This window comes from Numenius arquata, chromosome 15 (assembly GCF_964106895.1).
Source record: "Numenius arquata chromosome 15, bNumArq3.hap1.1, whole genome shotgun sequence".
NCBI classification, from domain to species: domain Eukaryota; kingdom Metazoa; phylum Chordata; class Aves; order Charadriiformes; family Scolopacidae; genus Numenius; species Numenius arquata.
The window spans coordinates 10,978,808-11,050,691 of record NC_133590.1 but is presented as its reverse complement, the minus strand read 5'-3'; the positions used below and the strand labels follow the sequence as shown (position 1 = coordinate 11,050,691).

General features: G+C 40.7%; 1 protein-coding gene across 2 annotated transcripts; it reads left to right on the top strand.

Annotated features, from left to right (window-relative positions):
• Positions 1-16,235: 16,235 nt before the first annotated feature.
• On the top strand, positions 16,236-66,851 carry CACUL1 (CDK2 associated cullin domain 1). 2 transcript variants are annotated; one of them, XM_074159082.1, is made up of 9 exons: positions 16,236-16,659; positions 23,215-23,341; positions 27,871-27,973; positions 38,416-38,511; positions 44,065-44,167; positions 56,861-56,950; positions 59,332-59,470; positions 62,758-62,801; positions 63,907-66,851. In XM_074159082.1, the coding sequence occupies exons 1-9, from the start codon at positions 16,368-16,370 to the stop codon at positions 63,945-63,947; spliced, it is 1,035 nt and encodes a 344-aa protein (XP_074015183.1). In that variant the 5' UTR covers positions 16,236-16,367; the 3' UTR covers positions 63,948-66,851. The 2 variants fall into 2 exon arrangements, with proteins under 2 accessions (XP_074015183.1, XP_074015184.1); XM_074159083.1 differs by lacking the exon at positions 38,416-38,511 and having other exon boundaries at positions 16,389-16,659; positions 63,907-65,509.
• The last annotated feature ends 5,033 nt before the right edge of the window (positions 66,852-71,884 follow it).

Here is a 71,884-nt window from a genome sequence, read left to right as displayed (position 1 = left end):
TGGGTTTTGCTCAAAGGGATGCTCAGCTTCCCATGCTCTGCCCCAGTGTGACTACTCCACTCCTCTGGAGCCAAAAAGTCAAAACACCTCCCCTTCTCTTTTTGCAGACAGTGGGCTGGGTTACAGGTTCCTGTACTGGCTAATGATCTATATGGCCTTGTTTCATTCCCATAAAAACAGTGTATTAGGACAGTAAATGAGTCCTGAGAAAAGATACAGTTTAAATGCTTCTTTGGGGAGTTCTTTTGCTTACTTGCAAATAGAATTTATATATAAAATTACACAGGAATTAAAACAATGATTTAAAATTACACAGGAATTTATTAAAATTACACAGGATAAAACATTTCTGTCTGTGAGAGAGTGTTCACAGGCTAGTTTTAGGTATCTAACTTCTCTCTGTTGGGTACATAAGGAGCTGAAGTGCTGTGAATGGTCCCCTGGAGAAGCTAAGTCGCCTTTTCTGACTGTCAAAGGAAACTTGAAAACTAGCTTGGCTGCCCAAGATCTTAGAGTACCCTCAAACTTGTAATTTGTAGGAAGAGTTTCCATTGCAAAACAATCCATAGGCCCAGAACTGAAATCTATGATTAAAAGCTTGTTATTCTATCAGCCTGTGGATGGCTAAGAGCTGGGGCTACACACGCTGTGCCCCTCCCTTTCACTGACCCATGGGGTGAACTTGAATCTTCATTTTCCCCCAATGGAATAAACCCTTTATTTACAAATCACACCCCCATTCGTATCAATAAAGAACTGAGAATCCTCTTTTATCCTGAAGAAACAGGCTGCTGCAGTCTTCCCTGCCCAACGATGCTCGCAAGAGAAATGATGCATTGTGCATAATGCCTGTTTCATTTCCTTAATATACAGTGCATATATCACCGCGGTGGCAGGTGGGCCATTATGGGCTGCCCGAGAGCTGCCTCCAATATATCACTTTCATGAGAGGATGATATTATGAGGACTTTAATGTCATATGATGATCCCCTGGCATTATTTGTCAGACTCCTGCTTTGAACTGGTTTGATGTTAAAGCCTGCTGCCGATGATTATATCTGCCACACCGTGTCATTCACACTGTCCTTCTCCCCAACACTTACTACTTGATGTCATGCATTTAGGGGAAGTGAACGATGACAAACTATAGTAATATATATTTAACCTTAACTGTTATTAAATGATTGCTCTTCTCTCTGTTTCAGCTGTCAGTGGTCAAATAGATACTTGCTAATGACTTCTGCTTTAAAAGCATGTGTTGAAACTCCTGAAATTCATCAGGGGATGTTTTTCATGCAGCCATAGTGATATTTTTATAGCAGTTATAAAGGACAACGAGGGCAGGAGAGGGGGGAATAAGCACTTGTAGATCACTTAGAAGAGCACCAACTCACTAAAACCCCCACGTTTCTCCCAAAGAACTGTGCTATAAGGCCATGAAGGAGCCCACAGCAAGGGCTTGTTCCTGTGCCTTCACCCGGAGCAGGAAGATCTGTCTTCTCACCAGATGGGTAACCAGTCACACAGGCTGAGGTCAGCACAAGCAATTCCTTAGTTTCTAAGGCTTTTTTTCCCTTCCTATACCTATGAAGTCATTGAGCAGTGCCCTCAGGGTACAGGGACCGGATAAGCAATGTCTCTTTGCTGCCTCCACTTTGAAGATGAACTGTCTTGTCTGGAGGACAGGACTTGAACTGGCAGCACTGCTCAGCTTCAAGAAGCCAGGGCATTAGCTATGCTGAGGACATTCCTCAAGTGCTTATCTTAAATTAGGCATTAGATAGGCTGCAAAGAGGTGGCACTGGTGACTCTGATACAACCCTGTTTGTCTGCAAGCACCAAAGAAGGTTGTGCTTCCCTGGAGGCGGCTGGGATAGGAAAGCAGGAGATGGCACTTCTGCTGGTGGCTGATAGTCCTTTCCAGTTAAGACCCTCACCGCAAGGTTTCGAAGGCCCACAGCCCTCGGACACTGCCTGGGCTGTGTCGCCTCTCTCTCATCCACTCACAAACCAGCACCTAACAAAACCCACTTCCACATCCTTTCTGTGCTTTTAGGGCTAGGTGCCAAAAATGTTCTTCTGGTAGTGGTGTTTATTCCAAAAAATAAGCATCATATTTTTTTTACAAATATTTTGATTGAATTGGCCTAACCCGCAACCTTGCATTGTGCTTTGCTAAAACTGACAGCAACTGGTTTTGTGATGGGGCTGTCTGTCAAACGTAACCCCAGTAGAGAAACTTCTCATCTTATTTTCCAAAGCTACAGAAGACTCATTTTCACTTTTGGTTTAGGTTGGACTGAATAGGTGACCCATCTGAATGGGAAGGACTTTTCCAGTTTCTTCAGTTACTCACTTTATAGTGATTTTGATCTTGCTTCCTTTGATGGATTTCTACTGCTAATCTTTTGTTAATGACACTTAATTCAGTATTTTTCTCAAAAAACTTGCCTTTACTGAGAAGCACCTTGATACAAATCAGCCATTGTTGCATTAGGGAGATGTTCAGTGCCTGATATGGCGGGGCAAACTGATGGCTCAAAACCAGAATCACTAAGAAGTGCAGGTGTCAATTTATTTTTTTTTTTACCTCCTCCCTGCTTAGAAAATCACAGAAAGTGTATTCTCAGTAGTCAAGAGTACAGGAAGGAGAGGAGGTATTTATCACAGCAGCTTGAGTGCTGGAAAGGGACCATTTGAAAAGGACAGAGGATAAAAAGCCATGAATCAATATTTCTATGCGCCTTCTGCTGCTGTTTATTTGAATCCATTTGTTTCGCTGACATATTTCCCATGTGGCTGGAAATGCTATTTCCTTTGATAACATCAGCAATTGATGTGTTGCATTTGCCGTACAGCTCGCTGCGTTCTAGGCAAAGGGATGTCACTCTGACTCTCTAACTCTGCTTTTAAAAAAAAAAAGTGCATGTTCACTTTTATCACCCCCGTGTGACGGGCACTGGGTTCTGCCGCCGGGAGATGCCACCCTCCCCGGGAAGGAACTGACGGACAGTGAACAAATTGCTGCTGACCAAGGGCACACCATTATTTTTGTTGCACGAGGGCTCCAGGGTTTCATGTGATACAAGGTCTCTTGGAGTGAATGCCATCGAGGTCTAGCAGGTCTGCTGCTGGTACTCCGTTCCAGAGAGTTTGGGGGGGACGACATGATCAGTTGAGAGAACTTCTGGAAGTTTTTAAAGCTAGAAAGGACCACTGCATCGGGAACCAGAACGCACCACCATTTACTGGTGATGATGCTTGTGACAGAGGGTCTGCTCCTTCCTTCACCGGCCTCAGCTCCTAATTACTTACCTTGACTATTGAAAACGTGTCCTGTAAGCCAAATATATATTTCTATTTGTTGATTACAGTTGTGGAACAAATGGTGTGCCTATTTAGTCCAATATTTTTAAATCTATACACTTAGAATACAAAGAATTATAAAAGATAAAATATTTCACTATTTGTTCATGGTTGGAATAATGGAGAATTAATTTTATAATATTGTATGTACACACATAAATGTACATACCAGCTTTGGGCTGGTATTTTAACAAACCCGCAAGTCCTGTGAGAACATAAACGACAGGTTTTGTTAAGCTGCAAACTAGAGTTTGATGTGTTGTATAAAAGTAAGAGGAGACAATTTCTATTTAGCTGACTTCCTTTCAATACATATTCTGCGAAGATGTCACTTCTGCTAGAAACTCCTCAACTCAGGCAGTAGTAATTTTAATGAATGACATGTTGCTTTATGTAAAAAATGTATCTTGGTCTCTCTCGTCATTACCGGTGTATGGAAAAAGCAATTATATATTCTTTCAAGATTCAACAAGGAAAGAGCAGCTTTCCCCAGAATCACAGAAGTATTTATGTTTTGGGGGGAGCAGAGAGGAGAGTGGAAAGGCAATAGAAAACATTTCCTGTGTTTTGCCTGCTTTCGGTGACCTAGAAAAACATCTTTTTAGCTTCTCCATAGTTACCAGAATATCAATTTTTCTTTTTTTTTTGTTTTGTTTTGTTCTCAAAGCCTGGCACCCGCAGGAGGTGATTTCTGCGCTCTTTGAGCATTGGATCAGTAAATGGAGAAGAGCACATCCTTTCTTTGTAAAAATGTGCAGTCTCCTATAGTTTTTCCTATTCAGGAGCTGCTCAAAAGAACATACCTTTCAAATATAATTCTTGCTGTTCAGGAGGTGGTGCTGAACAAAGCTGAGGCTGGATACCAACCTCTTAAAGGGAATTCTTTCCTTTTCAACATGAAGCTGGTTGCATTCCAGTTCAGACCGGCTGCTGCTTCTGCTTTTTGAAAGATGAAGAAGCAGATATCGCCATAAAGGGATACGAACTGCCACGTGCCAATTGCCATTTACTTGAATCTTACTGTGCCCGTTCATACAGGCAGCGTGAGTCTGTGGCTTCAGAGCAGTGAGGGTGTGGAAGCAGATAAATAACCTGGTGTGGCAAGGTTCAGCTTCAGGAGACTTTTCCCATCATCTGGATTGTTCTTTTTACCCTGCCCAATATCTGCTCAGTTGAATTGTGCAGAGCAGAGATTTATTGCTAGATTACTCTCTTGCCTAGTGCCAGGTACAACAGGGACCCGGGCCTGGGTGTGTGTTTCCAGGTAGACTCCTACAACAGATAATAAACGGCAAGAGCGTCGTGGTCCCTTCCACCAATGTCGTTCTGACTGGACCAGGCTAAATTTCATTTGGGTAATGTGGAAAGCCAGAGAGACTTTCTGGCAACTTGCAGAGAAGGAAGAACTTATGCAGAGCAGCCTGGGTGCACTGGGATCTTGTAATCAGCTTTTATAAAAGGAAAGAGACTAAATCTATGCTGAGTGGCAAGTACAATCCTACTCCTGATTGCCCAGAACAGGCACCTGCCCAAAGTGCATTCGCTTTTCACCCAAGCACCCAAGTTTTCCTCCCAGTTAAAGCAAAGCATCAAGGTCAAGATGGAGAGGGACAAGGGCTTGTCATGCCCGAGTCTTATCTTCCTGGAGCCAGCACGTGGAGGGGATTCGCACCCTGACACCTGGGAACTGAGAAAGGCTCCGGGAACTCATTTGAGGTAAGTGGATCAGACTGGTCACAGTACAGGGTGACTGGAAAAAGCATGGAAGGTTTCACCATTTTTTGTGTGGAATTTTGGAGTGTTTGGGTCCAAGGCAACTTCTAATTTTATAAATTTAAGAACTACCAGCCAACTTCTCTCTGGCATCCAACCCATAGATTAGCAGCATTAGTTCACTGCAACGTGTTGGAGGTTGATAGAGCTCTCTAAGCCTCTCAAGACAGTCCACGAAGACGCTGAATTATAAGCGCGGGCGTAGTCTTGTGGATGTAGCATTTCTTAGCATTATCTGAGGCGTGTTCTCTTAAACCATATTTGACAGTTGAACGCAATAGAGAAAATATGGTTCCAGTGTGTGTATTGAAAGCAGATGCAGTAAACTGAGTTCAGTGGCTCAGAAGGGGCAGCTGTTGCAAAGCTTGACATCGAGGATAAATTATGAGGTGCTATTTCTGGCCTCTGGCAGAAAGAAAGGTGGGCGATGGAAGATTGACTTGAAAACAATCACTTTAAATGATTTTGGAATTGTATGAGCTAGAGATGTGCAGCATTTACACTGATGGATGAGTCCAGAAGCTGACCTAATTCCCCTTATTTTTGTCATACAGGCTTTTCTTTACCTATTCCACTTATGGAAGAAACATTTAAAGAGAACTCAGAGAAATTTCCTGTCTGTGAAGGTAACACACATGACAGGCTACTTGCTGCCTTTTTTATTTATTTAAGTAACAGATTACTAAGTAGTTCATTTGTTTTGTCTAATTCAACCAGTTCCTCCATAGTGATTTATTTATTTGTGGGTTTTTTTTTGCATAGAAGTTAACTTCTTTTATAATGCAGCACATAAAAGCTCACCTCCAATATGTTCATTCTCATTGCACCTCAACAGAGGATGCTTGAAGAAAACTATATGAAGGGGGTTTAGATTCAGCTGAGATTTCTTGCTGTAACAGTAAGTAGTCCCTGTGCTTTTCTTAATTATGCATTGCAGCAGTGAGTTTTGTAGTAAAATTGCCACATGCTTAAGCCACACTAATGAATACACATAAAGAGAAGTGATTTTTTTGTTACTGTCCCATGTCCTTTTTATTCACTATAAATAAAGTTTATGTTGGTTATATTTGCTCCTACATTGTTTTCCATTCACTTTGTTGTTTTGTAGCATCTCTGTTATGATTTTGATCCTGGGTGATGTTTTCAGCTGATATATATCAAAGGAAATTCCACCAATGAATTAAGCTATTTAAAAGCTTAGTCCCTCTGTTCTAGATTAGGCATATGTCAAACTGGTAGTGTTTATGGTGTAAAGCATCAGGAATGCTATGGCTCTGCTGCTAGTACAAGCCTGCCAGCAAAAGTTGCCCTAGAAAAGATTTATAGCTTAGAAATTGTTGTCTAACAGGAAAACACAATGTTTTGGACCACAGGAATATGAAAGTGTATTTTCTTTGAATTCTACTTTGACTCCAAGAGAGACCTCTATAAAGCCAGGTGGATAGGTCTCTGATTTAGGAATAAAATCTGCCCTGGTGAGTCAGTCCTGAAGCAGGGAAGGAGCAGCTTGCAAGAAGTAGTGGCAAGAGCAGAGAAACTATTTGTCCTGAAGCATAATCTTTTCATGTTACTTATTACCATGGAACAACCACAAAACAGGATGGGATTCAATAGTTTTTGCAATGTTGGAAGATGACATTTAAGGGGTGCTAGAGTTCTAGAATCCTTTAAAAGCCGCCTCCTCATTTCCTGGTAAGGTCTACCAGTGGTTAGATACAAATACCTGACAGAAGCAAAGGGGTGAATTTAAGATATTCCTCCCAGGAATGTTTTTGCATGTTTTTATGCGCATACTCATGTGCTGTCAGGAAGCTCCATATTTGCTTTTTCTTTCATTCTGATATGAAGGCAGAATTAGTCTTCAATAACGTTCATCAATATTCTTGCTGGTTCATTTCTTCCTTTTATGATGCAATGTTTTATGTGACATTTGCACCTAAATTCCTGCAGTCCCTGGTGAACTTGGGACAAGTATTCTACCAAAGTTCGACAAAAGTTTGAAGCATAATTTTGATGGGAAAAGACTATGGATTGATTTACTCCCCTACTGTTGTAATACAGCAGCTGGTCAGGGATTGAGATCCCGTTGTGGTGGGGGCTGTGAAAGAGAAAGGCAATGTCTGTCCTTCAAAGCCCGAGATCCCACTATTAGACAAGAACTAATGAATGGATATAGGCAGGGAGGCAGGCAGAAGGAAATATGAGCCACTGTTATTCAGAGGCTTCCAGCACACCGGCAGCCTAACACTTAAGGATTTTATTGAGGTGTTGTCAAGGGGGAATTTTAAGGATAATGGGAATAGTTTCACACATACTTTTAGCTGCCTGGGAAAAAAGCACAAAGGTGCTTGAGCCAGTGTTTTAACAAGTGGGAGATAAGGGCTTTCATCCTGAGTGGATTGGAGGACAGAGTTGATTTCCTGATGCTTAATAAAAGACAAGAACTGGATCATAAAGAACCTTGAAACGGAAGTTTCTGTTTGATGCGATGGAGAAGGGGGTCCAGAAACTCAAGAGGGGTCTGAGATGGCTTAGAAACATGGTTGGTTTGATGGATAAGGAGGGGAACACGGCCGCATTTAGTGAGGAGGAGGTAAAAAAAGGTCACTGTGACTGAGGAAAGAAGAGAGAATCTGCTCAGGAGACTTGCACCTTTGAGTGAGTAGGAGGGGGCATTTGCCAAAATGTTACTTGCGCCAATTTCCAAGAATGGCAGGATGTGGGACACGAAGGCCCAAGCCAGGGCAGCACCGGGAGGGATATGGGACTGTGCCCAAGAGAAGAGGTAAGAGAAGGAGATAACGTAGTGAGTCTGGAGGGGAATTAAAAGCTCTCTTTGAAGTTGAGCTTATAGTTTTTGATATGTTGAGATTGTATTACTGCCAGAAAGGAAGGGAGGAGGAGAGAAAGTTAAGCCAGGGACACAAACATGACCTGGGTGGGGGAAGAGAGGCTGAAGGGAAGAAATAACTGAAGAAGTGGGAGCAAAATGAGAGAGCACTGAGCAAAGAAGCTAGGCAAGACAAGATTGTGAGTGGTGAATGATGCCAAAGCTCTGGGCAGACTGATGAGGTTGAGGCTGGAGTACTAATTGTGAAGTTTGATTAAGATAAGGCCACTTGCCATGTTGGTAAGAACAGTAATCATGAGGGCTAGAGGCTGGCGTCTGCGTGTCTTTGGTCCTTGACTAAGAACACTTAAAAATCTCTTGCATTTGTTATTTCTGTGCTTAAGCCTCTCTGTAAAACCTCTTGCATTTGTGTAATTCCTTTCACCCTGAAGTATTTTACAAAGTGGACGTTACTTTGGCCAGCTGAGATTTTGGAGCAGATCAGAGCAGGTGTTGACTTTTGAACCTGGAGAATGCAGAATGGAAAGCGGGAAGTGACACCAGATCCCACTGAATCCATGGGTGGACCTTCCTTTAAGTACCAAATGGAAAGCAGAGCATGAAACCAGGCGATAGCTGTGATAACCACACAGAGACTGTCAATAAAGCCTTCCCCACCGTTGGCAGCTTATTGACATTAAAAGTTTTAATGGACCAGTATTTCCTCTCTTATAATTACAGAAAGATAGCGTCCCAGTTTAAAACTTAGACACAGTGAATTCATGAACTATCTCCCAGCAGGAGGAACTATGGATGCTATTTTTCCATTTTCTGAGAAACTGCCAAGAATGAGGAAGTTGATATCCAGTATCTAACGCAAAACAAAGCCTGGGCGCCAGTTCTTCTGTTGCTGCAAGCTGGTGGTTCACGCCAGCCAGATAGGTGGTGCGCAAATTACTGTCCAGAACGTCTCAGATGTGAAAGCAAATGAAAGATGTGATGGAAAAAGCTTTCCTACTGTCTGATTAAACTGTCCTAGAAAGGCCTGTTTTTGGAGCAGCAGGAGAAGTGTTGCCTAATGCCTAAAAGCACTGGGCAAGACAATAATCATTAGTGGGCCTCTATATGGCAGGGCAGCAAAGCATTACTCTATAAGGGAGGTGCTACTTGTTCCCTTCCCATTTAGATACTGTTTTTGCTTGTGCAATCGTTCTTCCCTCCCCCGTCTCCCCAGATTTTCCCCTCAAAAATTCTCTTGTGGCTGTCACACACATATTCTAAACCTTCCAGTAATGTGCTGCTCACTACTGGTGAGGATATACCGCACACATATAGCCATTATTCAAGCAAATACATGACTGACTTCTCTTTTCCCCAGTTTTCCTACGTTATTGCTCAGAAAATGTCATTCCTCTGTGTTCAGCCCTGCAGATTACTGGCTCCACCTCTAGGCGAACGATAGCTGGCTTTACAGGGTGATCTGCCCATTGTTGTTTATACTGTTTCTTTTTAATTTTCATTTTAGAAAAACCAGACCAGAACGTTTGGTGACATGGATGGCTCTCAGTAACCAGCACAATGCTGCTGCTACACTTACCTGTGGAAAGTCTAGGAGGAACGAAGGTTTTCACTCTATTCACTCTATTATGAAAAACTCCCAAATATTTCCTAAATTTTATAGCTAAATGTATTGGTAATTCCCCTTTTTTAAAAGTACCTTACTACTGGGAAAACACTATTGGCATTAGTTAATATCAAAATTGTTTTCACTTTTCTTTTCTTCTTTTTTTTTTTTTCCCCAAATGACTAAAATTGTTGTGCTTTTATACCCAACACATCTTTGTATTTGCATTCCCAGCTACAGAAGTGGAAAGAGGAACCTGGATCGAAGATTAAAGCACAATAGCTTTGGAAATTTCTCTGAAAATGTTACTTAATGTATTCTATTATTTAGAATTAAATAATTCTTTTACTGGAACCAAAGTTTTCACGGACTCGGGCATATTCTCTGAATACATCGTGAAAAAGAAATGAAATACTTAATGATACAACAAACAAAATCTGCTCGGAGGAGTCTAGAGTTTCCTTTTTGCTTTTAGTCAAGAAGCACTTGTGTGATAAATGGGGTGCTTTTAGCGAGCTTACAATAGCCTGCACACCCCAGCAGAGGCGGAGGCTCGGCGGAAGATTACCAGGAGATAATGGAGCAAGTCAAATGAGAAAACATGATGAAGCAGCAGAAAATTTACATGCTGTTTTGCTTCTTCCTTTTGCATTAATAAAACCGAGGCTTTTTGTGTTTCTTGCCAAATGCTACCCTATAAGTGTGTGTCGCTGGATGTGCCCGTGTGGCTGATGACCTGCCCAGCCCCACAGTCCCAGGGGAGAGGGCTGACATCTAATGATGGGCTGTAAAAACAGCGTTGGTGGAACAGCCTCTGCAGCTTTTTACTGCATTAAATGCATCGGGACTCTCCTGAAGAACCTGAATCCATCCGGGAGCCAGAATGAGACCCAGTGAGACCACACCGGTGCTGGGTGCAAGTGGCGCAGGGCCGGAGCCAGTCTTGGTGGGGACCCTCGTTGGAGAACCTGCGTGAGCAACACCCAACACAAGGGCTGACAGCCACGAATTTGAAGAAAGCTGCGTGAAAGTGGCATCACGTCCCTGGTGAGGACCATGTGGTGCCAGGAGCCCCTGCCAGGAGTGGCATGGCTGGACATGGACCTATGGCAGTGGCTCAGCCTGGCTGGTGGGAGCGTTGCCTATGGTGGCATCACACAACGGCAAACATGAGTGATCTTCTGGCATGGTACTAGCTGCCATGGGTAGCTCAGATGCCACCAAAACCTTGTGACCTTGTGTTTTGTCTAACTGCACACAAGACATGGTATGCTCCAGGTAAGAGCCGTGGCCAGGTGCCTGCGTGCATCCTGGGCTTTCAGATGCTTGAAGCATTCCCTGGTGATGGGGAATTGTCTTCAATTTTCTTCATGTTTTGTGGTGCATAAACACTGATAGATCGCACTCCAGATTCTTCATGTGTGCTGGGGGCAGGCGGTTGGTTTTGTAAAGTGCTGAACACAGTTTCAGAGACTCCTTTCTATTGCTCGCACTGACCAGTGTCATCCAGACATATTAGACTGGCTCACAAAAAGCCCAAGAGACAACCAAAATGAGATTAGTAATGAATCCCAGCCAATACATTTTATTATTTAAACATGAGTTCCTTTTGATATTGGCTTACGGGACAGAATAGTCTGGTCATGCCCATAGTTACAAGGTTTAATCCATATCACATGCCACAAAAATGCATGTAGTGTAGTTATGCTAAAAGAATTGTGCTTTGTATTGGTGCTGTAAAGCCAAAACCAAACCCATATGAGCAAAATATATGTGCTCTGTAAAATTACAGGACCCACATGCCACCCACCCGGCGATCCTTGGGGCTCGGGTTGGGGCGTTGCTTTATGTGCCTGACTGACATAACAGAGCATCCAGCCTACGTTCAGCCAAGGCTCTGGCCCAGGGAATGCGGCCGCTCAGGGCTGTCTCCTCTGCCTGGTCCCATGCGCCAAACACTGAGTCGTCTTCATATCCAGGAGCTGAGTGACACAGACGATAATCCTGTTTAATAATTTATAAGGGAGAGAGTAACACGCAAGGACCTGGTAGAGAAAGGTAACAGGACATACACAACATAGGACAGGCACAGAGTGAACCTCAAGCTCTGAGCTTAAATGGAGCTCCTGGACGAAAGGGCAGAAGGTTTACAGCTGGGGGACCTACATGAGGCTGGTCATATCAGTTATAGCCAATTAGTGCACTGAGGGCTCTCACATCAGGCACAGATGATGCAGGGAATGTGACCACTAGTGGGGAAGCTGGAAAATTTCAGTGGATATACTACTACTGTACTCATCGTGCTCTTGATATCTTGCTGATGGTGGCGTTCAGGCAGAGAAAAGGAAGCCAGTTGGAAAATATATTTTCATTATCAACGGCTTCACACAGTTCTGGGTCCTGTTCTCTTTGTAAGGCTGGAGAGGAGGAACACAGCCTTACTTGCTAAAGGACAGAAGCAGGTAAGCACTTGAACCTAATGTAAAACTTTCCCATTTACCCTAAATGCAAATTATCTGGCTGAGCTTTTGCATACACAGCCAGGGGTAACAGCGAGCAGATTGTGGCGTGTCTCCTACGACTCTTTTGTTAGTTTCAGCAGAATATGATCTGATTTGACTCTCTTTTTGTTGTGCACTCCACAGCAGGAGGGTACCTATTTGTGCGGCACAGTACAGGAGAAAGGACAGACATCTCTGGAGCGTTTGTGTTTGGTTTTGATCAGCAGCTCATATTTACTGCTCCCTGCCTGTGTGGCGAGTGTGTGCTTCCAAAGGCTCCGCCAAAAGGTACCGTGCGGGCACCGGGCTGTATATAGTCTCCGTTCACAGACTGTATATAGTCAAGAAACACGAAGGGTGGCCTTTCCATAGGGTAACTGGCATGTTTTCATGAAAACCCTACACTAATCAGCTTGCCCTAAGTGGTAGTTGCTGTTGGAAGGGGTATGCCACAGATTGCCAGACTGCAGAGGGACTATCAGTTCTCCAAGCTTGAGCAAGACATCTCTTAGAGATTGTCAAAATACGTCTCAGAAATATCTCGGTTTATCTTCTCTCCGCCAGTATTCAGCAAGGGGCTGCCTTATTTGCCATTGCAAGAGCTACGTTTGATGCTCCTCCTGACAGAGCACTATTTAAGGCTCTGCTTAGCATTCATATTTCTTTCTTGTCAGAATTATTTTCTTTTTTATTTGGTTTTTAGAACCAGAGCTATAAATCTGGGAAGCATTTTACGTGGTGTGTTAGGGCTTGATTGAAATCCCACCGAAATCAATGAAAGCTTTCCTATTGACTTCAGTGGACCGGGTGCTTGGGAAAGAAGGAAAAATGGTCTGTTTTAAAATAAGGAGAATTGTATCCATGTCATAATCTTTATTACAAATAGCAGGAAATAAAACAAAACATCTTACGTATGTCGTTTCCCAACAGGTCTCATATATCATTTAACTGCCACCTACATACACCCACTGTGACATGGAGTTCAGCAACAGCTCTTCTGGGGTCCCTAACAATTCTGTTTAATAAACACAAATATCTGAGGAAAAAGAAAATACCCTTATCTGATTGATACAAATGTTCATATAAAATTGATATTGCACAAAATAAGCAAGTGTCACAGCCTGCTTCTGAGAGCCCAGTGGGAAAAGCTCCCCTGTAGCCTCATTTCTACAAATATTTCTTTAAGGAATCACACTTTCCGTGGGTACTGTTCGGAAACCTTCATCTTCCCTTTTAATTTGTAGTAAAGCTTGCAGCTGTGACCTGGTCATCAAAAGTGCTGAGCCAAAAAAAAGTAAATACTATGAAGATGCAACAAACGCTTCTGATACTCATCTAAGTAATTAAATACAGATTCAGGAGTCTAAAACCAAAGAGTGAGATCTGCACGTTACTTTGTTGGCTAAAGTACCAGAGTCTACTTATGAGCTAGTTACTATAGAGACAAGTCTCAAGCCTCCAGGGATTTTACGGAGACGTGGGGATACTCAGGTCTTGCCAGAATTCCATTTGTACGTTGTATTCTCAACTAACATTGACATAATTACAGCTGTGGTATTGCAAAATGCAATTTTGCCAAGACACTACTTAAAGCCTGAATCAAACTTTCACACGCTGACGAGGAAAAAAGGAAACAATGCGGAGAAGTCTCTGAAGTGCATGCAAAAACAAGTGCAGCTTTAATGATGAAGTATTTGATAGTGCCTTTATCAGCATGCAGTCATGTGTTTAAATAGCATGAGCCACGGATGACTGTTGCAGCTTGTCATTTGCCTTATGGGAGGCAAGAAAGAGCTTCTTGTTTGATCTGTAAGATGAGCTGGCTTGTTGCACAAGGCAACAGAGGAGACTCTGTAGAAAACTTCACAGTGAAGTATTTCCTAAGCTTTTTCTGGACTCCGGCCACAAGGAAGTGCAGTGAGTGTAGGCACAGTGCGAGGCACATTGTGAAAGGGATTAGAAAGGAAGCATACCTTTAAAGATCATAGCAAAAAAAATCCCAAAACAACAAACCCAAAAGACAGTAAATTACAGAGATGGTAACAAAATGAGGTGTGTGCAACACGAGTATGAAACAGAAAACTAAAGAAGTGCTAGAACTGAAAAATGCTGGGTTTATCTTATTTTTCCACTGCGCTTAGATTTTAACATGAGCACTTTCAAAGTTATTAAGACAAAGATAAAGCTATGCTGATAAGGATAAGTTCCCGATTTCTCCTCAGGTCACAGTGTTTTTAAATACTGGCAAACAATCAGAGACCCACTCCCGAGACCAGTGGAAGCGGATGAGTAGGAGGGTATGACGGAGCTGCTCTGCAGGTTGAGAAGGCAAACATGTCTTTCTTGAAGCAGTGAAGATATGCAAACTTCATCTACGTTTCTTTGTGATTACCAGAAAACTGCAACACTTACCTAAGCTAAAAACGCTCTGCTGCTTTCGATGTCCCAGTTTAATATCCATTATGAATGACGCTACTGATATCTGCATTGTATTACAAATCCCACTTAGTAAATGCAAAGATGCAGCAGAATCACAGAATCATAGAATTGTCCGGGTTGGAAGGGACCTTTCAGATCATCTAGTCCAACCATCAACCTAACTGATAAAAAACCATCTCTAAACCGTGTCTCTAAGCACTATGTCAACCCATCTTTTAAATACCTCCAGGGATGGTGCCTCAACCACTTCCCTGGGCAGCCCCTTCCAATGCTCGATAACCCTTTCCGTGGAAAAATTTTTTTCTAATATCCAATCTGAACCTCCCCTGGCGCAACTTGAGGCCATTTCCTCTAGTCCTGTCGCCTGTGACTTGGGAGAAAAGACCGACGCCCCAGTGAACAAAAATGTCCTTTCTGTCCTTTTGCCAGCGGTGGTTAAGATGTAGATAGAAATAAAACAAGAGCCAAAAGAGGCATGTGAATACGCTGAATCCATAACCGAAGCGTGATGCACCAAATCAGCTTTTAGGTCTCTGAGACAAACCCTGACTCGCTGGCACCTGCCCAGACAGAAAACGGAATGGACTGCAGTGTTGGTTTGAAGAAGCCGTTGGTGTTCCCAGCGTGATCTTTACAGCCAAGAAAAACACCGTTAGTTCAAATGTGTAAGAAAAAAATGCAATAGGGACAAGGTCTTTTCACCGCTTGCCTTCAGCAAAGCAACTCGAGACAGACCCGTTCCACCGTGTGACGACATCAGCAGCATCTTCTGCTTTTATAAAATAGGACGATTTTGTCTCATGCTAAAATAGAAATCAGTGTTTCTGTTTGGAAAACAAATGATGGACTTTTCACTTCTCATGAGGTATTTTGGAAAGAAGGCCAGACATACGCTTTTATCTACGTTTTTCACTTTTTTTTTGTGTTTTCCAAGCAAGAGCAAAACCCACACAGTCGAAACTTATTTTCAGTAAAAACCCACTATTCACGTTCATTCTTCCATTGCAATGTTGCAAACGGAAATACAACCTAAAGTAAGTACACTCGAAGGCAACTAGAAACTTGTTTTTAACTGTTACATTGCCGAGTGCCAAGATAAATGGCTTTATGGACTATTTTTACAGGCTTTTCCTCCATTAAGAGAAGAAACACTGTACAGCAGCAGTAGCGTTGTTCAGGCACTTTACCAAGTAAGAGCAGGAAGGGCGCTAGAACATACACCGCCGTGTTTAAGTATTTTTCTAACGGGGATTTTGCCTTCACACCGTCCCCTTCCCGGGCTGTGGAGGCTTATCCCGCTAGAGGGGGATACAGCCACAGGGCCCGGCACCGAGCGCAGGGCCCGGCCTCGGGGCGGAGGCGGTCCCGCGGCTCTCCCCTCACCGGGAAAAAGAAGCCACACGCGGGACCTCCTAGAGCCTCCCCTCGCAAGGTAACATTAATCAATTAGTTAGTTAGCTAGTTAGTTCATTAGTTAACCCATCCCCACCCCGCACGGGCCGGGACCCCTTCCGCCTCACAACGCCGGGCTGTCCCACAATGCAGAGCGGCCGGCCGGCTCCGCCTTCTTCCGCCCTCCGGCCAATGGCAGCTCCGCCCCGTTGGACTACACTCCCCAGTATGCCCCGCGGTAAGGGGTGCTTGGCTGGCTCGCCGTCTTCCGCCTGTCGTAAAGTGTCGCGCCGCGCGGCCGGGGGCTGGGCTGGCGGCGGCGGGCCCTGCCCGGAGCCGTGCCGCGGCGAGCCCCGCCGGGCGGAGAGCGGCCATGGGCGGCGGGCGGTGATCCCCCGCCCCGCCCCGCCTCGCCTCTCTCGCCGCCAGGCAGGCAGCAGTCATGGAGGAGGAGAGCATGGAGGAGGAGGGTGGCGGCGGCTGCGAGGCCATGATGGACGACCAGAACCACAACAACTGGGGCGCCGGCGGCTACGGGCGGCACCTGCTGGGCCCCGCCGCTGTCCCGCTCGGTGACAGCCTCCTGCGCGGCCCCGCTGCCGGGCCCACGGCCGGGCCGGAGCTCTCCGACGTGCCCGAGGCCAACGGCGTGCTGCGGGGCTGCGAGCCGGGCAAGGGGGGAGCAGGAGCCATCGCCGCCGCCATCAACATCAACGCCTCGACCTCCAAGTTCCGTGAGTGACCGCCTTGCCCTCCGCCCCGCGGGCCTCGGGGGCTGTCGCCTGCTCCCTCCCCAGCCTGCCTTCCCCCCTGAGCTCCGCTCGCTGCGCCTGTGGCCAGGCTCGGGTCTGTCCTCTGGCAGGTCCCTTAGGTGGGTCTTGGCCCGAGAGGCTTCTAGAAGCGGAACTGAATGGGTTAAGGCGCTTTGGAAGGAGAAAACAACGTCCTTCTTGCGTGCACCCCAGCTTTCGCTGCAGCTCCCCTGTCACGGCACGGTGACGTGGTGTATCTGGCTCTAGAACTGGGAGAGCAAGTGTAGGCAGGGTTTTTGGCTGTATACTGTTCCTTTTCCTGAAGCTTTTAGCCCAGGTTGTGTTTTCCTAAAGACTTTTTCTTTCTGCCTGAAAGACCCAAAGCAGTAGGGTCTGAAGGCTGTGACTGCTGAGGGGGGGTGGCGATGTGTGCAGAGCCCCTGGAGCGGGTGTGCTCTCCTGCAAGGGGTGTGTGTCTGCAAAGGCCTGATGAGAACCACTGGAGGCAAATTTACTCCCCCCAAAATAGTTCCGAAACATCTTTTATGTGTAACTTTTAACAGAAATGGCAATTTTTTCTGTTGTTTTGTTGAGTTGAGGTCGAGAAAAGGGAAGATCTTTCTGCTGTTCACTTCAATTCTACATTTATTCCCAGAAGTCACGCCTCTTGGCAAAACATACCCTTTTCTTTAATGGCTGTAGGAAAACTTGGATTTGACTAGTTAAAATTATTCCTGCAAATGTAACCATGTAACTGCCATGATGAAATTTGGATGGAAAGCACACTTTTTTTCTTTATTTTTCCTCCCTTTCCCCAGTGCTAGCTCTCCTGTCCAGCTCCTCAGCAGCTCAGCTCCGGAGCTGATCAGAAGCTTGAAGTTCAGGCTTCTGGATCCCTGCTTCTCTGGTAGCCTGGGTTTCGTGGCTCTAGGCCCATTGCCAAGGGTGGCTGCTTTGAAGTTAAGGCTCCCAGACTCCATGAGCTCTCTGGCTCTCTGCTTGCCTTGCTTGTCAGGGCTCCAGGTACCTTGGGGTGACTCGTAAACACTTGAGTCAGTTGAAATGAAATGTCGTTTGGCTTTGCTAAACTAAGCTCTTGAATTCCCAATCCATAAATTTAGAGCCTTAGTTTTTCTTTCTATTTGAGAACGAAAAGGGGTTTCAAGCTGCATCTTCACTGAGTGGGAAGGTGACTTTCCAGCTAATCTACAGGTTATGTCTGAGGGGGAGAAGTGGCTGTGAGTGGTTTTGCTTAGGGTGTGGTTTTTGGGTTCTTGTTTTCAATTCTCCAGTGTGGGTATCCCAACACAGTGTCTTAATATTTGCCTTGCTGATATTAAGTATTGGTTTAAAGAAAACTAAAATTCCTATAAAATGCAAAACTCTGAGTTAAGTTCATTAGAGCTTTTCTGCACCTTTGTACGGTGGATAATTTTCACGATACACGTATACGAACAGAACAAGTCCAGTGAAGCAGTATGGACTGAGAAAGCACAGGAGCCGAGTTGGGATCCTGCCTGTTCTAATCCTGGCTCTGGCAGAGGATCCCTTAATCACCTCTGTTTAATTTTCACGTATAGAAAAAGGGGGAAAGGTCACTTTTGATGTAAATGGATGGTGAAAAGGGAGACAGTGTGTGCTAGATGCCCTCCTGCCTGCTCTGCCTTAGCAGTGGCAGAAGATGTGTAGAGAAGCTGATTGTCAGTCTTCAGCTTGACAGGAATGTCGTCTGTTCTCTGATAGGAAAGTCGTCTGTTCTCTGCTGTGGGAAGAACCTCATGTCTTGCTTCGTGATGCAGAAGCTTAGTCTTAGGCAGGTTTTCTACAGGTGACCTTCAAAACTGTGGGCGATGTACAGTTTCCAGCAATCCTGTGATGAACTGGAGCACCTCTGACATTCAGATAGGTCTCTCCCTCCTGATCCTTTCCTCTAAAAGAGAAAATTCAATGCCTGTATTCCATAACGTAATTACCTGCAGCGTGTTGGTTTTGTTCATGTTCATAGTTGCGGACCAGAGCTGTTTGGTGGGCCTTTTTTGGTCTAATTCAGCTGGCAGAATAATGGAGGAAGAAGGTTAGATGGAAACCCTTTAAAATCTTTCTAAGGATCCAAATTGAGGAATTCTTCCTTGAGATTTTTGTGAGACTCAGAACTAAAATCGGATATTGAGTAGTGCATTTAATAGCTTCTCTTCTAGTTAAAGCACCTTAAGAAAATTTTTCATGCTTTGGTAAACTTATAACCAAACCTTTATTTACAGTTGATCGGCTTCAGTTATGGATTTATAAAACAATAGTGTTGTGAAAGGTATTTTTTTAAAGGCCATAAGGGGAAAAATAAGAGCAAGAGAGTTTAATACTTCAAGCAAAACTCTTCTGTACTATGAATTGCTGCATATCTGAATTGTGAAAAAAATGAAGAGTTTTCCTTCTTGGTTTTTTCCATCCTTTTCAAGCAAGGATGTTTATAAATGTATTTAACTCCAGTCCCATTTAGGATGGGCACGTGTGGCTGGGAACGTTGGCACGTCCATTAAATCTGTTGACTACCCTGTTGCGTAATGTATTTCAGCGCGGTGAATGTGCTTTCCTGCGTAGGCAAATCGTCTGATGAAAAAAAAAAGTTACTTTTACTAACCAGCCTTAACGCAGGCTGAGAAACATGTAATAAAAATAGAATAGAGTTAAAAGCAACTGAAGGGCAGACAGAAACTCGCTGATGTATGCTGGGATGTGTCGGGCAGGGGATACAGCAAAATCTAGTCTGTGAATGTGCCCATGATGGCTGAGAAAAAGGAAAGCGTTAGAGCCACGGCGATAGCTTAAAGCCTGTAGATTAGTCACAGACATCTGCTTGAAGAGTTTGTACACTTTGAGAAAATATTTTAGAATTGTAGGGTGCGTTGCTAATTAAGCAGTAAAGCTTCATGTATGTCACTTTATGAGATGAAATAAAGCTTCTGAGAGATGCTTAGCTGCTTGCTTTGGTTTTTATTGTCAGAATAAATGACAGATAATTGTCACACCAATGTCTGCTTACTTGACAGTAGGTTGGATTACCTGTCCTGCTTTTTTAGCTATAGTTTTAAAGGAAGGGTGTTTTTTATATGTGAACATAGTAAGCATTTTGAGTAGCTTTTCAGGTTAAGTTGTTTTGTCTAAATAACAAAGCCAACAGTATCAATGATTTTTCTTTTAAAATCATTATTGTGTTCTTTGCATCCTGTACCTATTACTCTTCCACCATCTCTTTTGAGCTCTGTGTGTTTCTAGGTTTTTTTTCTTATCAATTTCTTGGGGGATATATGCCTGTTCTTGGACTTTTTTGGGGTTTTTTTTGGTAAAAATCTTAGTGTTTTTTACCATTCTTCTGATTGAAGTTGATATCGAATTTGGTAGCTTGGAGCGGGCTGTGTTTCAGTTATGGCTACGGTACTGAGATATCTAGGTTATGATATGAAGCTCATGCATATTCTTTTTCACTTAAACAGTTTCACTGCTGCATTTGACTTAAACAATTTTTCTTTTGAACTTTTCTGTATGTGGAAAAGCAGCAGTTGCTTCTCAAGCTTTACTTGTGAAGTCTTACAATTTCCTGGAAAATACTGGCTTCCTTTCCATTCAATCAGACTGATTTCTCGCCCAGCCCCACCCCAAAGTTGCTGTATTTGGATAAAATCATGCATTCTAGTATGCTTTGTTACCAAATGTCTGTGTCGCTTCCCAGAAACTTAATAAATCTCAATGAAATGAAAATCATCTTTTACTGTCACCCAATCTGGAAATGGAGGTTATTGGGCAAGTCCTTTTAAATCTTCAATGCTTAATGTAGGGATAAACATTTAAGAATGACATCCGAAAAAGATGGAAAAGTAAAAAACTGAAGAAGTTTGTAAAAGGACAGTCTGTCTTTTCTTTCTAAGGGTTTGTGTGATTCTTTTCCTCCTTGATCTTGAGGTTGGTTTTGCAGAGTTTGAAATTGGAGGGTGCTTCTTTAAGTCATCCCTTCGCTTTTTGTGTGTGTGTGTGTAAGCACTGCCAGAAAAAAAGGATGTTACTAACTTGTGACAGTTATTAAAATTTTAAAGCAATTTGTTTTCTGGATTAGAAGAATAAAAATAGTGATTGTTCAGTGTGTAGTCTTTGGACTCTTAACTATATAAATATTATGGTTGGCTTAGTTTCAGAACTGAAGTGTGGAAATCAAATGAAATAATACTCCTAAGAGTCTTTTGAATAAAAATGAAGCTTTTCTAGAATGTTGCTTTGAACTCAGTGTTTTCTATGCAAGTCTCCCGGGGCTGTTCGTAAAAGCATTTTTTTCCTTTACCTGTGCAGCACTTCTAATGGGCAGGCCTTCCTCTCTGCTACTTCTTTCTCTTTCCATATTATATACTTATTTATTTATTTTATATATTAAAAAATAAAATAAAAAAAATGACATTTCAACAACCTGTTAAAAATTATTTTGTGGTGTTCTCAATTCTTGACTCTATTCTTTCAAATGAATAGAGCTCATTTAATATGTTAAACCACATGTGGGTGTGATTATACATTGAAATCTTAAATCAAGACCCGGCCTAATGTTTATGCTGACTTCAGTTTAATGTTTTCTGTAGAACAGAGCGCTTCTGTGGAGACCCACCTTTTTGGGGGTAACAAAGTGAAATACAAATGCTCAGATTTTGCTGCTGAGTGTAAGCATGAATAGTAAAGCTACTACGTGGAAGCTGCTCCTGAGAACATCTGCCCGGAGCCTGGGCTCTGCAAGGGACCAGAACACACTCAAGTCGTTGCGGGACAGATGAATAGGGGTGAATTTACTGTCAGGCAGGTGCTGTGCTGTTCCTGACCTCATGGGTGCTTTTACGTCGTGGAGCTGAATTGTTGGACGTGTTAACTTACGTCCTGGTAGTTGTGTACCCACAACCCCACTTGTGGCCGTTATCAGCCTGTTAGCAAACGGTGTGGTCCTTCCAGATTGCAGGCTGGGGCGTAGGGACAGCTTCCTGCAGCACCTGGCAGCGGTGACCTGTTCGCTGCTCAGACACTTAATAGGTTAACGACATCTCTTTCTGTAACAGCTATGAAGCAAGAGTGAACCAATGGCTAGTTGGCTAGAAGATGGGGCTAGGAGTATGGCAGTAACATTCGTCACTAAGCAAGGTTTCTGGCTGAAATGTCCTAAAAAGAGACACATCGGGAATCTGTAATACCTGCTCTTACAGATATTGTTCAAACACCTTCTTGTCTCACACTTCTCTATTCTACATCCTCTTTATACTCTTTTTTTTTTTCTGACGATACTCTTTTGTCTGTATTTCCCTAAAATTGTTCTTCATAATGCTGCCAAAAGTGACTTACCCAGCTCCTTTCAACCCCTTACAAAAACAGCATTTCAGAAATCTTGCTCCTCAAACCCAGCAGTGAACCTACATTTACATAAGTATTTAAAATGCAGCCCTATTCAAAAGATTTCTTTTCAGTGCAGTGTCTAAACTGGATTGTTTGGGGTGGGAACTATCTTTATTTTCTGTTCCATAGAGCCCTGACCCACATGTGGGGTTCAAGTGAAGAAGCGACTTTAGATTTCCTGATATATGTTGATGTGAAGTGCTTTGGGTGGCTGCTGTGAAGCTACGGTGGTGTGACAAGCCAACAAGATAGTCCTCCTTCAGGATGTCTCTGAAGGGAAGGTGTTAACCCTTCTCCCATGGCTGCTGTGGGAACTGAGCCACCTGTGGTTAGTTCAGAAATCCTACCTGAAAAGAGAGAGATTAAAACTCTCCTCTGTCTGTGAAGGCGCACGGAGTGGCTTGCACAAGAGGGTGCAGTTGGGAAGCTCAGGAGGAAGATCAAGGAGTGATGGGGGAACCCTAATTTAAATGCCTCCTTCTTCCCTGTGGTGATCCTTATCTGGAAAAGAAATATTATTGTGCCTGCTAGAGGGGGAACCGTAATACGGATCCAAAAGTGTTGCCCGGGAGCCCAACTGTAACTGAAGGTAGAGAATTGCATCAGCTTTTGGGCCAAGGAAGCTTCTGGTCCCACCTGAGACTTGTAGAATTAATATATCTGCTGGAAAGGAGTATTCTAAAAGCTATCAGTCTTGGCCAAAGGTTGTTCTCCTGCATGTGAAGACCCAGCATTAATTGTTGATTCTGGACTCCCACAAAGTTGTGTAATTTATTAATCTGAGTTGACTACTGAAATACTCTGAAATACTGAAATAAAAAGATTTTTAATTCTTTTTATTAGATTGTCATGCTAGAACTCCTAGGATTTTGGTTTCTGCTGCTACTTGGACCTGTAAGAAATATCCAAGCACTGATTTGGCAGGCCTGATTTTATCTTCTGTAAATAAAAAGCTACACATTCAAGTCTGGGCTTTAGTTTTAGATGAGGTTGTCTTAGCAGAATTGAACTGTTCCCAGTTTTTTGGCCAGCTTGTGGGTGTGATCCGAAATTGCAGAGCATGCACTTGATTCTAATATTTTAGCTAAAGTTACTAAACGTAGTTTTGTCTTTTTCTTTTAGTAATGAATGTTATAACAATTGAAGACTATAAGAGCACATATTGGCCAAAGTTGGACAGTGCCATAGATCAGCTTTTAACTCAGAGTCCTGGTGACTACATCCCTATCTCCTATGAACAAATATACAGGTAAGGAAATCTTTTAAGTGCTATGTGACTTTTTTTTTTTTTTCCTTTGAAGTTACATGTTTGTTTTTCTTGCAACCTGTGTGTGTAATTTTGTATTTATGGGGGAAGGTTATGCAGAGTGGTTAGAATGACTGAACAACAGATATAGATCTTGAACATCCCATGTTAACAGGACTAAATGCTAAAGAATTAAAATGCTGAAGTGCTGAAAACATAAGCATTAAAGTAAGCTCTACCACTTAGTGTAAGCTCTTAGTGTAATATATTAAGAAATGTATGAAACTCTCAATATCCATTTCATCAAAGGGGAAGACAAGAGTGGCATGGTAGGTGTTTGACTTAATGTTTTGAAAGGCTTCTTGCCATGTCTAATAGGAACCAATTTGGCGCAGCAGAGGTGCACAAGTAAATAGAAGCAACTGGTGCCAAGATCCATCCATATAAACTGTTATTTGTGTGTTTTGCATCAGGTAGATTTGGTCTGACTTCCCCCTTGCCCAGCCATCCCGCTTGCACGTGCAGTTAGAGGCTGTCTGAAGGACTGACACGACGTTCAGCCCTTTGTATCTCCATTTTTGTCTGGAGAACATTTCATCTGTTTGCTTTAAAGATCTACTTACTGACCAGAACTGCTCTGTGGACTAAGCTACCGCACAGTAGTGGGGATAGGATGGTGGGGGATTTGCTTCAAAACCACGCTACTGCTCCAGACCTAAATGCTAAATACTTCAGAGACCTGGCAGTTTCTTAGGAGATTTGAGAAAATGGAGATTGTTCTGTAGATGACAGGTATTCAAGGTGTAGGCAAACAGGGTGGAAACTGGGTAGCAGCTACTGCATTTGCTGGCCAAGATGCTGTTAAAACTACTGGCCCTTGCCAGCAACACAACTAGCAGCGCTGCTGTCTTGGTTTTCTTTACGGTAATGTTGCACCCTAGGAAATAACACAGGCAGCTCAGTCACTGATCACTCTTTTTAGAGGCTTCCAGCTGTATTGTCTCCTGCCCACTTGCTTTTGGCTACTTCGTCTTTCTAATTAGAAATTTTGAATTAGGGAACCAGATACAAGAATGGCAGGTGTTCAGTCTTCCCTCTTAATTCCAGTTAAAATCTTTAATAAATTTCCTCTTTCCAAGCTCTTGGAACTGCTTTTGTCAGGACTCAGATATCATCATGTGTATAAGTAATTGAGATGGTAATTTGAATTGAGAGGTGTTTTGCAGCTCTAGTGTAAACAATCAAAATCCTTTCCCTAGCTTGAAGTCGCCAATGTGCAAACAGCCACCAGCAAGAGTTCAGACACCATCTCTTGGTAGTCATCTCTGATAAAGAGTAGCTGTGCAAAAGTAAGGCTTTACCTAGAATGGATCTGTATTTAGTTCTGGTTTTCAGATAACTGCAGTTTATCTTTTGTCATCTTTTTACTGCTCGAAAGCTTTATTAAAGGAATGATGAGTTTGAAGGTGTCTCCTAGCTAACCCTTATACATCAGGCTGATGCTTGATGCAGTACTGGAATGATGCACAGATGTCTGTTGCGTGTATTTGTATTTATAACAAAAGATTATCTGTAGTTTAGTGTTAGTGATAAAGCTAGTGTGTCAGTTTTTAAAGTTTTCTTTTAAAAATTGTCTGTGGATGTAATTACTCTGACACAACCTCTTCCAATCAGCAGTTGGGTGTTTTTTTTTTTAAATTTTATTTTAGAGGGTGTCCCTTTGCTTTACTTATCATCTAGACAAGATCGATTGAGGATGGAAGAAACACTGTGGGGTTTTTTTGTGGGTTTTTTTTTTTTAATTTAATGGTGATGCTTGCTTGGAGTATAACAGAAGGTCTGTAGCAGACTTGAGGTTTAGATCCCCTCTGCCTCCCTAGGCTAGTTCTTTAGTCTGAAAATGGGGTGCTTTTAGAAGTGGTTCAAACAGCTACATATCTTCTGTATTTTTTTTTACAGTGAAACTGAATTGAAAATACAGTGGTCTCTTTGATCGTCTTGGTGCTGACTAAAGGAATCAAGGTTTCCATTATGCAAACTCAAAATATGTTGTTAGATACCCAAACTACTGTATTTGACATGATCAGTGATAGCTGTAGGTGTCTGCTCCACAGCAGTGAAAGCCAGGAGATAACTTCAGAGGTGTGTATGCAGGTATTTACTACAGATCAGTTTACCCACCAGGTATAAAAGTGTGATTAGTGACTGTTTTCCAGTCCAAACCCTGTCTGTGCATAGTCACTTCCTATGAAAAGGGTTAAATGTATTGGCAGAGAGATGGAAAGGAAACTTTGAGATGGGGAAAATGTGAACAGCCAAGTTGTACTTTTGGCAGCTGTTACAGCTGCCTCACAGGTAAAATGAGATTAGATTGTAGTTCTTCAAGACAATTTACAGATCTCAGGTCTTCATCCCTCTTCATAAATGCTTACCTTCTGCTTGGGCCTTCCTTTTCCGAAGGTGTCTGGTTATGCTGAAGGACTAACAAGCTGCTGACTTCTTCAGGGTAACAGCAGGGCAACGATGATTCACAGAATCAGCCCGCAACCAGGAACTGGAAACAGGATCTGAAAATGGGGAAGGAACCTCTAAATAGATGTGTTTGAATAAAATGTAAACGCATTCTGCACAAACATGTGAAGATTGGTGTTTGACTACAGAATGTGTTGCAGAAGTAGGTATAGCAATATTGTATGTAACACTAAGCAGATGCACTACTTTAAAACTCAGTTTAGTTATGTCGTTGCAAATGAAGTGTTCAACTTGTGCAAGTGGCTATTTACTGGTTAGTTATGGAGCAAACACACATGGCTATTTGCCTTTGTTACCAAGCTGGCTGGTCCGTAAGAGATCACAAAAATCAGCCTGGCTTTTCTTACCATTGGTGGTTTTGCTGTTACTGCATTGTACCAAAATGTCTTTTGCACTTGCCTGTTCCAAAGTAGGATCTGCTATCGGTAGACTTCACGTGAAAGAAACCGGGTGACTTTGACTGTTATTTAAGTAATATCAAACTACTCAGTTATTTTTAAAAGACAGTAGTAGGAGAGGTGTGGGGTGCCTTTTGGTTTGTAAGAAACAGCATGGCTTACCAAATGAGCAGACTTTGCACAGGAATGAACACTGTATTTTTGAGGCTTTTGAAGTTGTCAAAGGGAATAAATACAATCTTCTAAAAGTTATTGATAATTTGCCTGTAAAACTTTCCTCCAGAAAACTTTGAGAGTGGCAGTTATTGAATGAGAGCGCTGTCTCAGCCCCTGAAGGCTTGGAGTTGGTGCCAAACCTCTCCCTTGCATTAGAAAATTCCAATAGCCTGTAGCCTACAGTTGGTTTAATCCCAGTTTTGCAGTTTGTTTGTCATTGTACCGCCTTCCCGGTAGAGAATTGGAATGTCGTAATTCCCTTGTAGAGACACAGTGTTGCTATACCATAGCTGTAGGCTTTTGATGCTCTTAAAAACCTGCAGAATTCAAGCTTGGGATCTGGACCTTGCTGGAAATAGTTTGTTTGCTTGTGTCCTAAGGAGCAGTCTCTGGCCTAAATTGCTCACTGGCAGAGGGTTATCCATACAGAGGGATGGAGAGAGAGGGGAGTAGAACAGACAATAGGGAGGAGCTTTGACTTGACCAAGATACCTTGAGTCTCTTGATTTTTGGTAGCTGGCTTTCAAAATGCTGGCTTCAAAGAATGAAAGCACTGGAGAAGTAAAAGCAGGTTGGTACAGATAATGTTGGTGTTAGTCCTGATGATGATGACTACCTTAATGTAACCTCTTGCTGAAAGTAATATAAGTGTGTGTTTTACAACTGTTGTAAATACGTTTTCAGTACATAGCCTTATTTTGCAGATAATTTATGTTGCAGTATGAGAGCAATAAAATGTTATTAAAAACCAAAGGTAACACTGAAGACCAGAGTCAATGCAGCCAAGCCATGGAATGTAGAATCAAAGTTTTGTTGCTCTTTCTCTGTATCTTTGTTTATTAGGAAAATGTAGCATTTTCTTAGAATTTAAGTAACAAAGGATGGAGTAACATGCTTGGTTCTGTATTTTTAGAACTTTTGCTGCTTCTTTTTAAAACACTAGCATGGTTTTGATGCAGCTTCTGTGACTGCTTGTCAGCATTGCCCTTCTTTTAATGAGGGTTTTGCCCTAGAATATGCATATAATCATTAAACTTGCTTATTTTCATGGGGACTTCATTCACATAGGAGAGACAAAAGCCAGAATTAGGAGTGTGCTGTTGACAGAATTATCCTGGCTGTTCTGAAGGGTTGTGTTAAGAGAACTTGTAAGTTAAAGTGAGGTCCAGGAGTGGGAATGGGATGGACACGCTGGGGCCTCCAGGGGAGACTTACGAGTCTGCTCGAGCTCGTTCCAAGCTTAGGGCTATATTTAAAAGTTCAGCAATCATTCAATTAACTCTATTATCCTTTAAATTGAGACTTGAACAAAATATTTTGAAGTCTGTTACCCTTCATTGCAAACTGTTGTAAGTTCATTGTTTGTTCCTATATTTGTTTCTGCAGTTGTGTGTATAAGTGTGTATGCCAGCAGCATTCGGAACAGATGTATAGTGACCTAATAAAAAAGATAACTAACCACTTAGAGAGAGTCTCAAAGGAGCTGCAGGTAAGAAGCTGCACAATCTAATTCTGTCTTTCCTGGGATCTGTGATTATATCGGAGCAGCATGTAGATGGCCCACGGAGGGGATTGCCTTTAAGACTGATTTACATTAGCTTATGAAATTGTGGAGAACTTCATTCACTAATTGGCTGTCAGACAGAATAGGAATTACTAGATCCAATTGCATGGCACTGACTAGCCTTAGAGATCAGAACCACGTGGAGAGCAGTAGCTAAACTTGAATATATATAATACAGAATCAAAGACTAGAGAACGGGAAATCTACAGTATAATCTAAGATGTAAATGCTTCAGGCAAACGTGATCTGAGCACATGACATGGATGTCTGCCATTGCTGTGTTAATTTATATAAACTTTTTGAGCCTTGTGCATCACAAGCAGCACAAAAAGGAAGATCTGAAGGAAAAAAAAATGAAGTGACTTAAATAAGAATTGTAAAGTATAAATTAGGAATTATTGTATATGAAAGTTTTGTGCTACAGTTTATTCTGCATTTTTCTTGCCTATCTCTAGATGTCAGTGGTTTACAGCAGTCCTAATAACTTTGTATATCCCTATCCTTCCCTGCATCTCATTTGTGCATCCATGTTTGTTTTCATGCGTGTTCCTTGTTGAAAATTCCTTTTAGGCTAGGATCTCCAGACATTTCCTTGAAATTGTCATTGCTGTAGCAGCAACACTTCTGTTTCCGTACAGCTTTTGTCACTTCCATAACTGTTGTTTGAGTTCTGTACTGACTTGCAGTGTGTCAAGCAGAGATGCCAAATACAAAGGAACCCTGAACTACAGCAGCTCCTGCAGTGCTTCTAACAACAGATAACTAATTTCTGTTACTCAAAAGCAGTCTTACTACTGCAGTAGTCTTACTACTACTTACAGTCTTACTGCTTTTAACTGTATCAAGTGCTTCTGGCTAAATGTGCATTCTCATCGAAATATATAGCACTGTGATGGCTCTGATGTCCTTTTCATTTCACTCTTTTCCTCTTGTTGCTTTCCTTATAAAGAAAAATAAAAATAACTGCATTTAATGGGCATGGTCTTTGGGGCAATCTTTGACTATAAAATATATAAGCTGTCTTGAGGTGGTTCTTTGCTTCTTTTTTCTTTTACAACTTCTTATTCCCTGTGGAATGACAGCCTCACTGTTTTGTAAAAATTGGCTAGAGTATGTGGACATAGTATTTAAAATAAAGCCTTCCCTTGGTTCTGCTGGTGCAGCCTGTACGTTTTTCTTCTGCTTGTGAGAACTACAAATCATTGCAGCTGTGCAGGTTTGGCCAGTTCTTCTGATACATCCCATGGTAGTGTACTACATTGCTTTGCTTTGAATTTGGGAGTACCCCGAATTCTTTACTCTGTGGTAGTCCATGATTATTTCCTTTGAAGTGCCAAAACTGACTGAGGTAGCTGCTTTTAAAGTATGCTTTAGCACATATGTACATCAAGTGCTTCTGCCTAAAACCAAAGCTGCCTTCTGAGCATCAGCTGTTGAAAGAGTAATTGAGACAACTCTTTAATGCAATCTTTGTCTTGCAAAAGTTCCCTTACGTAGGTTAGGCACACCTTGTGGCAGGTGGCAAGAGGACTGTAAAGTAACGTGATAACATCTTTGAGTGTATTAACGTGAGTTTTGTCTGATGCGAACGGGACTCTGGTTTTGGATGGTGAATCCATCTTCTTGAGCTGCTTGAAGTAAAACTCGTGTATTAGAAAATTGTCCTCTAAAGAAACTGTTTTAACTGTGGGTTGTGAAATTTACTCTTAAGAAATAACTTTACTATGATATATTTTATTATGCTGATACCTGTTTGATCTCGATACATTTTGATGACACTCAGTCACTTGGGTTTTATATTGAAATGTGGTGCTAGATCTTTACTCTAGCAACAACAACAAATTACTTTCTACGTGTTGGTCACTTGGAAGTTTCTGTTTTACACAGGCAAATAATAAAAAAACCCTGTATATGCAAATCCTTTTAATGCACAATACATGGTGTCTTGCTTTCTCTGACAAACTCATTCCACCTGCCAACAATATTTAATGTAATTGCAGAGTTCTGTTTAATTGGCAAGGTGTGACTTGATGCAAGATAATTATTTTTTTTTTTTTTTACATACAGAGATGCAAATGTAGCCCAATATAAGCAGGAATGTTGGTTTGTGTAAGAAAGCAGATGGTGATGAATACTGAAATGGCAGGCGAGCGCAATGTCTTACTCTGGACAAGCCGAGCAACTTGTTTGCATAGAAGTGCAACAGTTTAATGTCAGGTGGATTGCAGAATATCTGCATGTAACCAACGTGCCGGAGCAAGCTGTTTTCTACAAGAACCATTCATCAACAGCAAAAGCAGTAAAACTGTCAGATACCAAATAATAAAAGTGGGAGCATCTCAGGGACCGGTCAGACTTGCTCTTGCTTGGTTTTAGCCTTATTGGAGTTTGTCTTCTTTCTTCCAGGCATTCATTGCAGAAACTCCCTATAGTTTCCCCTGCCCCATGTGCTTAGCCCTCAGCTTGCCTGACCAGCTGGCCTCAGCTGGAGTCAGCGGAGCGGTGGGCACTCGGGGTTCCAGAGCTGGGTGTCTCGGGTGCTGCTGCTGCTGAGGTCCCATGGTCACACAGGGGTGTGCACACACTCCCTGGTCATCCCCTGTGTGACTTCTGCTCTTCCAGACTGCAAAACACTTTGTCCAACATTGGTATTTGTCACCAGGTGCACTCCCAAAAGTCTGCTTTGCAGGTTTTCACCTTGGGGAAAAAAAAATAAAAGATATATATATATTAAAAAAAAAAAATCAGTGGTGGCAGAGGCATTATGAAAACGTGGGTGGGCTGATGCATATTCTCTGCAGGTTAGACGCTGGGTGAAGGGCAGTGAACGTGTCCTGCTGAGTGGTAGTACATTTAGATGAGATTAATTGCTTGTCATCAGACCATCAGCTCTTTGATACGGGGCCTCCTATATCCCAAGACATTTCTAGCTCCCTCACTATGTGTGTAAGTAAATGATTCTTTCCTCAGGCTGTTTCAGTTATGGAAAGACTGAGCAACGATTGCCTTCCGCTCTTGCAATCGATGTCTGACCAGTTTCTCTGCCTTAGTAAGACTGAGCTTTGCCATATGGAGCTTACAGTAATTGAGAATTAAATTTCCCTAATTCTTGAATTGATCAGAATTTTGGATTTTGTGTGCTTAAAAAATAAAACGTGGCTGCAGAAACACAAATGAATGTGTTTGCTGCTGTCTTGAGGTCTGTGAAGCTTGTAGTATATAGATAACTTTTCCAGGATGCTTTATTTGGGAACATTTTATCAGTAATGGACATAGCTCATTATGTTATGGTTTAAAATAATGACAGCTGTCTTTGCTGGTAAGTGCTGAGTCATTCAGAAGTATGGGGTAAGGTGGATACACAGGCATATGCTTTCAAATTAAATACATCTCTTTTTAAAATGAATAAAACTGTATTTGCATTAGGCACTAGTATTTCTGGCTTCACTTAGCCTTATGTACTCTGATAAAGTCGTTTAAAATAAAATGCTCTGCCCATTACATAGCTCTTCAGCAAAAGACACTGCAAGTATTTTAAGCATTGACAATCAGAATGCACCCAGGCATTGAGCTGGCCCGTGACAAAAGCAGCTTTCTTGTGCAAGTGCAGTGGAATATTTACATTTCAGCTAGAATAATCTCAGTAATTCCTTTAAGAAATATCTGAGAGCTAAAAAACAGTTCTTTGTCATGTTGCACTCTTTTTATTTAGAAAAAAAGGGATCTGTTGTTTTTTGTTTTCTGTTTGTGTGTGTTGGTGTTGTGGTTGGTTTTTGGGTTTTTTTTGTGTTGACCAGAAACAGTTGAGTTCACCAACTATATGTGATTCTTATGTTTGTTTGAAGTTAATGGGTGAGAATCAGTCTTTCTCTGAGTAAATAAACACTGGTTTGCTTGCACTGTTTCTATTTTAAATCAAACAGAAGTGGTAGAGCTAAAATACCAGAATTTCTTGCTTAAATTCCATCTGCCTAAAAGCATTGGACCAAGTTTTGGAGCCAACTGCTGAGAGCGTGCTTGGGCTCTTGAACACTGCAGAGGGCTTGGGGTTTTTCTCCTCTATTACATCTTGAGATATGTCTGCATGTGTATGTATGTGTGGATTTTTTTTTGATTATGAACAATATATTTTCTTTTTTTATAATGAACATGACTGAACTGAGCAGTTGGTAGGTAATTTGCATGGCTGCTCTGTGGCCCCCAGGATTTAGAGTCTTCACTGCAATACCAGAAAGCTTTCCTGACGCAGGTTAATCCTTACAACTTCTCAGCCTTCTGTCTTGACAGCTCTCAAACCAGTGGGTTCAGTGTACGAAAATACCTCCTCACCTATTGTTTTCTTGGAAGAACATGCATTGGAGTCAGGTTACTGTGTTTTGAGGACTGCCAGATCCCTGGGAATGAGTGCCTTGTGTCACGTCACTGTTGGTTGCCATCTGTTCTTAAAAATGTCAGCAGTATCTGTTGTGGACAACCTGTTCCTTCCTTGTCTTTTCCTTCCTTCGTTCCTTCCTTTCTGTCTCATGTTTACCTTCCACTTGTCTCCTGTGATTATATGGAGTTTTTGCCATCTGTTGTCTCCTCCCCCAACTCTTTCTGAAACCTTAATCTGATAGTTACCAATCTGATAAATACAGTAAGCCTGTCAGATACTTTATTGCGAACTTCAGATTAGGTTCTGAACTTCCTTATTTGTCTTTTAGGAACAGTTGTGCAACTTCCAGTATTTCTTCTGATGACAGGAGTAAAAGCATGAAGCTCAAGTGGCATCTCACGTCTACCTTGTGAGCTTTGCCTATAGTCAGGGTGGTATAAAAAGGCATCCAAGTAGAGCTTTGAGGGACTGGTTAAACTGAACTTCTGACTGTGGGCAGTTATGTACTGGGTACCACCTCATTGCAGTTCTTGATATTTACACTTTTAAGGTAATTTTACCCCAGATTGCTTTGTAGATATATTTTACTTTCCTTCCAAGGTACACTGATGATTCCATTACATTTATATAGGGCGATACTGTAATTGAACAGTTACACCAGTCTGTAAAATATAACTTTTGACAACGTTATCTGTGGCTGGTTTTGTGTAAGCTTAGTAAATCAGATTGCTAATGAAGTTGTGATTAGACTTCAGTAATGTGCTTATGGGAGGCCAGGTTATATACTCCATCCACATGAAGAAGCCCATTTTCATTACGCTGCTTGTGGGGGTATTGCCTGACTTGCTACCTAAATGAGAAATATCCAGCCTTCTTCATGATTCCTGTCTCATCTCTTGTAGCTTAGAAATAACACCCAAATTAGCTCTCGTTAATTTGAAATTAGTTAATTCACTGAGATAACTTCCTTAGTTGCAGTAGTTTCTCAAACACGTAGAAAACAAATCTGCCTCCTCTATGTTCTGCCTATAGAAAAAAAATCAGAAACAGAGGTGGAAAATGGAAATTGAGAGCTTGCATTTCCTATCTCTTTTCTTACTGAATATGTTAATTCACTAATGTTTCTCTAAGTGTATTTGGGTCAACTGCATGACAGTCTGTTTTTTAAAGAGGAGATTCAGACTGGCTGTTTATCTGGTCCATAATATTTAAAAGGAAAAAAACAAACTCCAGACATCCAGAGCCATAGGCATTTATCCATCAGTTTTGCTGGGGAAACATTGCTTAATTGCGTGTGAAACAAACCTTTAATGCTGTGAATCACACTGAATTGAATCAGATCAAATGAATGATCTGGGTGTAGAGCTCGGATGGCAGAAACCAGAAGTGTTAGAAATGTGTGCATTTCTGTGTGTGGACATCAAAAAGATGCTTTTTGACTTGAGGTAGAGGTGGGGGTCACCGTGTTGCCAGAATTGCCATAAAAAAAAATGACATTGTCACGAGCAAATGAACCTGAGAAAAGCATCTTTGCCTGCAGTGTCTCAAAAAGTCTTGTATTCCTGCAGTCATTTTCAGTTCCTTGCCACCTGCACTGGCTGCTGCAGGCCCTGATATAATTACAGAAAGATTTAAGTAAATACAGCGCAAGTGAGTATGTATTTACTAGGTGGAAAGGGTTCTGAAGATTTCTTACTATTAAATAGTTTTGGTGGACCTTAGGTACAATGTCTTTTTGTTCACAGTCGTGTAGAATGGAAATGGAGACAGGACCTATGTCTGCTACCCTGCTCTAAGACAGTTACAGGAGAGTACGTGACGATGCTGCACGGCTTTGAAGAGTTTTGAGTGCAGACTCGAAGAGGAAGGACATCAGTTTTCAAGTGAATTATACTTTGGCTTGATGATTTATTTTTTTTTTTTTTTTACGAAAAACAAAGTTTTAATAGTCTAGTGAGGTAGACCTGGGCATCACATAAATTGTCTGCGAGGCAAAGTAAACACATTACGTTTTCTTGAGAAAGAACAAAACCTGGTTTAAAAGATTCCAAGCACTTAGATGAATAGCAGGTTAATTTGTGTAGTCATAGCCATTCTCCCTTTTCACTCGGCAGGCGTGGGAGAGATGCTGCAGCATGTACGCTGGCATTTGGGCAGTGAGCATGTTCCCAGGAAAATGGAACTGCCCATTCACCATAGGAATGTAAGCTTTACTGAATATATTGCTGATTGTGCCAGAGGACTATTCATAAACAGATTAACTTTGTGTTCCTCAAGCAAAGAGCTGTTGTCACTGTTTCTTTTTTTGAGCCATTTCTGAATTGTCTTGAGCCAGCAGCATGTCTTCTGGTTTCATTCAGATGTTCAGTCAAAGAATGATATTCAAACTGGTTTTCAAAAAGCCCACATCTTTTTTGTGTGTACAGTTTCTTGCCCACAAGTTCATTGAAATGCCTAGATATTAGATTTCAAATAAGGGAAGGGTGATTTAGGATACTGGGTCTTTAATTGCTTGTTTTGTTTGAAGACATATGTCTTGTATGTCATCCTTTCTCAAAGGTGTTTTCTTGTTACTTCTCATTTCTCTTGGTGCTGAGATGTGCACTGTGGTGTGTGTGGAGATTAAATGATGTCCTTAACAGCAGCCATAGTATTTAATGTAAAGAAGTAGTTGACTCACAACCAAGCTGAAGATGTTAAGCAAATACAACTGCATCACAATTTGAGAAATACAGAATGGGGAGTGAAGGAATGAAGGATCCTCTTCCTTCCTGGAAAACCTTAGGCTAGCAGTATATTTTTCTTTCTTTGAATAGCTTCTGTAATACATCCCTCAGGTAAGATAGGAGTGGTTTTTAAAGATATAATATGTTCTGGGGGGTTGTAAGCATGACATTTACTTCTTAATTCTGCCCCTTCCCTGTAATTAAAACAGCTGAATGTACGTTTTATCTTTTCTGGACTAAGACCAAGACCAAATGTCAGCCTAAGCACTTTTATTCATTTATTTAATAATAGCTATAGCTGAATAAATATAGATTTTTTTTTTAAATGTAAGCTCTTCTCTAATGATGGCTTTTAATAGAAAAATCTTAACATCTATTTATACATTAATTTGGTGCCATGCTTTTTAGTTTATAAAATTCATATAGCTTGTATAAAACTAGTCCCACTCCAGTTATTGTTTTGTTAGAGTGGATGTAGAGCTGCGGAGAAAGTTCCTACGCTCAAACAAGTGATTGATTTCAGTGTAGCATCTTTGAGCAGCCACATGGTAACACCCTGATGAACAGAAAACAGATGGTTCTGTTTTCCCCACACAGATTATAATAATTCATAGATGAACTGTGAAAACACTATTATTGATTTCTTTGGCTTGGGTTTTTTGCTAGTTTACAAGTCAAGCAGTAATTGAGGAGAGTGTTTTTTGTTGTTGTTTCTTTTTGGAGACAAGTCAGGTAGCATGTGCTTTCCTGTTAGTTTCTTGGCTGTTGAGGCTTGACATGAAACACTACCAGGAGAATAAAACTCAAAGGTAACATCTCATGCTGATAAAGCAGTTAACATTGTGATTTTTGCACTCTAGAGGTTAACACCAACGCCTGATATCTGCCTGACACCAGTGAGTGCTTCCCCTGACGCTGTCAGGACTTTTTTAGCTCTTCATCTCGAGCAGTTGTTTTCCACTTGGTTGCAAGGTGGTGGTGGTCAACAGGTATCCTTCCTTTGAAGGACTCTTGAGGTTGTTCTCAGGATACTGCTTGGTGTGTAGGTGTTGTTCCCTCTTAAAACATGTCTTTTAATGTCACATAAGGTTTGTGAGGTGAGCTAGCAGAGTTTTCATCTTCAGTGGAGGAAAATGATATCAATCCTTGCTGTCCCCTGTAAAAAGGGTGGTGTATACTGGCTGTATACTGTAGCCTAGAGTGTTCATGGGGTGGAATCGCATACCATCCAAACAACTTCTGTCGCTGTGCTTTTGTGTGGTGTTGAGGTTTTTTGTTTTGTTTTAATGAAAAGTGCCAACTGTCAGGGAGGGAAGAGTGGTGCCCGGTGTCAGCCTGTGGTTTCCTTTTGTCTGGCATGTTCTTTGAAGTAGAATTTTCCTTTTTCTTTAATCTTAGAAGCCGTATACTAAGTCTTTACAAATCAGAAAGTGTAACCATGTTTAAAGTTGAGGTTAAAAAGGAGTGAAGCAGGAATATACATAGTGCTTAGAAATGCAGATTTCATTGCATGCTATTTGCAACCAATTATACATGTAACTATATATGAAAGGGAGTCCTTGGAGTTCAGAGCTGCTTCTATACGTGGTTGGCATTTTGAACTAAAATTTGTTTGGCCACCCCTGAGAACTGCATCTGCAATAAAATTAAAAACTTACGATCAAAATGAGGAATAACCATATATAACCTTTGGCAACAGCATATGGAATAATGCTCTTTGTTCCTTTGCCAGTTTTGCTTTCTTTTCTGAAACGCCTGCTCTGTATCTGTGCTTGCTGTGAAAATCACCCACGTGTTCATTAAGCATATTAAGGAGGGAGGCAGAAGCTAGTTTAAAGAAAAAAAAACTTTTATAAATTTAGAATACTTAATAGAGCAAAAAGTCAACATAAATTGTAACAGTTCTCTTAGGGCCCCCAATGAATGCCTATATAAAGGCTGAAAAATCTGCTTTGTAAAGATAAGAGCTTCAAGTTCTGATAAGGTGGTCAAGGCACAACAAGCTTTGAGCGTTCCTCATGCCACAGACACTCCTGGCTTTAGAAGAATCTTTGAGCTTGTTTTCTTGCAAGGTCCCAGTCGCTGCTGTGTTCTCCATCCTCTTCTGGCTTCGTACTGTCAGAGGAAGGTGGTACAAGGGAAGAGAAGTTTTGCTTCTCACTAGCAAAAACTCTTTGTGTGTAGGGGTGTATATGAACAGTAGAAACTCGGGCAGCTGCCTGCCCCCTCCTCCGAAAAGCAGGGGGAGCTGGGTGAGATGCAGAGCACTGTATGGGTTGGGATGGAGAGGGGGATAGCAGAGGAACACGTTACCCCAGCTCCGCTTTCATCCCTCGATGTGTAAGTGTGCCCCTGAATGCACTAATGCAGCTCCCCTGCATCCCTCCAAATAGAAAAGAAACAGTGGTTAGTGCTACCCATTTTTCTGGTTCCCTTCTCAGTTTAACTCAGCTTGCTGCAGAGCAGATATTTTTTCAGCTTCCTTGTTTCCTGCTTTGGGAAAGATGGTGTTGTGCACAGAAAACAGTGGTGCTGTCACCGTGGGCTCTACAAGGCCTATCGTAAAGTTGGCACATTCAGGTTTCGTGCAGCAAAAGCTTTGCTTGGGGCTGGGGGGTGATGCTGTGTCTGCGGCAGGTTTTCATGGGCCTGACCTGGAGCTCAGGACGCCAGATGCAGAGCTCTGTCTGAAGGTGTTGCTTCATAGTTCCTCCAACTCAATACCCTGAATATTTGCCTTGCCTAAGGTGACCCAGCAAAAACTGAAATGTGTTTTCTGTGAAGGACGGTGCTCCCTGGAGCTGGAGGATGTGCCGCTGCCGGCTCAGATGCAGCTTAATGCCACCCTGCTCTTTTGGAGTAAAAGCCTGCAGGGGGGTCCCAGCACACACCACAGCACTTGCTGAAATTTGGTTATGGACTCTAGGCGTGACAGTTCTTTCAAAACGAAGGTCTGGTCTTTAATAAGTGTTTTTATTTGCATATGCTAAATGCTAGTTCATTGCAGGCATACTGTATTTCTCACTGAAAGCACCTTTTGCTGGGCACTGAAGTGTAGTCCTAAGCAAAAACCAGTTACTGAAGAAAACTGGTTTTGCTGGAGGGAGTTGTAGCAGAAACTCTGGAATGATGTGTGGCTTGCTTTGTGTGGACTTAGCGTATCGAAGACTTTGTAGGTTTTTGAGTTTGCTATGAAAGCATAGCCCATGCTGTTCCAGATCTTTCTCTTGTTCAAATTACAACCTGACTTTTACGGTTTCTTGCAGGCCAGCCCTCCAGATCTCTATATTGAAAGATTTAACGTAGCTCTTGGACAGTATATGGGAGCATTGCAGAGCATTGTGCCTCTTTTCATATATATGGTAAGTTTTAGAAAATTCTTTTCAAATAAAGTATGTCCGTACACAAGATGCTGACTGAAAGTGGAAAGAATAAAATGCAGCTATAATGATTTTAAACTTACGATTCATGCCTGGTTTTGCTACCTGCATAACAGTTGTGTGGGGAGAGGAAGGGGAAGCCGTGCTTTAGGAGTTTGGCAGCTGGTTTCTACCCTAATATTTCTTTCCTGGGAGTGGGGGGAATGCTTTTTATTTTGATTGGGGAAAAAAGTCTTCCCAAATAGTTAGGTCATTATTTTTATCTTTTTGAACAGAGATAGTTTATTGGCTTGTTATATGTTGGCTTGGTAGTTTGAGCAGGTTACAAAGATGATTGTTTCTTGCCTTTAAATTGCACAGTTTCAGACAAGACAGAAAGAAATGTCTCTTGGAAATGTCTGTGTCACTGGATAAAGCAATTTAGAGTGTTGACTGGATGAAGACAAACATGTTCATAGCACTGTCGGGCATGCTTGCAGAGGTTCAGAAACCATTGGTTATAAGTGTTTGTCATCCTGATTTTGTAATTTCTGGAGTCTTCTATACCTCTGAAGAAGTTTATAATTTGCATTGTTTTTGTCCAAGTGCCAAGACTTTTATTGCTTTTTTATGGTAATGTTAACTTAAGCTTAGAATTTGCTTTTCTCCCAGAAACTGTCCTTGTATTGGCATCAATTACAAATCAATTAAAAAAAAAAAAAAATGTTGGGAAAGAATTTTTATTTTTTTTTAGTCTAAGTCAGTTTAAATATATATATTTTTTTTCTTTAAATGAATCTCATACTCTGTTATTCTCATTGGTAGCTTCCCAGAGTTTGGGAAGCAGTATCTATTAGAAGGGTCTCCTGTGTTTCAGTGGATGCACCTGAACCTCGGTAATTTCAGCAGTCTTCCAGCACAGTGTCACCATATAGATTTGTTGCATTAAAAACTAGGAAGGGGCTTTTCTCCCCTAATGTGTCCAGGTATTTTTAGGTGCTAGCCATTTTTTCACCTGTTTGTGTGCTTGACTTTTTTTATTGCAAGCAGGTGTTTAAGCAATCTCGTAATTTAATATCCATTTACAAACAGAGATAAGCTGTTTAGGTGTGTACTTTTATTGAATGCTTGGATCTATCACAGAGGTTCTTCCATTGCAGAGGTCAAAAGCTGTCCTTAACAATGCAGTAACTAACATTGAAATAAAGTTCATGATAGGCGTTTAAACAGATGGGTTTTATTATTACGAACTTTGTCTATATGACAAAGGTGTAATTGCTGAATAGATTTATGGAAACCTTCCTTTATATGCAGTTGTGATGTGGTGTTTGTATCCTCAAATAAGGTGTGTTCTTGTATCCCATAATTTCTTTTTTAGAGTTTGAGTCTAACTGATATCTGACCATAGTAAAAATGGTTAATGAGTAATAAACATACCTGTAAAATGAATAGTTAGATAGTAATTTTATTTGGGAAGGAAAGTGAAAGTACTCTATCATTTTAAAGGAGAAGCTTCTTAAAAGCATGACTGGGGATTTGTTGAGGCAGTAAAACTCTGTTCCTGCAAACACCTTCTCATTTAAGTGACTTAATTCAAATTAGGCCTGAGAGTTAGTGACTTACGTGTTAGTTCTTCTTGCTGCCAAACGCAGTGCTGATTTGGCTCAGCTGTGGAGGTGGTTTTGAAGGATGATGTCAAATTAAGTCTCATACTTTTTCACTGAAATAATTTATTAATCAGTGTTGTGCATGATGTGGAAAATAACTCTAGACCGGTCAGGATGAAAATGTTTTCTTCTTAGTTTTTTCTGTATGCCTTTGGAAGTACTTTTATGTACAGCCACTCTTGCAATTTTATGTTGTAGCACTTAATCAAGCAGCAGTTTTCTTTATTTATGCAAGAATATACAATTAAAAAAGGATTGCAAGGGGTAAAAGCCTAATTATTCTACAGTATAAATTACAGCTTTGCAGTTACTTTAATAGATACTTTCAATGTCTTTTTAAGTGAAGTGGATTAAATTGTTGAAGTCTGCCTTTTTGTCGGAGATGGCAGGTCTTTCCTTTTTTGGTTGCGATGCGATTGCTTTAATCAAGAGTTTCCAAGGCTGCTGAGTTGCACTGATAAACTTTGTTTTGCAAGGATAATTACTGCTTAGGAAAATTTTTAATAGGCATTTAAATATTTAAAAATCTAGGAGGCCAAGGAAAGGGTTTTTTGTACAACTGGAACATGTTTTTGTCCCTTGGTGGCCAAAAAAGGCATTGCCTTAGGCTTAGTCCTGTGTGGTTTGATATCAACAGCAGCACTTTTCTTCCTTTTTCCTGGTGTGTTCCAAACCATGTTCTTGTGTGTGAATGGTGGGAATACAGGAAAGGTGTTTCACTAACCTGTTGTAAGTGGTGACCAAGGTGTGTTTCAAGGTAATCTTGAGTAATTGCTGAGAAGGAGCTGACTTTGCAGTCGAGGGAGTTTTCTTTTTCCTTTTGGCTAGTAGCACTAGTGGTTTTGTTTTTTTTTTTTCACATGGTGATGGATTTTTTTCAGCCTGATGCTGCTGCAGCGGACTTTTCAAGAAAGCTTGGAGGTCCAAAGTAGTCTTGTCCCTCCGAAAATCTATGGTTTAAACTCCTTCAAAAATTCCGGGAAGTAACCTCAGAGCAAATTAAACTGGAAGTCAGCTCAGCACATAGTGCTTTATTTATCCTAGTGAATAACTCTTTAATTTGTAAATCTAAATGAGGTTATTTGGGATGCTTACAGATTGTACATATCACAGTGTGCTGCACGCATGAATGAATAAAAATCATATTTCCACTTCAAGAAAAATTAAAATCAGCATTTAGATGATACACGTTTTTTATAATAGGTTCTCAATTGTCAATTGTACTTAGAGATGTAGCTGAAAATCAGTTATCTTGTGGCATGAAAAGAGCTTAACATTTGTGAGCACTGTGGTTTTAGGGTAGTTAAGAATTGTTTCATTGCCTCTAAAATATTACTATTCTTACTGGGTGGTATTGCACTTTGTTGCTTATCAGCTAGAGGGCATTTTGTGTGTTTCTGTATACACAAATATATATATGTAGATGAGATGATAAGCAGTCTTATATAGAGGGTTTTTTTCTTCTTTCAAGTATTTATTGCTCTCCTCTTAATAATTTTAACACAATTATGTCTTGTAACGTTTGCCAGTTTGCTTTATGATATGGTGGTTTGTAGAAGTGGTGCTTATATTGTATCTAACTTTCTCAGGTATTGATATCAGCTTACCTTTTACCTGTCAGCTAGACCTTCAGATGAATTGACACACTTTTCAAGAAATACTGGTACAACCTAACTGCTGACATCTTCTACAGAAAACCTTCCTATTTTTCCACTAAGAAGAATGGGGGAGGTGACAGCTCTTCTGCTCTCTCTTTTCAGCACCATAGCCCAGAAATGAAGTACTTATGTTGATTATTTTTCATTGTCTTATTTAAATTCAGAGAAGCGTAGCATCTTTTTAGAAAGTCGTTTCTGAGTGAGCAAACGTGAAGAGCGTTGTTGTTCTGTGGGAACAGAACACAGTTCTGTTATACTTAACAGTTAAAGTTATACATAGTTGTTCTGTGTATAAGAACCGCGTTGTCATTCTTCTGCTTGAAACTGCTGGGTTTTTTTGGTTGCTTTTCTAGTTATGAAACTTTTAGGTGTAGTCTTTCCAACTCTTGAGCAAAAGGAAGCATCACAGTTTGCACGTGTTGTCACCAGCTGCTTTTAATGTAAAGAGGTCTTGAGGCTGGGAAAGGAGCAGAGTACGTTATTTCCTTAGCTGGGTACATTTTGTCTGTCAACTGATAAGAATGAGTGGTTTGACGGTGTCAGGTTTGGTTCAGGTCCGTGGCCTTGTGCTGAGGCTCCCTGTGGTAGCACCTGGTCAGGAAGCTCAAGGTGGAAATGGTTTAGGAAGTTTGGTCTGATGAAAGACTGTAGTATGGTGTGTAGCTTAATGCTTCCTGGAAGGTGTGTATCTTCAGTTGCTGTGAATTTCTGTTGAAATAGAAATTCACCATTGATCAGAAATACTGAAAATTAACTTAATCTGTTTCCTACAAGACAGGTTATTCTGTCTGCGGAGCCTTTCCCTCAATCACTGTTCAAAGAACAGGCCCAGATGAGGGGGAAACGACTGAGCCATAGCCCTTGACAAAACCTCTCTAGGTAGGATAGCTTCAGGGAGGGAACTAGGAGTAGGAAGTTACTAAATTTAAAAAAAACCCCAGCTTTTATTGTCATCCATCACTGCAATGATCCTGAACTTTAATAGGGGCATGCGTTGAGCCCTCGGATTGTCTTTGTTCTAAGAGGTTCAGTTTACATTAAAGGTAAATAACTGCTGCTGAGTGCTTGCCTTGAAAATTTAAGTGGTTTCTGCATGGATGGTTTATTACGGGGTGTGTGTGTAGTTTTGGTAATGGCCAAGAGAATGGATTTCACAAAGGAATGTAAGGATTGCTCTAATAGTGTTTGGAGGGTTTGTTCCAGTTTTGCTAAATGCTTGAGAGAATAGGAGAGCAACTTGATTTAAAGTGTGGAAAAACCTTTTTCCCTTAAGATATCTCTTCCTCTAGTAAATCTCTCAGATAAGTGTTCTAGTACATTACTTTTGATTAAGTTGATTTACTATTATAGTACCTGGTTAACTCTTTTGCACAAGTTGTCCAGATGAATTCAGTTGCTCTACTTCCATGTTAATGTTGTAACGACAGGAGATTTATCTTGAAACAGATATTTTTTTCCAGTGTTTAAAACCCACCTATGAATAAAATAGAGACAAGAAATCTTACTATTAATTGCAGGCTAGGAATGGAAGGATAACACCAAATAGTATATTAGATGTAGAGGCCCTTGAGGAACTCAGGAACAGAATTTCCTTTGAGGGTTGAGGAGGTGAATTTATTATTAATGTTGAGTGGGTCAAGATAATTGAATCCTAAAAATTTTAATGTACTTCATTTTTGTATAGATTTGTATATATCACATATTTTCACAGCTGATTAATTCTGGGTAGCTGTCCTCTGAGATTATTGATGAACCACAGAAATGGATAGCTGTACTGATGATTTAATGTTGTAACATACCTATTTTAATGGCTTAATCACTTCTAGACATTGGTAAAAATGTTTTTATTTTGTTATAAACATGATGTCCAGCCCTATTTTGGTGTTAGAGCATTTATAAAGTTCTAAAATGAAGTGGAATTGGTTTTCTTTCTACAAACTCCCCTGGATCAAAATGGAAATATGTCTGTACATACAGTAAAAACCAAAAATGCATGCCTGTGTGTAAGTAAGTTTGTTACAAATAGTACCACATGCATTCTTAATTTTAAATACATGGGGTTTTGTTGTACAGGAGTGTTCTATTTAGTATAAATGTAGTCACCAAGGAAGCGCTTTACAGGTCTTATTCTACAACTTTAAAATTTTGAACTATTTTTATTCAGGGAAAAAGTAAGTTTATTTGCTATTAAAAACAAAAACAAACTTGAAAAATTCTGTCTTATTTTCCAGAATAAATTTTACATAGAAACCAAGCTTAACAGAGACTTAAAAGATGACCTTATAAAGCTGTTTACGGAACACGTTGCAGAAAAGCACATTTACAACCTAATGCGTAAGTAATCTATTGAATTTTTCTTATAATGGGAGTCTGGAAAAACACAGTTGCTTTCAGATATTGTGGAGATCCACAGCAAATAGCGAGAAAATGGCAAATGACTAGTGAACTTTAAATACAAATTCCTTTTTAAGGCATCCACATGAAGAAATGTGTCACACCAACTTATTTTTTTCAAAAATGTGAGTTTGTCTGAAGTCATTGTTTTCTTGAGTATCTGGGGGAACCAATATATATTTTCCCTTATGACTTGTGGTTATGACGCAATGAATGTTTTATTGTCCTCTTGCTTATGCTGTTACTCTTTAATTTCGTTATCAAAATGTTGACAGGTATCATTAAGAATGTGGTGTGGTCAGAGAACCGTGATGCTGCTGGGGTTATTGTCATGATGTACTCGAGTACTCCCTGTTAGTTAGTGAACTGCATAATGCTGACAACAGTTTCCCTGTTAAGCTAATGGGTTAATGCAAATAGAATATGCTTTAAGTGATGTGCTTCCCGTTAAGTGCCCCTGTGGGTAACTCCTGCGGTGAACCACTGAGTTTGCCTGCAACCTGCCATCGCTGATGTGTGTTTGTGTGAGCATTGGGACCTTGGTACTGGCCTGGTTCACTCCTCCGGAGGGCAATTAGCAAAGGCAGAGATAATCGGAGCTCAAATTGGAAAGGTTTGCGGAGTGGTGAGCAGTTGACCAGGAGAATTGCTTTGTGCAGCTGGATAGTTGCTGTGCCCTGGGCTGAGTTCAGGTTCTAGCCTGGTGTACTCCTTCCTGTGACCCAGCCCTATGACAGTGTCCCTGTTTTCATCCAGCTGCTCCCCTCCTCTTCTCTGAAGCAATCGCTATCTGTATGCTAAATGGAGACCAAATGATGGGCCATTAAACCTCGGCGATTCTATGATTCTATTTTAGCGATACGGTTTAGTGATGTTTTTTGGTAGTGTTAGGTTGATGGTTGGACTAAGTGGTCTGAAAGGTCCCTTCCAACATAGGCAATTCTGTGATTCTGTCTTAGACTGTATTTCTCCTTTTGTCTTTACTTGGGCAGTAATACCTTTCTCTCTCCAGCAAAGGGCTGGGGAAAAGGAGCTTTGCTATTTTTATGGTCACTATGAGTTGGTATCCTGGTAAAAGACTAAAAGACTGGGTGAACAAGGTGAGTACCCTGAGGTCAGGGAGGCTGGTATCCTAGAATGGTGGGAGATCATCAGCTCTGATGCCATCTTGTTCTTGCTGTTTGGAAAAGTCTCCATAAGAAGAGCTTTTAGCCAAGTACCAGAGCAGATCACATTAGAATTAGCAGGAAAATGAGGAATGCCCACTCATGGACCTGATGTTTTATTTGTGCCAAAGAGATTTAACGGTATTGTGAAACCTGGTAAGATGACTGCTGCAACAGGACTGTGGAAAATTCAGCTGATACTGCCTTAAAATTACATACATTTAATTTTAAATATATGCATTTTTCAGTAATGAAAACATTAATGTGATTTTTTTTTTCCAATGACAAAGCAAAGTTAATACTGTCAAACCTTTAGAGCATAAGTGATGTCAGATGTGTGTTGCTATGTAATTAGTTTTCTGTGGATGATATGAGAATCAAATAGAAATTGCAGAGGAACTATTGAAAGAAAAAGACCTGTGGTTGTGTGTGAAATCTGAAATGCTTCTCCCCAGCTCTGTGTTAGTTGCAGAAGTAAAATTAAAAAGAAAACATTGAAAAATAAAAATAAACTGTCGCTGACTGTGTTGCTGTACATGGGGTCTGTTGTTTAATGAGCAACCTCCTTGGATTTCATTTCAGTCTTGCTGTCAGCTTATTAAACTAAGTGATTTAGTTTTTCTCCTACTCCTAAGTAAGATAATACGTACTAACACGTATAAACTCCTACCTGTGATCTGACTTGGTTAAATCTTGGATAATAGGATCATTACATTGAGTTAAAGTTTGCCTAAATAAAATTCTAAACTTGATAACAGATTTCTGGGAAATAATCGAAGACACGTAGCACATGATATAGTACTGTAGAGGTACAGAAAAAGTTCTAGTGTCATATTATTTTCTGCCATTCTCAGCTGTTCTTTCTAGCTTGCTGAAATTCATACCGTAGGAGATGAAGAGTATTACCTTCATTTTTCAGAACTGTAAGGGCTGAATGAAAATAGGGTGTAAGACAGTGTTTGTTAATTACTTCACTTCCCGATGTCATTGTCAGTGTGTGGTACTGTTTCCTGATCCTGGAACAGAGAAGTGGTTTTATATTGTGAGGGGAAAAAGAATAAGGTTTAGAGTGGGTATGCTTAGGAAATTAAAGTCAGTGAAATTGTGGTCTATATAGAGAAATGGAATCCTGGGGCTATTTTTTAAAGAGATGCTGCAGCTGCCACTTCAGTGAGGAGAAGCACTCCTTCCCTCTATTTTAAAAAGCAAACAACAAAATCAGTTTAATCAGTTTGTAATCTAGACTCGGAGGACAAGAAGAACATCTGCTCTTGCTCTTGAAATTTGTTGCTATGTTTTTTGTATGAAGGGATTTTTGTTTGTAGTATCTTGTCATTCTGTCAGAGCCTGGAAACTGGCATTTCTATTTGAAGTTGTGTTCAGGAAGGTCTGTAAGTACATTTTGGATTCATTTTATTTAAGAAGAAGTTCCTGCTCCACTTCAAAAGAAAGGGGGGGAAAAATGCCAGAAAAGCGGTGCTGCACAGATCTGTTCCTTAGTGTTTGATCTCGCTCTAACTCCCATGGGTTGAGTCGGCCCTAGTCCCTGTGCTGTGTAGTTGAAGGCAGGAAAATGCAAAATGAGCTTCTGGTCTCTGTGGTGGGAACACTTATCTGAGCACTTAGTTGCAGAAAATAAATTGATTAAGGTGTGAATTTATTATTTACAGAAGAAATATCTCCTAAGTGAACTTGGACAAATTTTGCCTGCACAAACACCAATTTGTTTCCTTTTATATTTGATAGAGAAAATGTTTCTCTTTTTTCTCTTTTTAAAAAGGCTCTACTATCTAGAGCACTTCTGAGCATGTTAAATGCCTAAAAAAATACATAATACCCAGATGCATGAATGCAGTTGTGTTTGTGAAACACTTGTACACTCACACATATTTATCAAGTCAACGTTCTTCAAATTAGAGCGGATACATTTGAACTAAGTGAATATAACCTGATTATTTTCCTTGCAAAGCCAAAGCTGGCTCTTGCTGATAAGACTGCTGTATTAAATGGCTTGGGAAAAGTTGCTGTGTGCAGAACTACTTAACTGAATGTAACAAGCAAAGGTACAGCATCTTATTTACAGTAAACTGCAGAAATGGGGGAGGGAGATGCAGATAATACCCCCCCTTGTCACTAGGGAAGGGGTGGTGGGGAACACTGTCTTTGTTCTTGCTAGAGTCCTGCATGAGATGACCTGTAAGCAGTAAAATTCAGAAATACGTTTTTATTTTCTCTCCTTATGCAGCCACTGTCTCTTCTAGTAGGTTAGACCTGGGTTTCCTGGGCTGTAATGTCAGTGCCCTGGAAACATCCTGCCTCTTTGTTCTCGTGTCTAGAAGAATGGCAGTTTTTGAAAATTTTATCTGTCTTCAGTGGTGAAAATGAATAACAGCTCCTGAAACTCTCCGCTTCCAGGATTTGTGGGACGTAGAATTCAACAGCAGAGAGTATTTGGAAGTAACTGCTACTCTTACCTTTTTGGATGCTGGCAGCTTAGTGCCCAAAACAAGCTTGCTTTTGAATCTAACAAAAGAGAGATGCTTTTAACAGTGTACTGTTGTTTCTGCTTGGTGGATAGATCACTTGCTTTCCAGTTACAAGAGTCTTTCCAGAAATTAAAGGAAAGGAAGGCAAGTGCTAGGATGCAGTCCTGCTCTGGGAGGGTTGGTGAGGTTTTCATTATTGAGAAGAAAAGCAGCAATAACTTAAACTGCTTATATAGGTGAAAGCAGTTTTAGAAGGCAGTCTGAGGAAAAGAATTCTCCTTATTCTTTGCTTACAACAGTGTTTGTTGGGGAAGTTGGGTGTATGAGACTGGTTACGGCACTTCCAAATAAGTAGTAGGCTTACCATGTTACTGGAGTACTTATGCCATTTCTATGTTTCTTTCCTTCTGTGTTAGTATTTCGAGTTCAGGAGATGATTTCTACTCTTGCAGGAGCAGCGTATTGGTAGGTATCATTCAGTACAAGCTGGTTCTTTCCAAAGAAGCATCTACCTGTACTTCTGGACAGAAGTTGCTCAACTAGGAATTCGTGACCTCTGTCAGAGGGAAAACTGCTTTCTTCAACACTTCTGGTTTTGTTCCTATTGACTGGGGTAGGCAATCGATGTTTGTGTGTTCTTTGATCTCCTCTGTCAGGAACAGGTCATAGAAATGGGTCCTTTCTATCCAGAGGAAAGGAAACCTCTTGGACTGTGGTGAAAATGCTGTAGAATAAATAGGGCCCAGGACTTCATTGCTCTTAAAATTGATACCAGGATCCAAGATGGTATATGGCTTGTGAAGGAGGCAATTCCCTGAAATTTACTGGTCCAGAACTAGAGCATGGGCTTCAAAACATGTGAAATCTAGGCAAAATTATTATTGAGGATTAAAGCGTTAGATCTCAACTTTCTTTGATTTTTTTTTTTTTCATGAGAAATATCAAGATAATTACAGAATTATCGTGTATATTCACCAAAAATAGCTGCATTTCTCATGGTTTTCCAAGAAAATTTTTTTTTTTGTAAAAAGTCTGGAGGAGGGAAGGAATCATAGCCTATTTCATTGTGTTTGCAGTTTCTAATTAGTTACTGAGAAATACTTTTCTCTGAAGATTCTTACATATGACAGCTTCATTTCTTCCCAGTTATGTCACTTGGATTCGGCTGAGGTGAAGAGATCTTGCTGCTCTGTTTTTTTACTTTTTTTTTTTTTACTTTGGAGTTACATTATAGTTCAATAGAAGGGCCATTCATGTTGGAAAATGTTTTCCTTTATAAAGAAGACAGGAAGGACATTTCCCCTGCATTGGGGCTTTCTCAAAAGTACCAAAAAAGTTGACTGGAAAGTTGGAAAAGGTTGCTAACAGCTTTCTAACAATGAACTTGTCCAACTCTACTTTTTGGTTGCAGTGGGTACAAATTTAATGCAAAATTATAGAGAATGAATCTAGTTATAGCTGTTAGAAGATGATAAATGTTTCCTGTGCAGAGATTTTCCTGTTTGTGTGGTGGGTGAGCAGGAGAGGGTGCGTTGCTCTGTGGGCGCCCAGACCTCCTTATTTAGCGATGTGTTTTGCTGTGTTGACCTCCAGAAGCCTCGTGACGTCAGCGAAACGAGGGACCCTCATCTCTTTGGCTGTGTACAACTGTGACATAATGGCTTTTATTAATAAATTCCATATCTAGCTTTTGTTTGTGAATACCCCAGGAGAAGAAGAGCAGTGCAGAACGCTGAGAGAAGGACTGTGATTGATGCCAGGTCCATAGCCTGACTTTGCAGCTACAACAGAGAACACAGGGATTATTTTGACATGTTTGGGTTTTTTTATTCGCTCCCCATACCTCACCCTTCGGCAGGGATAGGCAAGAAAAAGATGGATTGGATTGACTTTCCCTGCTTGAGCTGGCATTTCTTCCCATCCCCCCCCCCCCCCTCCATTTTGACATCAGTATCAAATAATCTTCGTGTTAAGAAGCAACCTCTTATTGCCTTGACCCACAAACTGCAGAGAAAATCTTCTGAACAGGGGTGAAAACACTCATTATTTTTCAGCTTCTTACAGAAGGCATTGCCCCCACCCTTCTGTATGCTGCCCTTCTGGATTTACATTCAAAAAGTTGTTCTTCTGTGTGCTTCTTATTTTCACGTCAGATCTAATGCTTACGTTTCATAAGAAAATAGCAGTTTATTTATGGAACTAACTTGTGCTTGAATGGCTGTACTGAGTTGGATCAAAAGTCAGTGTAGCCCAGTGTCCTGGGCTTGACAAAAATGCATGGAGCATCGTTATAGGTTTGGCGCAGCAGAGGTTTGGTGACCATGAGTTTACATCTTGAAAGGTATGTGCCCTGTAGGAAGGACTGAAGGTTTCCTTGCATGGTTTGGGCTACATCCACATTGTGTAGTCTAAAGGGAGCAGATCTCCAGAATATGAAACACCTACTTGTTAATGTTGAGGACTCGGTGTTCGCCTTTACACGCATTTTGGAGAGTTTTATTTCACACTTGCTGATGTCTGGTCCTGTGGACAGAATGCTGGTTAGTAGTTCGAGTACATCTGGTTTAATCTTGCCCAAAAAGAATTAAGTTAATACGCTCCGAGGCAGCTCTGTCATACGAACCAAGCAGCAGTAAGTGGGGATGATCAGTGAATTTGCTTCGAAAGCACATTTCTGATCTGAACTCAAGCATTAATATAGAATCTGCCCTTAAGCATTTGAAATCGCTATTCTTTTTTTTTCTCTGAGACACAGAGTGTCTACTGTGATGGCAGAAGCAGTATGTTAAAGAAATGTCCCGTTTGATTGCTGAGGCTCTTTCCTTCTGTAATATATTGGGTGTTACTCAGCCCCTAGACACCGCTTCGCTTACTTTTTTCCTTAAAGCGTGCAAAATCAGTATGAGAGAAAATCTGCGCAACCTTCATCTGCCATCTTCGTAAAGCTATGCTTCTTGCTTTTTAAGTTTAAGAACGATACAAAAAATAAAACGGTAGATTTCTTCAAAAAAATTTTAAAGGCACAATTACTTGCCTGTGGAGTGACTTGCTCTCTGTCTTTGGAATCAGGCTACATGTCTGGATCGGTAAATGAAGTGAGAAGATTCCTTCCCGAGGGCCTTAAAAATGAAGCAGGGTTGCAGAGCACTGGGAGAAAATACTGATTCATTCCAGTGTATTAGTACCAGGCTAAACCGGGGTGATTTCTGTGAGAATTACGTTGCAGCAAAAAGCCAATTTGTTCTTTTCTCCAGCTATAACGCTGTTGAAATACCGGCTTTTGACAGTAAATGTTTTTGGGGGCAAGAGGGTTCTGTAGCACAAGGGGTCCTTTTTTTGAGATGTAGGGAAGGGATGCATTTATTGTCAAGTTCTTAATTAAAAGTCGTTTTTAAAGATTTTTATGCATCTACAGGGCTGTGAATTTGATCACAGTATTTAATTTCTGGCTTATTCTACATAGGCAAATAGTTTAATCTTATCACCTCCACTTCAAATTCACAATTCTAACCTTAAAAACAATGTTTTCCTTCCTCCCCTTCCTTCCTGTCTTCCTTCCAAATACAGGTAGACACAGATAATTGATAGTGAAAATCAACTCCAGTACGTTCCACTTCTTTTCCAGCAGGTGGGGAGTGTGCTGGGATGCTGCTACTGCAGGATAATCGACCCTTCCTCTAAAACACTGAATTATCACGTTAATGTCAGTCTGTTCTTAGACCTCAGCAGGTACCTGCCACTCTCGAGGGCTGTATGGGGTAGCTTTTGTAGCTGTTAATCTTTCTTATACCCCCAGCGCTCTGTGGATCTGACAGAATAATTAAGAATAACACACTCACCAGTTGAAGGCTGGTATCGCTAATGTTGAAGTGGTAGCTGTAAATTGACAGCGAAGGGCTAAGTAATTGTGTTGTAACCATGTTGGAAACGGTGTGTGTCGTTACCAAGTATTATGGAATACGTTCATATTCTTTAAATAACACCTAATCTACACACAGATTTTGTCAGTGAACTAATCAAAACTAGGTTATTTTAAAGAGTTACACCTATGTTTTTTTATTTCTCTTTTTTCGTGTTGATTAAGTTGCAGCACCTCAAAGTAGGCAAATTTTTTAATTGGGAAATACAGTCTCAAGTAATTACTGTCATATTTAATCTGGCTCCTTGATAAAGAAAGAGGAATAATGTTCCCATTTCAATAAGCCTTCATAAAATCGTAAACTAAAATATCACCTTATTTTCCAGTTATAGAAGTCCAAAAGTATGTATTTCTACATTTATAGCTGTGTTTTTCATACTTATTCTTGTTACAACACTGAATATTTTCCATGTGATTAAGACTTGGAATTTTTATTTTGTAGCATTTTTATTAGATAATTAATAAAGCTTTTGGGCTATGTAATGAATATTTTAAAAGTAATCTGTGGCTTTATGAAATGCCTAGTGGCAAATGCTTAGTAATAAATAAAACTTATAATGTCTTTTTTTCTAATCTACATTTTAATTCATTACAAACTTTTGAAGAATTTAAGTTGCTAAAAATTTATTTTAAGTTCTGTTTAAAGGAAAATAAAAATGCGGAATCACAGGGAGTTTGATGTAACTGCAGGTTAAGCAGTTAACCTGTGAAGGTTAAGCCAGAGGGAAGGTTGGTTTTCATGCAGAAGACGTCTGAAGGTCTAGATCAACAGTTAACACAGACAAATTGTACAGGGGTTAAAGTAATGAAAAGGTAATATGTGATCAAGATTCATCGGTCAATTTAATAATAAAATAGGCAGTAGGTTGGGAAAAAAAAAAAAAACAAAACCCACCCCAAAGAACAAAAAAAAACCCTGCACCCAAAAAACGACGAACCTACCAAAAAACCTCAACATGACACAACAGCAGCCAAACCCTACAGCCGCATCTTGGACGCCAGCTGTAGCGATTCCCTTCCTGTTTAATTGCAGTGGGGATGTGGGGTTCAGTCAAGTGCTTTGCACGGACTGGATTTGGGAGTAAAGGCTGGGATACAGGAACCATATTCAAGGTGAATCTGATGCTATCACAGGGAAGTAGGAGAGTATGTGTGGTCAGATGGATCCGATATACTTCAGCTGAGAGAAAGGTAATTTATTATACTATGGATTTGACTACATGTGATCCGATGATATTCCTTAAGGGTGGAACAGGGCAGCTGGTGCTGTGAAGGCTTGCTTAGTCTGTGATCCGGTGATAGCTCCATCCTTCTGCTGGGCATCCCTGTGCATCTCACGTACAGTTCTGTAAGGGCGCAAGTTCTGGGGAAATATCAAAGTTGCTATTCTGCAAAATAATGTAAATATTTCATACGTATTGGAATTAAGTACTAAAGATCACACTTTGTACAATGGGATAAAGATCTCTGCAATAAATTTGTTTCACTTTGTAGCTTTGTTAAGCAATCAGTTCTGCTTTTGTTGAAGATGGGAGAGCAACAGCTGACTAACACCTCGGTTGTGGAAGCAGTTAGAGTTGCTTTTATTGGGAATACACTTCATAATTTTTTTAAATGTGTTGTTGAATAATTACAATTCTGAATACATCTGCCTAAGCCACGCTTATGTATGATTTGTTAAAATATCTTACTTTGAAGTTCTATTAGATTACTGCAAAAGGAGGAAAAAAAATAATCTTGTGTCTACCTGCAAAAGTTTTACTGTTCTGCAGAAAAATTACATCTTTGCCAAGCAAAATAAATCTATTTTGAAAGGAATGTTGAAGGGTAGAGTAAGATTTTAGAACAGCTAACTCTTAGTTTTTGCAAGTGAATCTTGAGTTGTGGACAAGTGAGTTTGAACTTGTAAAGTGTCATCTGCTACTCCTGGAATTACTGAGGTCCTGGATCTTGCCCCAGGTACCCCACTACAATTACGAAGTAGTTTAAACCTTTATTGAGGGACAAGCTTCTTCAGAGTTACTCTGCAGTAATGGAGTAACTGGGTTACTGCAGAGTACCTGAAATGCAGGTTCATACCTCACACCAATGGAGTTCATCATTCCTCAAAAAAATCCTGAGGCCATTCTGGTTATTGTATATATTCAGCAATATTTCAAAGCATCTTGTATCTCTCTGCCTATAAAGCATTTCATCATGGGAAACCCACACTTCTCTTCTTTGATTCTGCCATGAGTTATTTTCAAGACTCTTTGCAGGTTAATTAACTTCTTTGGATGTTGGTTACTTAGTCTTTAAAATGCAATATTAGTTCCCAACCACTGTGGAGGTGGTCAGATGGTATCACAGTGTCATTACCGCTGTCGTTCATCTGAGGTTTGGTTTTATTGTGCCTCGCCCTGCTCTGTCTTTGTAAATGCCGCAGGTGGAGCTGCTGGGAGTAGGTGGGAGTTGTGCAGCTTCTGTGTTGTGGAGTCTCATTAATTATTCTAATAAAGCACCATCCAAAGCCTTAATATTTGGAGGTCTTTTGTAAGATTGTAAAATAACAGCGTGTCTGGCACAGCTGTTTCTTTTCCTTCAGATTAAGTGACCCTCTCAAGAATTAATATTCAATTGAAAGTTTGGGTAGGTTTCATCGCAAAACTGAAGATGAATTTGTGTGCAAAGGTGTTTTACATCTTTTATATATTTACATCTTTGTCTATAAACCTCCATTGAGATGTTTCGGATCAATCCAGAGATGAATCTTGTTCATTCTTATGGAAATAATTCTGAAAATACATATCCTACAGTAGTGCTATTCATCCTCCAGGTATTGATATCTAGCTTTGGGAAATAGTGTAAGCTGGGTTAGTTTATACTGTGTGGTTTAATGAATAGTATATTCTTTTTGGTTGGTTTATGGAGAAACAGGAAATATATGCCATTACTTTGTTATATTGTGGTTGAATATAATACCATCATGCTTGTATTTACTGACCGTAAATCAGGAGTGATTGAGATTTTCATTGTAGCATGTGGTATAAGCAGAAACAAAGATAAGAAATGTTAATTTCTGAAGCTACGGCAAGGGGATGAAGAAGTTATTTCTGTAGAATTGATCTCCAGGTGAATTCTTCCACTGGTTTATTCATGAAATCCTTTTCTAATGCCAGGTGATGTGGTCAGTAATCTAGAATAGAAACAGGTGATGGCTCATTTTACTTGCTTTATATTGCAAATATATCCATTCACGTAATCTCAAAGGTTCACGATTGAAATGAGCTTCATGGGTGAATACTACCTTAAAAAAGTGCCTAATATTGCCTGTTTGTAATGGTGAACTATACTCAAGAGGCATCCGAGTAGTCAGATGCCCTCCCGTTAGTTATATAGTTGTCGGCAGCTGCCGTTAATGCTTTGGTTTGTCCCCAAAGCAACTCTCAATAACGTCTGCCTTTTCCACAGTATGCCTTGTACATGTATAATTATATAAAGTAGCTCCTGAAATATTTTTAAATTGCTCTTGCTAGTTATAACTTGGATGCTACTGGAGAGCACAGCTTTCATTTTATCAGGAACAAAATCAAGAAGCTCTGTTAATTGGATTATTTCTTAACATCTATTAAAATGTTCAAGTGACTTTTGACGTGTCTTTAAGTCAGTATTAATTTTTAGGCTTACTCCATTTTAAATAATTTGTTATACATAGCTTTGGAACATAATTTGGTGTCCATATATGAAGAGCAAATCTATTGGTGAAGCTCATGCTGAAGTAGCTACAGTCTAATTATATGTATGTAAATATGCGCACACTATATGAATTGTGCATTACTGTCTGCATATCTTCCTTATAAAGCATTATCCCCTTTTTAGTTTTATGATTTGCAACTTTCCTGGCTGCCGAGAGGCCGTTTGAAAAATCCTTAGGAAAGAGGCTGTAAATATGTCATTACAAAACAAATCACAGGCTCTTACCCACTCAAGGCTTCAGCTGAAAGGAGCAAGCACTTTTAAGATGGTTCTTTGTAAAAATAAATTCAGCTATAACAGTTAAATATAACCACCTTGATTACTTGGAGATTAGAAAAAAATACTTTCTTTTTAATCTTACTATTACATGAGGCACTTATGGTTTCACAAAGAGAAGAACATGCTACCAACAATTTTTCTTTTTATGGTGAGTACTCTAGTGGCAGATGCTGAAGACAGAACTGGGGAAGCTTTGAAGTTTAAAAACCAGAATTTCTACAATGTAAGCACAAGAAAGAAACCCTTTAGGTAGATTGTAAGGGTGGTTTCTCCTCTACATGGTGGATACAGAAAGGTGTGTATTCTGCTCAGCTCCTTTGTAGAGGTATAAAAACTGAAAGGCAGCAATCAGTTTGGTTTGTTTGTTTCTGTAATTCAGGTGGATGTACAAACCTTAAATAAATACAAGGCAGGCTGAAGGCCTGGATATTGTAATATAAGCAGTAAGTCTTCTATTGTCAGGATTTTTATCAAGAGAAAGATGTAAATTTTGCAATGCCAGATACCAACAATGAAATAGAAATGTTCACTTGTCTTTAACTTTTCTTATTTGACTTTTACTTTCTTTTTTTTTTTTACACTACTTGTACTTCATTCATAGACTTTCAATCCAGTCTTCGTGTTTTATGGACAAGGTGCTAAGTACTGTAAAGTGATGATTTATGGATCTCCAGGTGTTTAGTATGCTCAGTATGAGAGCGCTTCTAAAAATAGATTGTTTACTTCAGTTCTGCATCTGAATACTTAGAGCAATCGCTTGCTTGGATTTTCCTCACAACTCCTGCTACCTGCCTGAAAGCGGATGAAAAATAAGTTATTTCACATTTTCATCATACATAATCTGAACAGAGTATTTCTATTTAAAGGTGATGTTTTATCACTGTTGAGAATTAAGTTGTCAATCAGGTACCTGGCTGTTTCTTTTGTTGAGGACATTGGATAACCAAAAAAAGCACATCTACTGTATTTCTTTGATACAAAAATGTATGTGTAAGAGCCTATATTTCTTGATGAGAAAAAACGTTAATTCTCTTAATTTTTGTTTCAGCTTTACTTTTGGAAGCTCAGTCAACACCGTTTCAAATAACTCCTTCAACCATGGCAAATATTGTGAAAGGCCTGTATACACTACGACCAGGTAAAGGAGAAAAATGTTTCTGGGAGTGTCTCATACTGTGGTTGTGATGTGTTTTACTAAATGCGTATGCGGTTGCCATCTTATCTAATGCACATTTAACAAACAAGTGTGCCTTGTGTTCTGCCCATCATAATGCTTAGTTCTACTGTGTGAAGGCCCTGGCTCTTGTCCATTTCAGTGACCTGAGCAAGGTACCTGCTTGACAAACCTGATCTCCTATGACAAGGTGACCTGCTTAGTGGATGAGGGAAAGGCTGTGGCTGTTGTCTATCTAGACTTTAGTAAAGCCCTTGACACCATTTCCCACAGCATTCTCCTGGGGAAACTGGCTGTTCGTGGCTTGGATGGACGTACTTTTTGCTGGGTAAAAAACGGGCTAGAGAACTGGGCCCAAGAATTGTGGTGAATGGAGTTAAATCCAGTTGGTGGCCAGTTACAAGTGGTGTTCCCCAGTGCTCAGTATTGGGGCCAGTTGTTTTTAATGTTGTTATCAATGATCTGGATGAGGGGATTGGGTGCATCCTCAGTCAGTTTGCAGATGATGCCAAGTTGGGCAAGAGTGTTGGTCTGCTTGAGGGTAGGATGGATCTACAGAGGGATCTGGACAGGCTGGATCGATGGGCTGAGGTCAACGGTATGAGGTTCAACAAGACCAAGTGCCAGGTCCCTCATTTGGGTCACAACAACCCCGTGCAATGCTATGGGCTTGGGGCAGAGTGGTTGGAGCTGCGTGGCAGAAAAGGACCTGGAGGTGTTGGTCAGTGGCTGTCTGAATATGAGCCAGCAGTGTGCCTGGGTGGCCAAGAAGGCCAACAGCATCCTGGCCTGTATCAGGAATAGTGTGGCCAGCAGGACCCGGGCAGTGATCGGTCCCCCTGAACTCGGCACTGGTGAGGCTGCACCTCAAGTGCTGTGTCCAGTTTTGGGCCACTAACTACAAGAGGGAGTAGAGCATGTCCAGAGTAGGGCAACAAAGCTGGTGAGGGGTCTGGAGAACAAGACTTATGAAGAGCGGCTGAGTAAACTGGGGTTGTTTATCCTGGAGACAAGGCTGAGGGGAGATGTTATCACTTTCTACAACTACCTGAAAGGAGGGTGTAGCCAGGTGTGGGGGTTGCTGTCTTCACAAGTGATAAGGACAAGAGGAAATGTCCTCAAGGTGTGCTAGGGAAGGTTTAGATTAGATATTAAGAAAAGTTCTTTCGGCCAAAGGGTTGTCAATCATTGGAACAGGCTGCCCAGGGATGTGGTTAAGTGGTCATTCCTGGAGGTATTTAAAAGATGGGTAGGTGTGGTTCTTAGGGACATAGTTTAGTGGTGGACTTGGCAGTGTTAGGTTTATGATTGGACTCAATGATCTTTAAGGTCTTTTCCAACCGAAGTCATTCTGTGATGAGAGAGGTTAGTGTATTGTGTTTTGTTTAAACCACCTGTATGCTAGTAGTGATTAGTTAGTGAGTTTGCTGATTAACATAAAGACTGCTGAAGCTTGGCATTGACCAAGTAACCCTATGTAGGAATTTGATTAAAAATTCATGGTCTGCCTTAATGAATATATTTAAAAGCATCCCTTTTTTCCAAGTAAAGATTGCTACAACCTCTGGAAAGTCTGGCTTCAGAAATACTTGCCAAGTATTTTTTTTTTTTTTCTTGGAACTTCTTATACAGTTGCTATAAACCCAGTTTTCATCCTTTGCTCTGTGTTTCTTACCATCAGCCTTGAAGCAGCTTTAAGGTGAATTATCTTGTTTCTGTAAGGCAATGTTCAGTGTAGTGAAATTAAATCACGTTTCTATCCTAAAGGTGAACTAATGCAGGTTAAAATTGTATAATGAACATTAAAAAGTGTTCATCTAAGCTTTGGAAGATCAGTGAGAGAATTGCATTAATTCATTTGGAACGGGGGATGGGGAAGCAGCGGTGTATGGTGATATTACTGTGTTTCCTAGAAGTAAGGCTCAGGGAAGAGAGGTGTAAATTTTGTGAATACGCTTCCTGGGGTAAAGCATTACAAATGATCTGATTATAAAGGTGAGTTTGTTGATCATCAGTACCTGTCCTTGAGCATGTCCAGAGACTCAGCAGGCCCTGTGGGATGCAGCAAGAACTGAATTTCAATTTGATGACAGGATCGATGGCCCAAAAAAATAGTAATTCCTTTATCTACATGTAAACATCTGATTTTAACAGTCTGATTATTTGTTCTGCTTTTAAGGCTTGGTTTCTGTGGGTTTTGGGGGATGGTTTTGTTTGTTTTTTAATCTGTTTTCTTTTTTAAATTCAAGAACCTAAAATGTATTTTTAATAGAGCAAGGTTTTGTTTGTCAGAATGAAATTTTCACAAAAGATCTCTTCCATGTGTTTTGTCGTTGCTCTTACAGAATGGGTACAGATGGCACCAGCTTTATTTTCTAAATTCATCCCAAATATTCTACCCCCTGCTGTGGAATCTGAGCTTCAGGAATATGCTGCTCAAGACCAGAAGCTTCAAAGAGAGCTTATGCAGAATGGATTTGATAGGTAATAATTATTAGTCTTCAGTAGTAATTGTGCTGGACAGTGTTGAAATGGTAAGAACGGATACACCTAACAATACTGAAGAAATAATTTAAGAGTTAATAAAGAACCTTCACAACTCAATATCTGAAATAAGGCCTTATTTCCCACATGTTTTGAGCACTACCAACCCAGCAGATGATACTAAAAAGCAGATGGTTGGACGTCTTGAAATAGTTTCATGAAACAGATTGCTTACAGTTCATGCCTCCCTGTGTTTTGATTGTGCTTCTAATGCATGATCATGCTCTTGTTCAGCCTTTATATACTTTGGTCTCTTTTTTTTTTTTTTTTCCTACAAGCTGTCTTTTTTTTTTTTCGTGATGCTTCTGGAAATGTCAGTTGATGACTTCTCCTTATTCAACTTTCAGAGCTATTTATACAGTCAAGGTGTTTATTTTAAATATGCATTTTTCTTCTGAGTAATGAATTGGGGGAGGTGGGGGTGGGGAAGAACAAACAGGAAAAGAGACAGTGGAAAATTTTCATAACCTGTATTGTTCCCTGTGGACTCTGCTCTTCTATTTAAGTGCCGAGACGGAAGCACAACACTTTCACCACATTTAGTGTACCACGTTTGCAGTAGTCTTGACAAACAAAGACCAGGCTGGGGAAGCTGCCCTGCTCTGTTTCCAATAGGTTCATTTCTGCATGAAGACAACGCGTCTTCATCCTTCGTGTTATCGGTGCAACTGCAGCGCTGAAAATCTGGTCCTGTAGTTCAAACACCCCCAAGATGTGGGTTTGTTCAGTGTTAGATGTACTCCTGGATTTCATACTCCTGGTGTAGTTTTCCTCAAAGGTAATCTCTGTATTCAAAGCTTGGTAAGTTGAGTGTCAGAGCTCTACTACTGACCCAAATACAAATGGTATTGTAGACTCACTCCTTGTAAGGCTTTCTGTTGAGGAAAAAAAAAAATTGATAGATAAGCATGAGTTAAGGTGGTAAAAACAAAGCAATAAGAGCTTGGCCTGAGAAAAGCAGTTCATTTGGCCCAAGAAATAGAAGTTTGATACTGTTTGTTTGAAACTGAGTAGGCATATAATGCTGATAAAGGAATGTAATGCACAGAACAAAAGAAAAAAAGGAACATTTTAGTTTTGTCTAATTTTCAATCTTACTAATTCTGTAGGTGGCTTATAGTAGTTCTGCTTATAACTGCGTTTCACCAGTTTCACACTTCATAGAGAATTAAAAGTGGAGGTTTCAAGTAGTAGCAGTCTGTATCCACAAAAGCAATCAGTTTCAAAAACATTTTTCTCTAGGTACCTGAAAATAGGACGGGCTTCTCAGCTCGGCAGTGAAGTTCTTTGGCTGGTACCGTGAGGAGGATTCTGTATAACAGGGTAGGACAGGTAGTAGGAAGGGTACTGGCTATTGCAAAGGCCAGATGCTTCTCTTGTTAGAGACTTGGTGGGATCTTCAGAATGTATTGTAGCAACTCCTAGTTTATGCAGAAAAACAAGTCTCTAGCACTGGAACTAGTGCAAATCCATAGGAAACTTTCTGTCCTGTGTTGTAGGTTGGGGACATAGAAGAGATTAGGACTTGAGGTTAGTCGTAGAGGGAAGAACTCAGTAAAGGTTTCTGTGTCACATATGGTTTGCAGAGTCTCATTTCTAAGAGTTCCTCTTCCTTTTGTCTGCAGTATGTGATCTTCTGGGTATTGGACTTGTGAAGAGTTTTGGTGTGTCTTGTAACGTTTAGAAAACTGGTCCACTCTAGCCCGTGCTTTGGTGCAACTGCCATTGCTATGTAGCTTGCTTTCAATTTATTATATAAAAATGCAAAATAAAACTTTGCAGTGGAGTAACTGACGGATGGCATTTAGTCACTAATGAATGTGTTTTACACAGTATATTTTATGTGGTTGTACTGCCAGGGAGTCAGTGCAGTCTGGTAAACATGGGGGTTATATAAAGTGTTGGAGTTGAGTCTGTCGTCATTAAAAGGACACAGGTAAAAGCACACTGAAGTACAGGTAATACAATTTGCTACATGGCATTTTGCAGTGGTATTTGAAATGCATTTTGCCTTGAAATGTATTTCAAAATGTAATATGCTGCTTCTTGTGTTCAGGACCATAAGTTATATTTATTTATAACCTTTCAGAATTGCTTTGAGGTTATATTCCTATATATAAAAATGTATATATTTATATGTATAGAAGGGTAGGTTTTCCCTTTTACCAAGGAGTGTGCTAAGTCTGTTCTCTTCTGGATTAGCATGAAATGTCATCTGTTCTCCTATAATTGCACCAAAAAATGGTGATGTTTTTGCTGCTGCACTTCCTACAACGGTAACCATGAGGAACACAGCACAGTGAGGTGTCTTCGTCAGCATTAATGGCATGTCAGGTTCTAGCTGAAATAGCTTATCAACACTAGCAAATACTGTTTCTGCAGAAAGTGGGAACACAAGCCAGTTGCTTGGTGGCATTTCCTTTATGAAAGGCCTTAAACAAGGCATACACAGCAGGTCCATCACCTCAAGAGCGGTTTCAGGGAGAAACACTTTGTATTATTAGAAAACCCCCCTGATTTTTACTACCTTCCAGCAGATAAATGTGAAATTATAACCATTGTGACAAAAATATATTGGAATCTCTCTCTTCTTTATTTAACAGTCTCAATAACGTATCTATCATCGCAAGAAACTTGTGAAGCAGCAAGATTTTCCAGCTTCATGAGTTTGTGTGCACAAGAATAAAAGGAAAAGCTGTTTTCCAAATAGATGGGAATTTAACTTTGGGTTTTCATAAGTGATGATGTTAACCAGTGTTTATAGAGCTTTAGTTAATTATTTAAATCTGCTTGAAGTGCTGTCAGCACAGACTTGCTTAGAGTCTGATTGTTGGGTTTCCAGGAGCATCTTACGTTTTAGACTGATAGATATGGATTTTTTTCATGGAGTTCTATAAAGTTTGGTTGAGAAGTTTGAGTTAAGGAGAACAATTTTATGCATGACTTAAGACCACACTGCATAGGAGCAATTTTTCTTCATCTTCATTTTGTAAAAAATTCTTATAAAATCGAACGTACTATCTTTAACAAAAGGATGAGCTAATTAAATCTATAAAATATAGCTTACACTTCTGTTTTAGTAAATTGAGAATCCTGCAGTTGCGTTACTGCTACTATATTTGCATTTTGTTTTTAAAGCCTGTAAAAGTTGATGACTGTGCTGAGGTATTTCACTATTGTGTTCCTTTTCTTACAATGAAAATATCTTTCTTTCTCTTCTTTCCTAGAGGTGACCAGTCACGCAAGAGAGCTGGAGAAGAATTAACTTACAGTAAGTATGCATTTGGGACACAGGTAGCGTTGGGCTTGTGGGTTCTTGGGGGGGTTGGTGAAGTGTCAGAGGCTGCACCTCCACGTTGTAGCTGGCTGCATGCCAGCGTGACTTTCACCATTCTAAATAATGATGTAAACTTTTTGAGTCTAGAGCCTGGCTAACTGTGCTGGAGTCCCACAGCCACCTATGAAGTAGTAAGATATCCCAGCTATCAATAGGATAGGCAGGGTACTTCCTTTACACAGCTGAGACCTTAAGGAAAAAGAACGTAGTTGTCCCAAGTCTCTGCCTGGTCAGGATACACATAGCAGGCAGTGAAATGCTGCGACTGTCCACCTCCAGTATAAATCACCCACTGGTGATGTGTGTTTCCGTCTGTTGACAGAACAGATGTTTTGGAAGGCTTGTGCTTTCCAACTTGGAACCCTCAATTACGTGTCTTAATACAACATGGGATCCACCTCCATTGAGACTAAAGGCAGTACTTGAGAAGTTCTCCTCCATTTGTAGATGAAGTCTCTTGCTGCATGTTTGACTATGAGGTTCTTCACTTTGTAACTCCCTTAATTTCCCCCAGTATGAGTTAGGGTCTGGGGGGGAAGGAAGCACAGGGAGGAAATATTTCCTCTCTCGGTTGCTCTATTCCAGACATTTGGGTGCAGTCAGTCAAAGGTCTCATCTTCTGTGCTGACTAAATATTGGCCAGGGGAGAATCTAGTCCCACACTTTCTAGGTTGGGATTTAAATACATTGTTCTGATTGCTCACCATTAAATAGCCTTGGGAATCGGGAAGTAGTATCTGTCCTGGTGCTGTTGTTAACTTCACTTTAACGTATCCTTTCTGCCAAGCTTCTCCCTGTGCTTTCAGCAGAGTATGTTTGTTTTATTTCCTACCATAAAATGTTGTGCAGTTTTATGATAAGCTCTTATTACAACCTGAAATGAATGAATAGCTGTTTATGTGATACAGCAGCTTCAGTTTACACTGTTCACGTTTTGCAGGCAATGCTGGTTTTCAGGTTGTTAGGGGAAGGGGGAGCAAAGGACATACGGTGGAGATTTAATATGAGATAATTTCTTGAACTTTATATATAATTTCAGATGGCTCGTCAGCTTGTGCAAGCTCCAGGGGGTACAGATAGTGAATATACTGGATCAGCTTCTCTTCCCAGCCAGAACAGACACTGGAGGAGCAGGTGGTATCCGGAGCCTCCTTTGGCAACTGCTGATACTCAAGCTCTGACATGAACTATGCCTCAAAGAAGAGCTTTGGACTTTCTTCTTTAAATAAGAAAATGTCAGTTGCTGCTATAATTGAGATGACTTTGAAAGATGTGATTCCTTGGTCTGGCCTCTCAACAAGTTCATGTTCTGTGATTTTTTTTGTGAGGAATGCACCTTGAAAAACAATCCTTTCAAAGTGGAAACGGGCAGCCGAAATCAGCAGCTTCCAAAAGCGTTAGAATGGAAGAATCTTTTTTGCACTCTTTTCTTAATATTAAGGACATTCTTAAAACTAGTTAACACGTCAGTGTATTAGTTTTTAAACAAGGTATTTTCTGGAGCTTTTACTTAAATAATAAGAATAAAGTTTCATTATTTTGCAGTATTTGTTCATTAGTTTAAAAATTGTCACCTTTTAAGAGTTGGTCCCATATAAATGTATCTTCTGTCAGGGAGTCTTAAATTCCAGATTTTTCTTTTATCTCTTTTTTTTTTGGTGTTATTTGGTATTTTCAAATCTGTTTTCCTATGTGTTTGTACTCTGTGCCTTCAGCTCGTGCACTTTGCAACTTTATAGACCATATTTTGTTATTGCAAAATGTGTTCTTGAGGAAAACTTGATGTGAACAAACATGCTGCAAAGTTGCACTTTTCTCTTGCATTAATGGGAGGTGTATTTAAGAAGGAAGAAAAGTTGAACCTATCACCATCACTAATAGTGACTTGGAAGTTTGTCCCCTTTTATTTTTCATGTGTATTAGTGTTTGATGCTGGGACCAACTCTTGTAGAACCCCTCTCATTGACTTTTCACTGGCTTCCATAATTGCAATAGATTGAGATGTGAAATCCAGACTGAATGAAATACTAATATGTGTTTTATGCTGTGCTCTGTAGAAATGTTGTGGGCAAAATTCTCCAGCTGGTAGGGTCCGCAAAGGGCATCTCCGTCAGCACGAACCAGATTTGCACCTGATTGATCAGTGAACGATGGTACCTGTCCAAGATCACTTGGTGGCTCCTGTGCCATTTCTCCTGCTTCGGGGGTGTGATGGGGGTGTGATAGTGGACATTGTCAGAATCAGGGAGTCGAGGAGAGGCAAACCCGTTGGCTTCCCATTTCCAGTCTTGAATAAACTCAGCTGGAGACCCAGCTGAGCCCAGTTCCCGGAGATCTGGACCTCTGCTCTGAATCCTAATGATTGTGACATGGGTTTTAATCAGTAGTATGGCTAATGCAATTCTTTCATGAGGGGAGAAATATACTTGAAAAAGCAGTTTGACTACAGGGTTTGGTTTTGTTTTGCTATGGATTTATTTTTTATCACCTTTAGTTTTGAAGAGAAATGAGTTGGTAATATAAAATCTTTCCGAAACAAAAGTTTGTTCAGCTTTGTCTTGCGCAACTCTTATGCCTATATAAAAAAACCCAAAACGCAAAAAACCAACACAGTCCCCTTTATGCTGGCTTGAGTTCATTACAAAATGCAGGAAAAAGATAAAAAAGAAATAGATGCGGCAGGGATAAAGTTTCTTCTCCTTTTTGTTTTGTAGCCAGACTTCATATAAATGAATTTAATTCTATCAGTTCCACATCAGCCACTTGGGCAATGCTGTTAGTTTGGAGGGTGGGGGTGGGGGAGGAATAATGAGGAGGACACTGCTGTGATTGACTGATTCCAATCTGATTTACCTATTTATTTCTTTACATATATGCAAAGCCTACTTAATTTTGAGGAAGTTTTCCTTTTAAAATTGAAAATCAATGCTTCATTGTTTTTTCTATGTAGAACGATGTCGGCAGTCTAATCTGATCCCCAATAGTGGAAAATCAAACCATTCTGAGTAGGGATTTTCAAATGTTGATAGTGTTTGCTTCAACTTCCCTACCACCTACGTAAGTTGAAGCAGAATTAGAATTTCAACAGGAATGTTGAAAATTTTGCTGAAGTACACAATGGAGAAGTTAATGAAGGGTAATAGGGAACAAAAATGATTTGCCAGCTTCCAGATCTTAATCAGTTTTGGCTTTAAACAAAAATAAAACCTCTGATAGTGTCCGTAGCTTTAAAAATCACTGTTTGCTGAAATGACAATATTCTTGAGTTAAGAATGGATGCATTAACCTAATTTGGTTAAAATTTGTTTACAACTTCGTTACCATTCTAGTTCACATAATACAGTCATCGAGCTCTGTCGTCTTTGTCGAGTGATCACAATGGTTTTCTGTTAAAGTGGTTTTACTGGTTTGAGTTTGTAAATAACATGTAATCCTTTTGTTTCATGTTTGAGGCAAGGGCTCAACATTCATTTTGCATTGCGTTATGTTTGGGACACAAACTTCTAGAACAATAATTCCATCAAAAGGTAAAACATTCCTGTTAGTGTGGTTCACTTCGTACGCACTGGGTAGTGCTCAGATGCTTCTCAGTCCTGTGTAGCATTCTCAGTTGGCCACCGACCCTGAGAAATCTCTGTTTAGCACTGTATTATGTTGTAAATTTGGCATTAAAACTCCTGTATGTTTTGGCATTATTAACTTAATGCTGAAATCTTGTTTATCTGTCGAAGACGTTATCATTGTGATTGAGCATGGAACAGAATACAGCCTACTATACTAAATTATTTTGTTTCTCTGTAAACTTGCATTTTACTTACAGTAAAACTAACTCAGCCAACTTGAGCATTGGTACTGTAAAGCCACAACTACCAGTAGCATGATCCTAACTGCAGTATTTAATTTAACCAAATAACTCGTGGTAAATCCGTTGCATCTGTAGCTTACTCTGTTAAGATTAAGCAGTAAAGTTGGTTATACAGTGGGTGTCCTCTTTATGTTGCACTGGTTCTATAGCCAAACTTGCTGCATTAAAATATTTTTAGATTCATTTCATTTCTTGGTTTGGGAAGGCTGAAATATTTAAATTCATCCTGCTGAGTACTGTAATAGTAGGCAGCTGTCACTATATGGTCAAGATGGTCTTTGATACAAATGACGAAGGGGCTTCCAACCAGGTAAATGCTCAACTCTTCTACGGTTGGATCTCCTTGATGCCTTTCTGCAGTTGCTGAGGAAGTGTTTATGGGTGAAACTTTGAAGGAGAAGGTTTTTACTCCTGTCACTTGATAGAAAAATGATCAGCCAGATTCATCCCTTTTCATTTTTCCCTAATATGATTGTTTACTTTCTACAGGTTTTAAAAAAAAAAACAAAAAACAAAAACCCAACCAAACAAACAGAAACAAAGGCCGTGTTCTGAGTGACTGGAAAATGTTTTCCGTGTATGCTGTGACAACCCCAGTGAAAGGACTATTCTGTAGAACTACGGAATAAAAACCAACTGCTTGAATTTGACTCTTGTCTTCAACCTGGCTCCAGTTGAGAGACGACAAAGATGTTTTGATCACTTGACAAGTACCAGATGCCCACAGGGCACTTAGTTCAGCTCACAATGGGCAAGTTACGGTACCGTTAAGATCAATATAGTTCTTGGCCACAATGGGAACGTCTTCCTAGGGAGGAATGGTCAGTGCTTGGGTTAGTGTCCTTCCCTTTCTGCTCTGCTGAGACACTGGTGACATGGGGATAGTCACTGTGCTGATGCCACTGGTTAAATATGGATGGTCAGGCTTTTTGTGTCCCCCTTTCCCTGACCTGGGGCTCTGCAGTGACAGATACACATCCCTCACTAGTAGGAGATGCAGCCTTCTCTGTGCGGTTCCTTTGGCCGAGTGCGGGCAGGGAGGGTGGAGCCCTGCAGTGCAGATGCTTTGCTGGGCTGATTCATGCAAGTCATGTCCTGGAGCATGTACTTGGGTCCCATCGTGCACGTTCTCAGCACAGTCTGACCTTAGTCTGTAACTATTACAACTTTTGTGAAAGGAAGTGGAGGTCTCAGTCCTTTTTTTTTTTTTTTTTTTTTTTTCTAGGTAACATAGAGAAGAATTTGCAGGTTCAGTCTGATCTTTCCTTCTGGGGCTTTCAGGGGAGATTTTTTCTCTGGCTGGTAGAGGAGAGGGATCTTTTCCCCAAGGAACAGGACTGCAGGTCATTTGTCTCTGACTTTCATCTGCTGGTCTCCCAGGCAACATGGTACAAGATGGTCAATCATATGGAGTGCACTGTGCTTGTGGTTAATTCTGGATTTAATCTAGGATAAACGATGATCATCTTGGTAGGCTTACAAACTTCAGGTAGTGGTAATCGCAGAAGGGCTGAACCAGGGATGGGCTTACTCTGGCAGGTGTCATTCTAATAATTACAGGACAGAGGAGGGTATTTTTTCCCGGAAGGACATTACCTTTTATACTGCAAATTGGTGTGATACTGGCCCAACAAGATATTTTTGTACTCATGGCATCTTTAACAGAAAAAGGTTGGAGAATCTAAATTTCCTTTTATCAGTAGTTAAGTTCACTGGCTTTAAATGGGGAGCAGAATCATGTGCGAGGGGAAGTCTTGCCTTCTGCCAGGAGGCACGGAAGATCAGCGTTACTGCATTAGCAAAACAGACAAAGTTGCTGATTTGGCCTCTGTTGAAAGCTCCCTGACAAAGCGCTTTGTACTTTGCTAGAGGGAGTGGAAGGATTAAACCCATATATCTTGACCTAGCTTGAATGACTGGTTTAAGGGGTTTCCAGAATTTCATAGGCAATGAGTGCTCAGAAATCCCTTCTGGCTGTCTCCATCTGTCCCTGGGATGCTCCAGATACACTTTGGTTAATGTTCCTCTTTCTGAGCTTCTGCTAACTGATCTAATTAGCACAGAACAGGAAAGTTGACTCCCCTAATGATGGCAACAGAATGAATTTAGTAATAGCATTTATTGCCTTTTTAGTATTGTTTTACAAGCAGTCATTCCTGAAGAAAAACTGTTACAGTTTCTGAGATGACCTGGGTCATCACCGGTTTCTGTTCGCAGGCAATTTATTTGTTAGCACCATTTGCCATCTGTCAGCAAATTGAGCGATTTTGTACAGCGAACAGGTCATAAGTGAGTATCTGAGGATGGTCAGTAGACGTTACCCTGTGGATGAGGTGGGTTGTCAGGCTCAAAGTACAAGATAGGGATGGTCTGAATGTGCTGCCTGAGAGCTGAGGTGATGCATCTAGCCGGGTTCGTGCTGCTGGCCCGTAGGATCAGGGAGCCCCTGTGAAGTGGGTTGTGCTGTGAACGTGCACCCAAAGAGTCTCTGCAGAGTCAGTTACCACGGGGAAGCTGATGGGCTGTAAATTCACGTCTTATCTTCATAGTAACCTGCTCCTGTGGCAGGGATGGCTGAGCAGTGACGTGTGCCTCACTTGAAACGGGTCAAGGCATGAAATCTTAAAATTACCTACTCGTTAAGGTGCTTAACCTAAATTCCCTATATGGTCAGTGTGAAGCAAAAGATTTCTCCAGCAGGTACCACACAGCACTAAATGGATATACTTCAAGATTTCCTTTTTTGGGTCTCTGTTACTAGTCATGGCCTGCTGGTACTTGAACCCTTTGCATCAAAGGAACTGGAAGCAGAACTTGCCAGACAGGAACCATGCAAGAGCAGAAGGAAAACAGGCCTGTTTGGTTCTTTTTAGTTCATTACCTGAGCAGGCACCTGCTGTTCCCAGTTGCTTGGATAGACCGAGTTGTTCAAGGTACACGTTTTTGATATTTTAGTCTGTTGGAATGAATGTTGGGCAGAATTTCGTCTGAGCTATAGAACCATTTCCCTTAAAATACAGAAATGCATCTTACCTGGTGATTATTTACTTGTAATCTAAATAATCTCATTATCCTATTTGTTCCCTATTTGTTACAATTTCTGAAAGCATGTTCGAGTGATAATATGCTTTCCAGTTATGGCTCCAGTCTTCTACTTCAGAGAATGTCGTAGTTACCGAGTACAGATACGCAGGAGAGAGACACCCATGGATAAATGAAATTCTCCGTGCGTACTTCTGTTTCCTCTTTCCTTCCAAGGGATGTGTCAGGAATAGAAAAACTGCACACACAATTGTTGATATAAATCCTTCACCTCATTCATGTTGTGGCATAAGAATGTTTTGTCCTTTCTTTTCTAATAGTTCCCAGAGTAGAATTTCCATTTTCTTAATAACCGGTGTATATCAAGCTAACCCTTCTTAGAGCTGTTTTAATGTCATTTGTGGATAGTAGTAGCTTCTCCTTGTGAAAGTAAAATTAGGATCGTGTTCTCCCAATGCATCGTTTTGTCAGTCAATGTAAACGTAAGTAATCTGGACTCTCACCCCATTGCTTAATGAAATGAAGTCCTGTAGCTCTTTATAGTCAGTCCTCCTCTTTTCTTCCCTGGATAATAGCGTGTGATCTTTGCATTTCACTGTTCCCCTCCTTTTTGGCTCTTTATGAATACGGCAATTAGCATGACCCCAGTGCTGTGGTATTCGGCTGGTGACCTCTCTCTGGTGTGAGAACTGTCGGCTCCTGCTCCGTAGCTTCCCAGTGGCAATTTATTGATGTGGAAAAGCCTCTCCATTGTCTCATGGTAGCTTTGTAAAGAGCTTTTGGTAAGAGGTTACCAAATGCCCTTTGGAAATCTGTGTCAAAGGATCTCACTTGCCACGTGCTTGTTGAGGGATCTGCCCGACTGTAGCTCAGCTACATTCGCTGTCACATGAAGCCGTGTATCCGTACTATAAACACCTGGTACAAGCCTTCATTGTTCTTGTTTTATAGCTCACCAGTTTAGCACATAGGTATTGCTGGACAGACTCAAGTGCCTACTAAAGGGTAGGTTTAGATTAGATCTCGGGAAGAAATTTTTCACTCGGAGGGTGGTGAGACCCTGGCCCAGGTTGCCCAGAGAAGCTGTGGATGCCCCATCCCTGGAGGGGTTCAAGGCCAGGCTGGACGGGGCTTTGAGTGACCTGGTCTGGTGGGAGGTGTCCCTGCATGGCAGGGGGGTTGGAACTGGATGATCTTTAAAGTCCTTTCCAACCCAAACCATTCTATGATTCTGACATCACAGATGACGAGTTCAGAAGGGAATTTGTTCTGTCACGCTCTGATCCTGCTGATGAACTGGGAATCATCAAGATGATTTTCCTGGGTAAAAGGAAACAAGAAAGACTTATAACATGAGAATATTTCATTTATTTTATTTAGCAAAGAGTTTCTACAGTTCCTTCTTTGCTGCACATTCTCTGAATTCAGTCTAACTGATCATCAGCCACTTCACGATCTGCAGATAGAGGATAAGAAAGCAAGCAAGCTTATCATTCCCCAGCTCCTCTTGTCTGCTTGCCAACACAGCCAACTCATCTTCTAAGAACCTGCTTGCACCTGAAGATCCGAGCTCAGCAGAGGAGACTGAGCAGAGCAGTTTGGCAGCTGTGGCTGAGGTTTAACATCTGTGGTTGTTGCTGAAGAACGGTCTCTCTCATCTACAGGGCACTTTAATGCCTTGTTGTTGAAATTGCCTATATCACACTTGCCTCTTTGATTCTTATATTAAAATAAACCATAGTCAGTGATCTTCAAATTTCAGGAGTCACCTCTGAGGCATGTTTACCAAAGGCACTGTGCCCCTCCTGGAGTCTGTCATCTCTGGGCTCTTTTGTTCCAAAACCCGTGTGGGACGGGCATGGCTGCTCCCAGGGTCTCAGCTGGGTGCACAGTGGTACCCAAGGCCCTGGTGTGTCTGCCAGAAGCACTGCAGTGAAGTTTTTAATTGAAGATGTAATGACAGTGTGGATATGGCCCACGGCTAACCTTTAGGGTTTGTACCTGGTTTGCCTAATAAAGAGGGAAACAAAAGATTGTCTTTTGCCCTGGATTTACTAAAGTGAGCAGAAAAGACAGCTCTCCCTCAGACTTTGGGAAAGAACAGAGCAGA

Excerpts from the sequence above, each read along its gene's own strand:
- CACUL1 (XM_074159082.1), top strand. The coding sequence starts at position 16,368 with ATGGAGGAGGAGAGCATGGAGGAGGAGGGTGGCGGCGGCTGCGAGGCC. Across the intron at positions 56,951-59,331 it reads CCTGTATACACTACGACCAG|AATGGGTACAGATGGCACCA; the intron begins GTAAAGGAGAAA and ends TTGCTCTTACAG. Across the intron at positions 62,802-63,906 it reads TGGAGAAGAATTAACTTACA|ATGGCTCGTCAGCTTGTGCA; the intron begins GTAAGTATGCAT and ends ATATAATTTCAG.